Genomic DNA, 72089 nt, shown 5'->3' with positions numbered 1-72089 from the left:
GCGGTGGGCTTGCCGGGGTGGTGCGACTGGATGAGGGGATGTCCTCCTGCTGAGGTGGCTGATTGGGATGCACAGCCTCAAGGGCATCAGCAATGCGTCCAAGGACGTCGCATAACCGGTTCGTGCTCTCTGTGACCACCTGACGCATTGCCCTGAGTTAGTCTAGCCACTCCACCCTGCCCTGGCGGTTCTCTTCCATCGCCTCAATGATGAGGGCAGTGAGCTGTGGCAAATGAAATGCATCCAGTGGTGGTCTTTCATCCCTGCAGGGGATTGGGCCTACATGCCCTGCCAGGTCCTCGACTGGGGAACTCGGCCCGGGATCAGCGTCTCCCTGTGCATCGCCACGTGCACTTAGGCCAGGTGTGTCAGGCTCCCCTGAGTCACTGCACAACACCTGGGGGACATTGCTGGGCTCTGGGGTGTGGACAGTGGGGTAGAAGTCCTCCTCAGACGCCCCACAGATGGATAAGGGGCGGTCCACATTTACCAGGGGGGCCGTGGCTGCCACCTCCCCAGCAATGCTCGACTCCTCTGACCTTGAGGTGGGCATTGTGGCAGGTGCTGATGCGGGAAGGGATGGGGTGGTGCATCCTCCATGGACCTTTGGGTAGACGGGGTGGGTGTTTTTGTGCAGGCTGGTATGCGGCGGACCATGCCTTCACCCGTGGAGTTGGTGGGACGCCTCGTCTCGGCCTCCTCGCTCTCATGCTCAGTGCCTGTGGGGGTAGAAGAGAGGGCAGGCATGAGTGATTGTTTGAGACGCTAATTACATTAATGGCTACATTCACATTTCAGTCATTTAGGGTTTGTGGCCTTTTGGGCGTTGCAACATGTGTCTGATATGTATGCAGGTGTCGGAGTCACTCATCCTGGCCTGGTACTGTGCGGTCTGACTCAAACACTGCCGACCCATCTACACGGTGTGCATCATGGGATGTGCCAGTTTGTACACTATGTGTGATGTGCGTTATGTACTTGCACTTGGCAATTGCTTGGGTGGCAGTTGGCTCAGCATGATTTGGATGGTGGGAGGGCACCATGAAAAGGTGCTTTGGATGGCCCTTGGGTGTGTGTTTATCATGTAATTGCCATTGGCGGTGATGACTTTGGACACTCACCTCCATCAGCAGACTATGGTGCCCCACACTCCATTTCGCAGACGCCCTCTATGGATGTGGTCCCAATCAGTGCAGCGCATGTCTCCTCCCATGGCTCCAGTCTCATTGGGGAACTTGGGCCCCCTCCGGTCTGCTGTGCCTGACTCCAGTTGGTGGAGAGGAGGCTCTGTACCCTCATCGCAAGTCATCCCACCGCTTGCGGCAGTCACGAGGGGTGCGGGGGGTGGTGCCTACTGCGCTCACCCTTTGGGCGAGTTGCACCCAGATGTTTTTTTTGCGGAGCACTGCCTTACGGCGCATGTCGACGCTGAACACGACGTCAGCGTGCTCCTCCAGGGTGTCGACCATGGCCTGCAGCTCTTTGGAGCTAAATCGCTGTTTGCGGAGCCTGTACGCTGACTTCTTTGGTGCTTTTGGCATTGCTACCGGGTGTGTAGGCCTTTTCCAATCTTCAGATTGCTCCCAAGGGTTCTGCCTGATGCGGATGGCAATGGATTGTGTTTTCTAAGATGGCCACCGCGCTCCTTCCTGTTCCTGTGCGATGACGATATTTCCGGTTCCGTTATTTTGCAGTGACCGTAATTTACGGCATCGGTAAATTAGGGTCACCGTTATTTACAGACGTCGCTGCTTCCGTGGCGGTGTTGTTAAGTACGCCTCACAGCATGCCGGAAGGGGGTTTTACGGGCCATTTAGCGGCATGCAGCTAGGTGCTTTACCGGCATGCGGAAAGCTTGTGCCCGCGAGGTCGTAATAGGCCGCAATTAGCCGTCTGTGACCAGATCGGTCTTGTTCTTTCCGCCATGCCGGTACGTACCAGAACTTACCTCCATAGTCGTAATGAGGCCCATGGAGTGTGGCGCCACGTCATCGGCGGACGGAGGTGAGTGTCCTAAGAAAACACTGTAATGCAGAGTCTGATGATAGTCCACCAATATGTCTGTCTAAAGAGGCAAGCCCTGGCCCAATACACATACATTCCCAGCAAAGTTGTACGCAGCACAGAAACATGCAGAGGCCTGTAGCAAGGCAATGCCATACCTTTCACAAACCACACTAAGATGTTAATGGCATGTCACACTGCAAGCAGGCCCCAAGAAATATGCATGTCACATACCATACATCTGCCCCAACATGAGTGACCCCGACGTATGCCTGCATTACCCACCCATGTAGCAAGCAACGTGATCATCCAAACTGAACTGCCTATTACCCTCTATTGTGTAGATGAGCAATTATACAAATGTATGCATGATGCTTATCAAACCCTCACTCATGCCGTCCCTCTCTTCGACCCCCACAGGCTCAGACAATGACAGCGAGGCGCGTGACTCACCCCCACAGCAATCCACACCCCGGAAGAGGGCCCGGGATGAGGGCAACAGGCCTTCGACCTCAAAGGCCCAACACAAGGTCCGCCATGCACCACTGAGGAAACCACCTCCAGATGCCACGGCACTGGTGCGGCCAAGGGCCGTCAAGACAGAACCCGCAACTCCTGTCACACTGCCCAGAGTCCAGTTCAGTCGGGGAGGCGGCAGCCACAGCACCCCTGGCTGAGGAGGAGGCGCAGGAAGAGGTGTGGGTGCCCGTGGAGGACGACTCCTCCGAACTGCCTCGCACAAGTCCAGCACCATCTCCACAGATCACATCGTTAGAGTCTGACCACCCCAGAGCAGTCGGGGGGGGGGGAGTACAACCAAGGGGCCATGAGTCCCATAGTGGAGCCCATAGAAGTTGTACATGACAGCCAAGCACCCTCCACCTCCACAGGTGTACCGGCGGGGCGGCAGCAGCAGCAGGGTTGGATTGGCACCTCGGCCGAAATCGTCCCTGGGGAGTGGGGGCCGGTTTCTGGGAAAGCCTGGGCCGGTTTGGAAGAAAAATAAATTGAAAAAAATAAGATTTATTTTTCCACATTTAAAAAAAAAAAAAAAGCCTTTCATACTTCGTAGGTCAATAAATGAGTACCAACACAGGTATGGTGATATTATATGCATATGTGTTCTATAAAAAAGAGCTTAAGCGTAAGTGCTATACAATAACATCATTTGGCCTTGGACGTATGCTTGGATTAACAGTTATTTAGTGTACTTAGGAAGAATGCTATTTGATGCCACTTCCTGTTTTGTCAAGGGTTGAAAGGCCGTGTTTCATCGCTTCCCGGGATGTCACTTTGGGGTGGGGTCAAGGGTCGTGAGGGGAGGTGTGGGCCACCTTTTGGAGGCGAGGGGTGGGCCACTTTTTTTGGGTGACCGGGCCTATTTCTTTTCCCAATCTGACCCTGAGCGGCAGGAGGAGCTGACTGCCCTTGTGCGTCAATTTGTAAGTGACAATGCAAGGCAGGAGTGGTGCGAAAACACTGCCTCCCTGGGCAAGATCTTTGCAGAAAATACAAGTAGACTGTGCAAGGAGGTATCAGCCCTGCAGCAGGTCCTCGGCCGCATTGCTGATGCAATGGAGGCTGAGCGTCCGGCCCCCCCAAATGGAGCAGGCGGCCACCCCATCGTCCCCCAACTCAACACAGACTAGCCTACTCCGCAGGTCGTTGCGCACCCTGCGCCGGCCGGTCATGCCGCCACCAGGTCCAGGGAGTGGCAGGAAGTAGAGTGGCCAGCCTGATGAAGGCAATAGACAGGGTCTCATTACGAGTTGGCCGGTACAAACGGGTCCATTACCGGTATGCTGGTAAGAGCGGGTCCGTGCTCGTATGAACCCGCTAATAGCGGGTGATTACGAGTGCGCGAGCACACGCGAGCCCCCATGCCGGTAATGGTAATACCGGCATGCCACTAAAGGCCCTCCAACCCCCCTATACCGGAATCACGGGACCCGCCCATAGCGGTACCACCTCATACCAACCCCTAAATACCGGAATGGTAATACAGGCATGGTAATACTGTGTTCGGAAAAAACTGACCCGGAAATTACGTCATCGCGCAGGAACGGGAAATGGGCCGGTGGCCATCTTTAAAAACACAATCCATTGCCATCCTCCCCAACCACCAGTTCTTTTGTGTTTGCTGTGGCAGAATAGAAGCAGGATGTCCAAGGCTACCAGGAAGGCGTCCCCAAGTATGCTCGCTGACACCCTGGCCCAGCATGCGGACACCATCGGGAGCACCGACATGAAGCATGCGGGCCAGACCAAAAAGAAGGAGGTATGGCAGGAGGTCGCACAGAGGGTGTCGGGCAGTTGGAACCACCCCAAGGTGTGTGCGCGACCGTCGGAAGCGGTGGGATGACCTCCGCCTGAGGGTGAGGAAGATCCTGTCGGAGAACAGGAGGGCCGCAATGGCGACAGGCAGAGGCCCACACTCCCCAGTGAAGTTGACGGCATCGGATGAGACAGCCAGTACCTTTATAGATCCTCAATCCATAGAGGGAATCGGAAACCAGGAGGTGGGCGCCGCATCATCCACAGAAGAAGGTGAGTGACCCATCACATCCGTGTAGGCTAAACCACAATGTGGCACAAGTGACGTGGAAGTGAGACTAGCCAAGGCAATGCATGTCCCAGGCCCACATCAACATATCCAGTCAAGAATGTGTGCCACACCCTGCTACACACGCATGCTGAGTGCCAATCCCAATCCCAACACAAGTGCAACATGACCCAACCGTGCCCATGGAACTCACCACACATCCACCATACCAATGCCATGCCACCAGCCATGCATTGATTGCCCACATGCCCCCTCAGAACACCAACTGCCAACCCCTAAAATAATTTGATGCATGAATGTATGAACATATCACAGCGCAATGGATTATTGCTGCCATGTGACACCATCACTGATGACCTGCATCTCTTCTATCCCCCAGGCACCGATGAGGAAGATGGCATGCAGGACAGGGGTGCAAGTTCATCCACTGCACGGCAAGGGACCAGGGCCACCGCCACCACCCAGCCCAAGAAACTGCCCAGAGCAACAGGCAGTGTGCCACACCGGGCAGTAACCCTGCACGAAACACCTGCACCCACTGTCCAGCAGCAGCCACTCACAACAGTGGGAGGCGTTTCTATTCATGCTCCGCCAACCACCGTGGACGTTGTGGATGCAGAGGTGGAGAATGAGGGTGACATCACACCCACCCCAAGCCCCATTACCAGCATCCCAACCCCTACAGAGGCAGAGAGGATGTACGATCCCTGGCTCCACGACTCAGACCTTGATGAGTCAGACATATGCCTCTTTGAGGAGGAGTGTGCCCTGGACGTGGGCACCACACAAGTGCCATCCACCACCCTGCCTACCACCACCCCGGTCACCAGCACTCCTGCAGCCAACGACTCCTTCGAGGCTCGCCTGTCAAGGGTTGAGGCACAACAGGAGTAGATGTTTGAACTGATGCGGCAAAAAATATCAGATGGAAATGACTCCATGAGGGCCATTGCCACATCCATCGCAGCCAACACTGCTGCTGTTGAGGCATCCACAAGTGCCATGAGGGAGTGTCTGGGGGCACTTACGCAGGCCCTGCTTGCAAACCTGCCTCGTATGCAACGCCCACACCTTGAGGCAGGCATTGGACTGACCATCGACACCTCCACTGCCACAACCCCTTCTACTTCGGCCCAATCGAGCCCCATGCGGATGACGCGGAGGAGTGCACGGTGCTTGACCATGGCACCCCCGGATCCCAAAAAACCAAAGAAATAGAGTGGGCAGACAATGACAATTGAAAAATGTACTTTGGTCAAGGGACCAGTGTTTTTTGTACATATGGGGACATTTGGGGGGTTTGTAGGGTGGGTGAGGGAGTTTACTTGGGTATTTTTGGGGTTTGTAGGGTGGGTGAGGGAGTTCACTGGGGGTTGTGAGGGTATTATGTTCACATTATCATGTGTCTGGAAAATACACCCGTTGTGTGCAAGAAAATCATTGGCTGGACCTACTTCTTTTTGTGCATGTACATTTAATGTGTGATGGTGTACAGTGGGGCACTTCTGACAAAACATGTGTACATGTCCACATGCAGCAAATGGGTCACAGGTACATTACTTTCATGGTCCCTGCGTTTCAAAAGTATTCATCAATTAGTGCTTGGTGTACAGCATGGCCATCCCATGCATCACGTACTGACAGGGGGGCTCCTTCGCCTCCGTCTCCATCCCCTTCATCCTCACCCGGCCCATGCATGTCAATGTCAGGTGGCAGTGGTACATTCCTTTGGACGCACATGTTGTGCAGCATGACACAGGCCATGGTGATCTTTGCCACCTTCTCAGGCCTATATAGGAGTGCCCCACCAGACCTCCTTAGGCAGCGGAACCGCGCCTTCAACAGGCCAAAGGTCTGCTCATTCACAACACGGGTATGAGTGTGCACACGATTGTACTCCTCTTCATGGCAGTTCTGCGGGTGCCGCACAGGGGTAAGTAGCCACGGCCTCAAGGGATATCCTCCATCACCTGCAAGCAGATACAAATAGGTGCGTGTCACTCTGAACTGCCACCTTCAGGGAGCACAGTCATGGCAGCAGCTATTTGGTGTGGGCATGCACATGTCCCAGTATGTGTACAAAATAGTCACCTATATGCAATGTATACTGTAAAGAGGTGCGGTACACTGGATGGGGTTCAATAGATGATGCAGGGTGTAATCATGCATGCTCTGGCAGATGTGCAGTGGTAGTGCAACAATGTTTAGCCTCCAATTCATGATGTGTATTCTTTACTAGGCATGGTCACACTAGCCGCATTGCCACAGTTGCCATCCTATTCAGTCATGCATTGCTTGCCATCACCATGGTGCCCTGGTTGTGCCGCTTACTTGTAGTCATCCATATGCATTATTTGGGATATGCGGCCCAATAATGTGTCATGTTCCGTTTGGCTAGTTCAGGTGAAGTGTGTTTAGATCTACATGCATTCTCCAATCACTGGCAAATGCCACCCAGGTGCACTATTCCCCCCCCCTTTCCTACCCTGGTGAACTATCCCCCCCTTTCCCACTTGGGTACGGTAGCCCCCCCTTCTGCATCCGCACACATCAGTACCCCACAGAATAGCCATGGGCCTGTTGTGCAACTCACCGAGCAGCCAGGCACGTGGTCCAGCATGCGTGAGAATGGTGGTTGTGAAATGCCATGCAGCTGGCTCACTGTGTGTTGGTAGGTGCCTGTGGCCAGGAGGTGTAGCACAGACACCACCTTAAGTAGTGGGGGGATGGCAGTGCGTATTTCTATGTGGCTGGCAATGTCGTTCTGTATCATGTCCACTATGGTGGTGATGGTGTCACTGTCCAACCGGTACAGGGTGTGGATCTGCTCAGGGGTTAGGTTGAATGGGCTGGGTCTAGTGCGAGGGATTGTTGGCTGCGCCGGTGGTAATTGCTGGGCCTGTCTCACCCTCCTTCTCCTCCTGCATCTCATCTGTGCTGCCTGTTGTTGCTGCTGTAGTTGTAGCTGTTGTTGTTGTTGTTTTTGCTGTAGTTGTAGCAGTATAGGCATGTCCTCCAGCGCCATGATTGCAACTGCTAGTGCTAGCATTTTGGTGTAGGAATGGGGGTGGTGTGTAGGTGTGCTCCTTTTGTTCTGGGCCACTCAACATTGCCTACACCTGTGGGGGGGGTGGTTGTGGTGTGTGGGTGTGCTCAGTTTATACTGGCACAGCCTCCATTGACTCCACCTGTGGGGATTGTGTGCACCTCTGGCAGCTGCCCTTGTATCCTGCTTGCTGTTTGCGGGTGGTCCGCAATGCCTGTATGGCCGGCATCGTGCAGCTTGTGATTAACGGATTCGCGATGCCGGTATTTGCGTGTATGCGTGGGTTGGAATTACCCCCCATTACCGGCATGCCGGTATTTGTTCTCAGAAGGTGCGCGTGTACGCGCCTATGCCGCTATTACCGGCACCGTTGTTTAGTGTGCCGCTAATACCGGGTTTGCGGCTCGGATTGCGACGGGACGGTAAACGATACCATACCGCCATCGTTTTTGCCTTACCGGCATACCTCGTAATGAGGCCCACTTGTTGGGACATGTGTGGGGGAGTTGTGGGGGGAGGAGAGGGGGGCAGGGTGTGTGGGGGAGTTGTGGGGGGAGGGGTAGGGTGTGAGGGTGTGTGGGGGAGTTGTGGGGGGTGGGGGGTAGGGTGTGTGAGGGAGTTGTGGGGGAGGGGGTGAGGGTGAGGGTGGTGGAGGGTTAGTGCACTTTCATCTTCATTGTACATTTCAATACAACCGTTGTGAAAACAAAATGACTTGAGTGGACATTCATCATTGCGCATGTGTCATTTATTCATATACAGTGCATAGTATACATGTACCTGCACACCCAGTGCCCTCTGTCCAACTATCATGTCACCCTCTGCAGCCATGTGTGTCAGAAATATTGTGCAATCACTGACTGACGCACATCACGTCCCTCCTGTGCATCAGCACCGCGATGATGTGCAGCCACATCTTCTTCATCCCCTTCATCATCACCAGGTGGTAGCAGTTCAATGTCAGGGGGCAGGGGCACGTTTCGTTGGATACACATGTTGTGCAGCATGACACATGCCATGATGATTTTGGCCACCTTCTCATGCCTGTAGAGGAGTCCCCCACCCGACTGGCTAAGGCAGCGAAACCGTGCCTTCAACAGGCCAAAGGTCTGCTCAATGACCACACGGGTACGGGTGTGGGATCGGTTGTAGTCCTCCTTGTGCTTGTTCTGTGGGTTTCGGACAGGGGTGAGGAGCCACGGCTTCAAGGGATAGCCACTGTCACCTGCAAGGGAGGCAAGGAAAGGTATATGTCAGTCGATTCATGATGGCCAGCTGTACTAGTCACACATGCCTGCAGATTACCATTGGTACCCTGGGTGGCACGCCATTTTTAGGCCCTCATTGTGTCCTGTGCCATGGAATAATGGTGTGGGTTGCATCTTCAAGATGATACACGGTGTGCATTGACGTCTTGTTGCTCATGCATTGTGTACGCATACAGCTGTGTTCGTGTCAAATTTGTGTTGTGTGTTCTGTATGATTTTGGGAGCGTTGGCAGTAGTCTCTGCAATATTAGGCATTCAGCGCTGATTTTTCACATGGTGACATGCAGCATTCCTGTGGTTGTGGATGCTTGTCCTGTGTGGTGATTTGCTGGAGACAGCAACATAGTGCATATACACTGCATGTTGCTGGATGGTGTTACGGAGGGTGAGGTCCGCTGATGAGTGGTGCACGTGTTGTGGGATGTGGGGTGGTTTACTGTTAGTCATGTTGTGATAGGTGTCGACCTTACTTCATTCCTATGGGATTTGGGTGTCATGTTCAGTTTGGGATGTTTTGGGGCACAGTGTTTTGCAGTATGGACATTGTGCAGTCACAACACCAATGACACCAGGGTGGTGTGTGCATCTCTCCCACCATTTCAATGCCATGTGCCGGTCATGCAACTTACCAAGCAGCCAGGCACGTCGTTCAGCATGTCGATCCATGACGCGTGGTAGCGTGGAGTTCCGCAGGACCATAGTCATGAGTTGATCCGGGATGTCGGGCACAACAATGTGTGATGATGTTGCTGGCGTCGCATACCATCTGCACATTGATGTAGTGGTATTGCTTGCGTTTGCGGTACACCAACTCCACGTGGGTGCAGTCGAGGGCACCTATACAATTTGGCATGCCTGCCAGTGCATGGAAGCCAACTTTTGTATCAAAAATCTCATGGGGAGTCCGTGGTAGGGATATGAAGTCCCTTGTGTGCTTTAGGAGGGCATCCAGCACTTGCTTCAGAATGCGAGAAAATAAGGGTTGTGATAAGCCATGCATGTGCCCCACTGTGTGCTGGTAGGTCCTGTGGCAAGGAAGTGGAGCACAGACACTACCTTCAGTAGAGGGGGGATGGCGGTGCGTATTTCAATGAGGCTGACAATGTCGTCGTGTATCATGTCCACAATGGTGGTGATGGTGTCCCGGTCCAGACGGTACAGGGTGTGGATCTGCTCAGGAGTTAGGTTGAAAGGACTGGCTCTGATGCGAGGGGTTAGTGGCTGCCTGCGTGGTAACGCTGGCTGCACTGGTGGGGCATGCTGGGCCTGTCTCACCCTCCTTCTCCTCCTGCTTCTCCTCTGTGGTGCCTGCTGTTGCTGTTGCTGGAGTGGCAATGCAAGCATGTCCTCCAGCTCCAGTATTGCTACTACTATTGGAATCATCTTGGTGTGGGAAGGGGTGTGGGTGTGCTCCTTTTGTACTGACTCAGACTTCATTGCCTCCACCTTTGCTGATTGTGGGCACCTGTGGCAGTTGGGAACACTGCACATAGCATTTTACGGTTAGTTTGCGATGCCGGTATCCCCTATTAGCGCCTTCATGATGCCGATATTTGCTTGTCCGCCTAACTTGTGATTTACTCCGATTAACGACATGCCGGTATTGCCAGTATGATGGGCCATGCCGCTTTTAGAAGCACTGTTAATATTAATAGTGTTAATAAGACCTCTAATAGCGGGGTCTTAGGTCAGAATAGGCCGGAGCCATATGCGATGCCGGTAATCCTTTACCGGCATCGTTTTTCCATTACCTCCATACTCGGAATGACCCCCAATGTCTCTTTCTTCATAGCGATGTTTTGTCTTGCGTTGTTAAAGGACGAAGCTGTGTTGTGACTTGCCTTTCTCTGCACCTTGCCCTGCATGCATGGGATGCTAGGAGTGACTGACGTGGAAGGCTGTGTGAGAGAATGTTATCTTCTGAATGGTTCTGCGAGTGTCAGTTGGATGATGGGTTGTCTGAGAGAGGGTGCTGGTGGATGTTGTCCCCACGTTACTTACCTGATGTTCCCTAAATGTGTACCTGTAGCCTGTACCTGAGACTAGAACTTCAGTAAAGATGTTTCCTGTTCCCGCACCAGTCTCAGTGCCATCTCTGGCCAAGACTTCCTTATTACACTGTGGCTCTCCTGATGTTTTAGACTACGACTCCCAGGTTCCTTACCCATTGACTTTGCTGGCTACAGCTGATGGGAGTTGTAGTCTAAAACCTCTGGAGAGCCAAAGGCTGCAGACTCTTGCTTGTGCAAAGGAGTGTGTGACATCTGTGTCCTTGTGGTTTGAGTGCTGCATGTGAGCTTGCGCGGTTATAGGTCATAGTTTCGAATCCTTTTGGTCAAATGCCAAAAGGATCGAGTCAATAGGACCGAAAAAAAGGGTCGACATTTGGGTTCCCCCCCCAAACCCCTGTTTTTAAAACAACCTTTTTTAAGTATACGAAAGCCCAAAAAAAAAATACTTGGAAAAAAAAAATCGACCCTTTTGTTTTCGGGCCTATTGATTCGATCCTTTTGGCATTCGACCAAAAGGATTCGAAACTTTAACTGGACACCAGCTTGCGCCAATCCAGCCTCTGCTCGCCCCATCTTCCACGCCTGATTGTTGATTCAGAGCTTCCTGGGGAAGAGCCGAGCCAGCAGGATATCCTACACTAATTCACTGGTTTATGAGAGGACAGGCCACTCCAAACACACCCCCCACAGCCCATTTCCGAAAGAATAAGCAGCCACACCCAAGTCTACTTTTAAGTTAACAAGGTCTGAAACGCACACATAACCCGGTGGGGGGAGGGTGCTTCTAAAGTTGATTAGATGTGCGTGGTACCCCTCCTCCCAAGCACCCCCTAGAAACAAACGTTTAAAACTTAGAAACACACATAGACAAAGCAACCAATAGCTAAAGGCGTGTGAATGTTGAAAAATAAAGAATTGTATGTTTCTCTTGTGTGAGGTAGATAAAGCATGATTGAGGTGACCTGACCTGGGCGTGTAACACAGGCAGAAGAACAGTGTGTCCCTTGCTAATAGTTGTTTATCTGTTTAGATCCATCATGTGCCTGGCGGCTTCTTCGTAGCGCTGCACGGTGACCTCCAGGTGGATAAAGGTGAAAGGGAATCCGGGATCATTGCTTAGATGTGAGCGGTTTCACCTGTAGTACAGACTCAAAGAGGTTGCGCACCGCGACGCAGAGTTGTTAGGGGGTTAGTGAAATTATGGGGTCCGAACCCTGTGATGGAATGACTCACAAACGTAGGGATCAAAGGCCTGTGAAAACCAGTTGGCTGAGGTATGGGTTTGTTGGGCCTTGATAGACACACAGAGAAGGAGTTGCAAGACCAAGAGAGGGTTGGGGGTCCTGGTTGGTTTTGAGTGTCAAGCCAGATTGTGCATGAATTGCTGCCCTTTCACACAGCACAGTGCACAGGATCTTGCATTTTTTCTCGATGCCACTGGGAGCCAATGGAGGGCCCTTAGTTGGGCTTTGAGTGATGTGATCAGGTTTCAAGAGGTCTAAACCGATTCTGAGTGCCTGGTTCTGGAGTCCTCCGAGTTTGGTATTTTGGGAGCTTGTATGTGCAATGTTGCAGCACTTCAGCCCGCAGATCTAGTAAGTCCCCCCATTAGTTCGTTTTGAGCAGGGGCTGTTCCACTCAAAGCATGCTGAGCCGATCATTTTTTTTTTCCTTTATTTGTTTTAGTTTTTACAAACTTTTACAAAATTTTAAAATTAAAAAAGGATTCATAGTTAAAAGAAAACTTTTGCAAAATGCGTAGTTTACATTTTACAGAATACAATTTCTTAAATCTGACAGCATAAATAGAAATTACAACATATTGGAAAAACATATTTTTATTTTTATTTTATTTTTTACATAGTGATATTAAAACAGACTTTACTCTATTTCACATACATGCTCTATGAATGCTAACACTCTTGTTCTCATGGACATGGATTCTCCATGTAGCATTTTTGTCCATAGAAGATCTCTCAAAAGCCATACATTATTTACGAATTCTTTAAAAGACATTTCTCTTTTTTCTAGTAAGCAAGGGCATTCGGACATAAAATGACATAGGGTTTCCAGTTCATCCTCATCTTTACAAAATCTGCAAGAGCCTACGACCCCGTCATGTCGTGCCCTTATACTTTTAATTTGATTAGTTGACAGCACATTCATACGAAATCTCATATAGCCAATTTTCATTTTCTTACTAGGAAATTTCAATAGGTAGTGTTCCATTTCATTGACTCGTTTTCCTGCTGTTAATACTTGTCTATATAGTTTTGTATCACAGATTATCAAACGGGTTTTTTCCCAATCATTCAGTTTAAGTCTTTCTTTTACCAGATTGGGATTTTTCCCCAGGATGTCCATTGTCATACCTATTTCGTCAAGTAAAGCTTCACATCCCAACCTTAGACTTGCTATGTATCCATCAGTATCGTTCACTCTAAGCTGAAAATATAGTGTATTTTTTTTAGAGAATTCACATTTGCTCATGAGGCAAAGTTTCTTCCACTGAATCAGACTGACAAGAGATTGTATGCCCAGTTCATATCTTATTACCTCAATTGGGATGCATATCGGGAGGAAAAACAGTGTTGATTTCCAAATTCTGCTTTCTACAGCTTTATATTCAATCTCCATTGTTTTAGGCCAAAATTCAGTTCCGTACATACTTGTTGGCAGTACCTTGCTTTTGTAGAATTCTCTGCAGGGTTTGAGGGAAAATTTACCATATTTATTGTCAATTCTCTTCATTTGATTTAACATACAATTAGCTTTTGAATTGAGATAATTTACCAGAAAGGTCCTACTAAACTTAGCCACTACAGGGTACCCCAAGAATTGAAAGTTTTCCTTAACTAACAGTTTATTATTGTCCCAGTTCCACCCAAAATTGGTCTTTTGTTGCTTCCCCCCCTTTTGTGAGTTTGATAACAACTGATTTGCCTAGGTTGATCTTTAGTTCTATTCCCAGCATATATTTACCAAAGGTAGTTATGAGTCTTTGAAGGCCAACAGGCGTAGTGTCTATGAGAAGAAAGTCGTCTGCATAGCTTGCCCATCAAATTTTAAGGTTGCCAAATTTAGGAGAGACCAGTGCCGAAGCGTCCAGGGCTATTCCAACTCCTGCAACGTATAGATTGTACAGAGTTGGTCCAAGGATGCATCCTTGTCTAATTCCATTGTCAATGGTGCATTCTCTAGACAGAAGACCATCCGAATCTAATGTTATCTGTATTCTAGATTCATTATGCAAAAAAATAATCATGCTCAGCAAGCCCTTTGATATTCCGTAGTCATCCAACTTCTGCCAAAGCAAGTTTCGATTCACATAATCGAAAACTTTGCTTAAGTCCATGGATGCTACATAAATTGGGGCATCCATGGATTTCCAGGCGAAGAACTGAAGGCAGTTTATCAGGAGACCTCCACAGTCTGTCCCCATGTTTTTGCGGAATCCTATTATTCTGGAATCTAAGATGTTCATTTCTTCTATCCAGTCGTTTAATCGTTCCAGTACAATGGATGCAAATATTTTGGAATCTGCGTCCATTATACCTAGGGTTCGATAATATGCTGGTTCTTCCCTTGCGTCCCTTTAGAAAATAGGAACCATATAAGAGAGCTTCCATGAGTCAGGAATAGTATGAGACTCTATTATGTCTTGAAATTGGATATATAGAATCTTGGCCCATAGGTGAGAGGAGTGTTTGAGGATGTTATTGGTAGGTTTGTTGGGACCCGGGGCTCGAGAGGTATTAGATTATTTTATCTTTGCCTCAATTATGTCAGTAGTGATATCTAGGTCCCATTTCTCAATTTTTTGTGTATACACTACTACCTTTTCATATGTAAACATTTGCTTAATATATTTTAGCCACGCATCTTCAGTTATATCTCTACTCCCAGAGTTTTTTCCCATTTGGTCATATAGGGCCATCTAGGGGGAGCAGGCTCGTCCATCTGCAACTTATATAGCGAGGAGACCAGGTATTTGGCACCATTGTAGGTAGTTATACATTTTTCAAACAGTTTCAGCTGTCTTATGGCTATCTGCCGGATTGTGCGATCAACCACCCAGTGCCTCACCTGATAGTACTGATGTCTATCTCTTTCTATCAACCCAATGTACTGTTTACATTGTTCGAATGTCAGGGCCCCTGCATCTTCAAACATGCTCCTACCTTTTTCCATTGTTTTAACTCCCCTGTTTCTACCCCTGGCGAGAACCGAGGGTTTTCAAATATTGGTGTAAACGTAGAAGGGAACATAGAAAGAACCCCTCGAGCCACTAATGGATCCTAGACTTCGTCAATGCCCTCATAATCTGGCTAATGCACATATTGGTAGGCCTGTCTGCCTTTTTCACCCATAACACCCCCTGTAATGACATCTGCGCTACGGCCCTATTCATTGGAACCCAGCTCTTTTTTGCCTCTCCTGACAGCCATTCCCGGATTACTCTCAACTATTCCGCCTCGTAGTGCTTTCTAAAATTGGGAGTCTCCAAACCCCCCCCAACCCCCAATCCACCACCACAGTTCTATACGCAAGCCTTGGGTGTTTTTTCCGTCAGATAACTGCCAGGACTATTTTATTGAGGGCCTTAAAGAAGGATCTAGGAAGGGGGATAGCCTGGAAGTAATATAAATCCCTGGGCAAGACTTTACTTTACTGCAGCTATCTGTCCAAACCAAGAGATATGCAAGGGATTCCATCTATTTACGCCGTCCCGTACCCTGTCCAAGAGAACCGGGTGTAGTTTTCTCCATACATTTGTTCCAACCTATTTGCAATCGTGATCCCTAAGTGCCCGATTCTCCCTTTGGCCCAGCGATTTGGATCTTTGCTTTGTCGGCACGGGCCATCGGCCAACTAAGTATCTCCAATTTTTGTTTGTTCACTTTTAATACTTCAACCTTTCAGAAACTTTCCAGCTCTGACCCTACTTCCTCCAATGCAGTCTCTGGGTTTGTTAGCGTTAATAACATGTCATCTGCGTAAGCCATAATCTTGTGTATTACGCCCCCAAATTCTATCCCTTTCACCCCTGGCGCCCCCTGATTCTTGTGTAGAAAGGTTCTAGAAAGATGGCTTAAAGCAGAGGGGATAGGGGGCAGCCTTGTCTTGTGCCCCTTGTGAGCGAGTTTTGTCTTATGTAATATGACCATTAATGGCTAGCCAAATTGATGGCTAATGATAGTTAGCCATGATTGCCTGTACATAGTTCGGACCGAATTCCATACTAACCAAAGTTCGAAACAAGAACGTCCATTCGGCGCGATCGTCTAGCGCTACTACCACTGTTGGCTTTTGCCTGTGTTCTATTTTCTCGATAAGGTGGCAGGTCCTTCTGATGTTGTTCAGTGTCTGTCTCCCCAGAATAAAGCCAGCCTGATCATCGCCTATTAACCCCGGTAGCAGCGGAGCCAATCTATTCACCAATACTTTGGTACAGAGGTTTTTGTCAGTATTCAGCAGAGGTATGGGTCTATATGCCCCGCAGCAGGTTGGGTCCTTTACTGGTTTGGGGAAAACAACAATTTTTGCCTCCTCCATTGACTTCGTGACACACCCTGGAACCCTAAAGGTATTAAAAAGATGAGTTAACCTCAGTGCCAGCCACGCTCGAAATTATTTATAGAACTGAGCTGTGTATCCGTCATGGCCAGGAGCTTTGCCGATGGGGAACAATTTAATTGCGTGTTCTACCTCCGTAAATTGAATATCTCCTGATATAGTCCTTTTCTTCTTCACTAAGTTGAGGCAGGGGAATCTCACTCAGATACAAGTCCTGTTCCCGCTCCTCAGAAAGCTCAGTGGAGTACAATCGCTCGTAGAAGGCGGCGAATGCCTCTCGTATTACCTCATTCTCAGACACTGAATCCCCTGTCTCTGTTGTTACCTTTATAACTGTCCGGGCGGATGTCTTTCCTCGCAGCTGGTGAGCCAGTAGCCGATCAGCTTTTTATGCCCCTACGTAGTAGTGCTGCCACGCACCCAATAGGGATTTCTCGGATTTCCTACTCCAGATAAAATCTAGTTGGCCTAGGGGGTGCTGATATTCCCTATGCAATTTCCTTGACCGACCTCCCACCAAGGATTGTTTAATTCCTTCTAACCGGTCTTCTAACTATTTCTCTCTCATCCCCCAGATCTTTTCCTGTGTAGCCTTCATTGCTATTATCTCTCTCCTTAAAGCCGCCTTAAATGCATCCCAGATCACTGCTTGGCTCACCTCAGGGGAGTTGTTATTTTCGAAATATTGGTCAATTTTTTCCCCGATCTGGTTTATTAAGGATGGGTCCCCAAAAGGTAATTTGGAAATCCCCATCCCCATATTTGCCTACCCTGCCCTGGAATTCATAGAGTGAGTTAAAAAGGGGCATAATCTGATAGTGATATTGAGCCGGTCTCCATATCCACTACCCACCCTATCAACCTTGGGTTCACCCAAACATAATCAATCACGACAGCGAGCAGTGAACATGGGAGTAACATGTATAACCTTTTTCGGCCCCTCTTAACGTCCTCCACATGTCCCATAGGGCAAATCTCTCCATCCTCTCCCTCAGGGGCCCATCCACCGGGGTTCGTTCCTTTTGCACTACACCCTCCCAAGCTCCTATCCATCTGAGGATCACAGGCTAGGCTGAGATCTCCCACTAAACTGATCACCCCTACTGCGAACCTCTCCAACAACGTCAGCACTTTTTAGAAACCTGATCTAGCGGTTATTGGGGGTGTATATGGATGTTAGTGTGATAACTTGCTTATTTATTTGTGCTTGAACAATCAGATAACGTCCTTCTCTATCCCCTTGCATCTTCTTCACATGTACATTCATCGTGTTACTAAAAGTCACCAAAACCCTGCACATTTTCCCTTGTGCATGAGCTTGATATATTTTCGAGTATTGTGGCAGCCTCCATATTTCTCTGTCCATCTTTCTGAGGTGCGTCTCATGCAGTAGTAATACATTCGCTTTTTCCCTTTTTAAAAGCTGCCCTAGCTAATTTTCGCTTGACCGGCGAATTGAGCCCACAGACATTATATGAGACGAGTTTGAACATTTTAATTATACCTCTCCCTCCTCCCTTCCCCCAGGATTGCTCCACTAACATTCCCCTCCCCAACCCCCGGATGCGCCTTCCCCAACTTCTCCCTCCCCTTTCCACCCTCCACTTTTTCCCTCCCTGGCCCCTGCCCCTGGGTCGAATCACTTATCCCACGGAACCCCGGGAAATTTTCCTCCCGGCGGTGACCCTGTTTAACACCCAGATATTCATTCCTTTCAATACAGGGATTCCCCCTAGCAAGGAACCAAGATAACCCTGTAACCATCCCCTTCCGGAGTCTCTTTCGTTTTGTGTGTGGCATTGGCCGAATCCCCTCTCGCTGTGCCTCCCCTGGATTATCCTCTACCTCTCCTTAAGACTTTCACCCCCTGTGGGTATATCCGTTTCCTGCCCCTGGGATGAGCAGAGGTGATGCCAATAAATGTATCTGCAAGGCCAGGGAGCTGTTAGTGCATGCCACATTGTCTGGTATAATGAGGAGGCCCATTGTATTATCAGAGCAGAGTTGGCCTCGCTTTTCACACTTTGATCAGGATCCAACGGGCGAATGCACATCACAGATGGTCAAGAATATTTTACTCGTTAGAGAAATTTATCATGGTAACAATGTACCCCGTAGTTAATCAACTCCTAAGTTTCACAGTGAAGATGTAGTATGTCATGTGTTTAGGGGAATGTGTGAATAATAGGGTAATGGACTACAGGGGGATAATTGTAATTGGCTACTTATAATGTACTTAATACCCAGAAGTTTCTAAGCATGGATCCGAGGTTCGAACTTGTGTTGCTCTGCGTCGTCTTGCTTCCAAGGCGAGCGCGTTGCTTCTGAGCTATCCTCCCAAGACGATTAGAATTGCACATAGGTGTTAAACAATGAGGAGTGCGGGATCATGTTGTAATCTTTATTATACATAGTTCTGTTAATTTGCAGTTTTCCATTTTAAAAGCTGTAACCTCTTTGAGTGGGGTGAGCTCTGTGTTTGTTCGGTTCTACGGGAATGTCTGATACTTTTACATGTAATAAAACTTTGTTTTCCTTGCAAACGCTGCATTGATTCTTTAGCCTATTTGGGATTGTTTTTATCATTCAGGTTTTGGGACATTCACCCTACAGAATACTTTATTAATATGATACAGATCAGAACTTTCATTTGCTCATTTTGAATACTTCAAGCCTTGAAAAAGCCTGTCTGGGCGAAGCATGTGATGACACTAACACTGGCACAGAGACAACCTAAAATAAATGTGCCGACCCCTTGGATTTTCAGAATATCTTGCTGCTGCTAAGATTTTCTAATGAACACGATATGACCAATGACCAATGATGCAACATTATCCTATGTCTAGGATTTTCTGACAGATAGGAAAATGTGACATTACCAATGCTGACAAATGTTCCTACCAATGGGATTTTTTTTTTACAGGTAGGGCGTTACACCTGCACCTTACTTGGTGACTGCATGCAAGCTACCAGCGTGCTACAGGGTATGTAGTCTTTCCATCGAAATAATTTCCATCGAATCATTATCCATCGAAATTCATTCATTGAAATGCTTTTCCATCAAAACCATATTCATTGAGTTAATTTCATTGAATTTCCAACTCAAACATACCTTTAAAATAGATGTATGGATTGGAAATTCAATGGGTCGAGGAAAGAGTTACATTTTCAAAATGGGGATTAGGGGGGGTTTGAGGGGAGGATCCCTGGGGGTTGGGGGGGTTTGGTGGGGACCGCCCCAATAAATAATAAACACCACAAGTTAGAGGGAGCTGTCCAGTGCTGAAATACATTATACATTTCAGAACTGGACAAGGGTTACATTTTGAAAATGGGGGTGGGGGGAGTTGGGGGACCTCTCCAATAAACAATAAACACCACAAGTTAGAGGGAGCTGTCCAGTGCTGAAATACTTTATAGATGTCAGCACTGGACAGCTCCCTCTGACTTGTGTAGTGTGCACTTTCATTTTATTTTCTAGGACTGGGGACCTTTATTTTATTTTATTGGGAGGTCGGGGGGGGGGGACCCCCATTAAAAAATAAAAGTACATACTACACAAGTTGGAGGGAGCAGTCCAGTGCTGAAATACATTGCAACTGTATTGAATAGATTTCAGCCCTGGACAGCTCCCTGTAACATTATAACGTTATGCATGTTTCATCGACCTTCAATGCAAAAAATGTTGAAGTGTTTATATAACGAAACCATATTTGATTAAAGCGTTTCGATGCATAAACACTTTGCGCTTTATGTATGGCAATTTGATGAAACATCTTTCAATGGAAAAGATTAGATGGAACGAACCCTCAATGGAAAAACTTTGATGGAAAGACTAGTAACCGTGCTACAGTGACCGAAGGCTGGCAGGCCAATCTCTTATTTCAGAATATCTAGAGGCTCTTACAATGCAGTGGAAACGAGTGCCCACAACTTCTTGAGAACAACTTTATTGCCCACCCCCAGAGTCCTCAGCATTACAATACTCTGGGTTGAAGGTCAAGTGCCGGGCTTGTGCACCACCTGAATCGAGATTGAAGGATTTGCAGGTGATGCGAGAAGTACATCCAGAAACAAGTCAGTTGGGCCTACTGGCCTAGCCCTATACTACACCGGGTGGGTCCAACAGGCAGTCTGCCAGCATAACTGTTTGCTGGGACCTCAGGTGGGAGTTTGGGATCATCTTTTACTTTAATAACTGTGATGAATCGGATGGTGTCAGCACTCCTTTCCCAGCGATGACCTCTCCCCATGTGGCCAGGTGACTGCAGCCGCAACCTGATCCGGACTCTGGGGCGGCTATGTCAGGGAGGATCACATAGGGGAGACAACCTCTGGAAGAATAGCATGGCACCATCGGATGAGACATGGGGCCTCATTACACGGATGGCGGTAATGGTTAACGGTCACCGTTAATGGTAACGGTGACCGTTAACCATTACCGCCTTACTACGAGGTCCCTTAGCGGGTTGGTGCTTTAACGCCTGCTTTTTGCAGGTGTTAAAAACCAACCCGCTAAGGGACCTTGGTGCTAATTACGGCACCGCAAAATTGCGGTGCCGCAATTAGCACCTTCCCCATTCCCATTATGCCCTATGGGGCAAAAATGGGAATGGGGTAGGGCAGTGGTGGAAGGGGGAATTACCGCCCCGCCAACCTTGGAATGGGGCGGTAATTCCCCTTTCCACCAAGGCGGTGCCGGTATTTTACCGGCATGGACCAAGGTGCTAATAGCACCTTGGTCCATGTGCTAATACCGCCATCCGTGTAATGAGGCCCATGGTATCCTCATTTTCTTTTTGAGGATACCCCATCCCTACCTAATGCCTTGATGGCATTCTGTGATACCTCCCCTCATCCATCTAGGGAAGATGCTGAATGCTGAATGTAAAGACTGGAGGGGGGTGTCTGTACTCCTGCTCTCTATATGGCAGAGGAGAGGCACAGAGGACCCCAGCCAAGATTCTCTATAGGGTAGTGCTGGTCGAGCAATGAAGTCCTAGCTTCTCAGGAGGGGATGCAGGCTGGCTCTTAAGTACAGTGTAGTCCCCAAGCCCCCACAAAGGAATGTCCACACACTGTATTAGTTAAAACACAGTCTTTATATAATTAAGTTCAAGGTTATATACAATCACAATAACTCACTTTGTGCTTAGTTAATCTATAATGGCAAATATATACAGTTCTAATGTGGTACCACAATTATTATTAGATTCCATAAAAGAGCATCAACTGTACTCTGGTTAAATGTCACACAAATCAATTAATACAGGTAACCAACAATAGACATAGGAGGAAAGCAGTTGGTTGGAACAATTGGCAGAATACTGGCCCCTACCACTAGACACAGTTCTGTGTGGAGATCCCCCTACCTGGGCAACCTGTGAAGTAAAGATATATCACAAGCCCAGTCCATATATTGTTCTAGAAGTCTTATTTACTTCTAAGATAGTTCTACAACCCCAATGTACTTGGAATAGAAGAGTTCGTCATCGGGTCGTCGACGGATCCTTCTTGAGCGGCTCCCTTTAAGGCAGGAGCCACGGATCGTCGAGATCCCACGAGGAAAAGGGTTGAACGACGACGGGGAGGTGGCAGCTTCGTTCCTGGCGATGCTCGTCAACGATGGAGCGTTGGCGTCCTGCAAGGAAGAGGGGTGCGGGGCACCTCGATGACGATAGTTCAGGACCGCAAAGAGATTGTGAAGAACTGTGGCCCAGCAAGGGCGTCGAGACGTCCGGCGTCTCTATGGTCGTCAGGTGGCGGAAAACCCACTGGCAGATGTTCCTCGGCACATCGGCGGCCTCGACCTTCTCCGGTGGGTCAAAGCAGTCGACAGTGCAGGCGAGAGCGTCCTTGGATCAAATGTTACTTAGGCAAAGGGGGCACGGCGGCTCAGGTCGGCAACGGCGGTCGTCGACGGTGATGGACAACAGTGTCCGGCGCATCTCCTTGTGATTCTGCGGTGGTCCCCGTCTCCGGTCGGCACCCTGTCGTAGGTCTGTCTAGCAGGGAGCTTTGGCAAAGATCAGTTGGTGCACGATGGTCCCTCGTAGCTTGGGAAGAGAGCGCCTAACCAGGTCCTCTCTGGGTCAGTCCTTGGAGGCACAGCAGCTTTCAGCTCGACGAAGTAGAGCAACAGCAAGACTTCTCTTCCAGCAGGGCTTCAAGGTTAAGCTTCAGTTTCAACTCCAGTTTCTCTTCAGCTTCTGAACACGAATTCTAGCAGTGAGAGGCCCCCAGATATACTAGTTGATCTCCCATTCATTCTGCTGGGTCACACTCAGGCAACCAATCGGTCAGAAGGGCATTCATGCAGGCAGGCAGCCAATCAGGTGCATAGTGCATTCAGGCCATTCACTTCTCTCCAGACACTCACAACAATTTATGTGTATTGGGACAGGTACCCAGCCATTCAACACTCCACACTGCATTCATACCTGTTTCGGGCAGAGCTGTCTCAGTCATTGTGTCAAACACCAGAAACTAGACATCCACAACAAGAAGTGCATATTCGTCACACACTCCATTCACCGAGGTCCTACCCACAGGATGTACCCACAACATACAGTCACTGGGAAGGCTCCAGCCAGTCTGGCCTGGACTTCACAACAACACCATATATGGAACTTCCACCCAACAGCCAGTCAGGGGGAAGGGACAGAGTCAGGGCTTCCCAGGACTTTGGGAAAACAAGGTAGCAGGCAATAGAAAGCAAGCGGCCACAGGGGCCATCTTGTTTCCTATCAGGAATCAACGGATTCCAATGGCAGGGCCTGGGTATCCCAAAATGGAGGATACTCAGAGCACCTGTCAAATTCAGCATGGAGCTGCCATCAGCCTATACCCTGCTCTGTGGGCCACACAAAGGTGCCCAGAAACATACACTAGGGGCACAGGGTTGCACCCCCACCCATGGGTGCCATAAGGATATCCCATGGGTCTGTACACCAAACCAAAAACAGGTAGAGCTGCACTGCCAGGAGTCCCACATGGACTCCAGGGCAGAAAACAATACAGAACACAAATGGAAAAGGACTATAGGACAAGGACAGGGAGGCCCTGTCCCTCCAATGCATTCCCAGCATCACACTGAAGACCTCCTATTGAAAACCATCTAAAAGTCATCACAATCTGACTATTCCTCTAAGGTTGATGAAAACACCTTTTTACATCTTACCTATCAGTCATCTACAACTGACTCACCTTTGAGGAACGATTATCCAGACTTTCCAAACTTTGCCTGTGAAAAATCAAGAATAGCCTTCTATTCCCATAATCACCAGAGAACTGCGACGAGGAAGATGAATGGATGAATGTAGAGCAAGGCAGACGAGGAACACAGGCTGCGCGCTAGTCCTTTCGAGCGCATACCTGTACGCGGGACATTTAAAACAGGGGAGCAGCTGACTGGAGAGAGAAACCTATGTGTTTTGAAAGGGGCGGAGAGATTGTGTGGCCAGAGTGAGAGCCATGGAGCCAACCGGCTCAAAGCTTAAATATAGCAGAGCTGCCTGGAGGAAGTCACACGCTGTGGCAATGCTGAGATCCAAGTAAGGGCTCGTCAGCACTCACAGGTGCACGGTAGCCGTTTTCAGCTTCCTGGATCCTGAAGACATGAAAAAGAGGAGCCCAGCAGAGACAGCGAAAAGTTGAGCGGTCAGAAGCGAGAAGGCAACCAAAGGAGAGACACCGAACAGTCGCTGCTGGCTCAACCAGTTCCAGGATCTTGTTATGGTTTTCCTCTGTCGCGTCATACACTAGGGTATCGTCTGCAAAGGAAATTATATCTGGTCCCCTGCTAGCAGATGAAGGGTTAATGAATGAATTCATTAACTAATGTTTTCCAAACCACTTAATGCAGGAGGCCACTCTCTAATTGCGGTACCAGGATTCAAACCTGTATTGCTCTGTGTTGTCTTGGCCCCAAGACAAACCCGTTGCCCCTGAGCTATCCTCCTGGATGAAACATTTGAACATGGATGCCACAGAAGACAAGATGAAAGGCATCCATGTGTATTGGGAAACAAAACGGGGAGACAATCACTGTTAAGCCTTTTGAATCAGAATATAAAATATACATCATGATATGCATCGCCACTGCCTGAGCTTGGGAAAGAATTTGGTATTATTGAGAAGCAATACCAATTTAGTGATGGAGGATAAGGCAAAAAGGTTCATAACCATGTCACTGCTGTGAATTCTGAGATCCATGCAAACGTAAAGAGACCCTCTTCTTTCGGGATAAGGACCATTGGATGGAGCCATTGGGAGGCTTAAACCATCTCTATCGTGTGATCATTTGTGAGCCCTTGCATCAGTTCTTTCAGTTCTTGGTGACTGCAAGAGGCATGAGATGAACATAATGTGTCATGTGAATGGCACTTTTGTATAGAATCATCTTACACATGAAGTTCGTGTTTGCAAAATAATGATGCATACTTTTTTTAGAAAATCAACAAATGATCTGCTAATCCACATATCATCAGGCATTGTTCATCCCATGCTTGAGGACCTTTCTTTGATACATAAACTTTGCATATCATCATACTGCCATTGGAGGTTCGATCACACAATATGTACCCTAGTATGTGTAATTGGTGACTGTCATATGAGCTCAGACCATTGTCTGGGGCAACAGAGCCACTGTGCAGAGCAAGGCAATGTAGATGTCTTTTAGCATCAGGGTGTCGTTGCAGCCTTTATCTGCTAGTAGCTGGACCTGGACTAGCTAGTACCTGGTTGTATCTCAGGTTGCTCACCATCTTGTTCCTTATGATTCCCCTCTGCACTCAACCTCACCATCCCATGTCCTCCCTATGCCTCTTCTTGCTGCCGCTCTTTCTCCAAACTCTCCCTGCTGCACTGGAGCCCACTGCCCATCACAATGAAAGCCAGCGTGCCTGTGGATCTCTTCAAATCTCTGACTTCAAACATTGGCTTAAACTTCACTTACTTGCTAAAGAGAAAGCTCCCACTGCCCTCTCCCCTATCTGACTCCACCCATTACTCCAGTGATGCTAAAGAATGTAATTGTGTGTATTTAAATAGTACTCCTCTTTAGTTTGAAGCACTTGCTCCTGTAGGTCAATGTTACCTTTGTTAGTTGTGATGTCGGGCCCTCCGTGGTTGCAGAGGCCCAGCACAGGATGTGGGTCTGACAAGGCCTGATGGCGCTGCGCTTCTCTGCGCGTCAATAACACACGTCCACTCTGTGAGCTGCATAAACCCGGACTGGCACTCGCATGCCAGTTCCGGTGATTCCTTTATTTTCCTTTCCCTGCCCCTGACACGTGACCGGGATTCCTCCGGCATGTGACACCACATTCCTCCCAAACTTGGAATGCTTTTTTCTCGATAAACAACAGTAACATATCAAAACAGGTGTAGTCTATTCTAGTCTCTCTGAGCTTGCCTTGGCAGGCTCGCACGCTGGTAGATTCCATTTACGACGTACCCTTGGAGGCGGGATGATGGTCTCGGCTTTTCCCCCAGGTGATATCGGGGATGACCCCTCTCAGATTCATCTGCTGGAGGGCTTTCTGGCCTGGTTTCATCTTCGTGCACGTTGGGTGTCCTTGGCTCTTGGGGCATGTCGTAGGCTCCGGGCGTCTCCTGGTCATTTGGCCGACGGGGCGATTTGGGATCTTCTCTTGGGGTTCTTTGGCTTTCTTCCCAAAATTCCATCGGTACTCTCCGGATGTGCGATATGTTCCTGGTCACTGTCTCACTCCCTCTGGTGGCTGTGATCATACTGTGATTCGCTGCACTGACTGTCCAGGGCTGGAACTCAAAATTCAGAGAAATTTTCTTGGGCGTGGCCCGGTTCTTGACCAGTACAGTGTCCCCTGGTATCAGTTCCCAGTGGCAGGCCTGTCGAGTGAGGCTCTCTTGTTCGTTCTGTTTGGCCCTCCTTGCTTCTATGGCCGGGATGTCCGGGTCAGATGCCACCCACTTCGGGTATGGGAGTTCAGCTTGTATGGGTACCCCGAACATGAGTGCCGCGGGGCTGATCCCTGTCGAGGAGTGTGGGGTCTGCCGGTGGGTCCTCAGGAAGCGATATACTGCCTTCAGCCAGGAGTGTCCTCGTTCTTTTGCGATGCGGATGACTTTGTTGAGCAACCCCATGAATCGTTCGGCATCGCCGTTTGCCTGTGGCCATCCTGGGGTGATCCGCTTGTGTCGTATGCTGAGGTCTTGAAAGAATTGGTGTAATTCTTGGCTGGTGAAAGGTGGCCCATTGTCACTTTTGATTTTTGACGGGGATTACGTGTATTGCGAATATCTTCTCTAAGGCTAGAGTCATGGTATCCGCGTTGGTGGACGCCACATGCTTGACTTCAGGATACCGGATGAATTCGTCGACTAGGACGAGTAGGTAGCATTCTCCTGCGATGGTGCAGTAATCGATGCTGACAGCTTCCCACCGTTTGCTGCTCCTCGGGGCGCTGATGATGGTTTCTGGCTTCTCGGCTCTCCTGGTGGCTTGGCAGGCTGCACAGGACCCCACAAGATCCATCACTCGCTGTTGCATGCGGGGCATCCACATCCTGGAATTCAAGTATGCTGTGGTTTTTACAATTCCTTGGTGGCCGCTGTGGGCTAGTTTGAGGGCCCTTTCTTCCAATGTTGTGGGTAACACGATTCGGTGTCCTTTGAGTATCACTCCTTTGGGGGCTATGGCAAGTTTGTGGCGGATCCCGAACAGTGTTTGCATTTTCTCTTGGGCGGATGTTGTGGGCTGGGCCATGGAGGTTAGGAAGTTCTTCCAGTTTACAGATTGGATGGCGAGAGTGGTGTGGGTCAGGATGGCGTCTGCCTCGGTCTCATTGGCTATCTCCTGCAGGGTCAGAGCCCATGGCCAGGCACATGCCACCACGTGGTACACATGTTCGTCTGTCTCCGTCGCGTGACGTTCTTCCTGATCGGTGGCAGGCCACGGGTGGTGGGACAGGTCGTCGGCTGGGTTATCCGCTCCTGCTTGGTACTCCACTTCTATGTTGTAGGGCTGGAGTTGTAGCATCCACTTCTCGATGCTTGCTGGGGGGTGTGGTGCTGAGCCTTTAAATATCGGGATAAGGGGCTTTTGGTCGGAGAATACCTTAGTTTGTTTGCCTAGTAGATAGACCTTGGAGTGTCTGCATCCTCACAAGCTTCTTTCTCTATATGCGCGTAATTTTGTTCAGTTTTAGTTAGCGCACGACTGGCAAAAGCGATGGGGTGTATGTTCCCTTCCTTGTCAGTGTGGCTGAGCACGGCCCCTAAACCGACCGGGCTGGCGTCAGCTAGGAGTTCAGTGTGTCTCTCGATGTCGAAGAATGCCATTGTTGTGGAGGCAGACAGCGTGTCTTTGATTCGTTGAAATGCTTGTTGGTGAGTGGACGACCACTCCCACTTCTGGTCCTTTTTTGTTAGTTCACGGAGGGGGCTTGCGATGGTGGCGAGGTCTGGGATGAATCTCGCACAGTACGTTGCCATTCCCATGAGGCTCCTTACTTCTGTGGCGGATTGTGGGGCCTTGGTGCTTTTGATATCGTTAACTTTGGCTGAATCTGGCAACACTCCTCTTGCATTAAAGATGTACCCAAAGAAGCAGAGTTCTTCCCTTCCAAATTCGCACTTCAGTGTTCAGGGTTAGTCCAGCTTCTTCCAGTCTGCGTAGGACCGCAGCGAGGCACTTGAGGTGTACTTTTTCGTTTGTTGCATACACGAGGATGTCGTCACTGATGTTTGTTGTCCCTTCCAGGCCAGTGAGGACCTTCCGGATCTCGTGCTGAAACACTTCAGCTGTTGATGATATTCCGAAGTTTAGATTCTTGCATCTTCTCAGTCCGAGGTGGGAGGAGAAGGTGGTGATGTATCTCGACTCCTTGGCCAGTTTGAGTTGGTGGTATCCAGACCTGAGGTCAAGCTTGCTGAAAATTGTCGCCCCCGTCAGGTCGACAATAAGCTTGTCTATTGTTGGTGTGATATGGCGTTCTCTCCAGATGGCTGCGTTGGGGAGCCTCATATCAATGCAAATCTGCACTGCGTTGAGTTGTTTTTTTTTTTTGCTACTACCATGGGGGATACCCACTGGGTTGGCCCTGAGGTCTTCTCTATTATGCCTGCCTTTTCCAGTTTGTCGAGTTCTTTTTCTACGGCCTCCCTCATGTGGAACGGCACTCGGCGATGACGGACTGCTTTGGGTTCCATGGTAGGGTCAATATGGAGTTTGATGGGGCGGCCTTTCAGGCACCCGATAACTTGGAATACTTTGTGGTGTTGTTCTAGTAGGCCATTGATTTCTGTGTGTTGGATGCTGAAGGCAAACTGTTGCAGCTGCAGTTTTTCAGCGGTTCTACAGCTTAGGAGTCTCTCCCAGCCAGCGTCGACAACGTAGATTTGTTGCTCGGCACGTGGTGTTGTTATGAGAGAAGTTTGTTTTGAATGACCCTTGCACCAGCAGGGGTTTCTTGCAGCCGTATGCGTACAGTCGAACTTTCCTATTTTGGAGTCTTGGTCTTGGGTGGAGCTTGTCGAATGCTGTTACTGGCATAACATTGACGGTTGTGCCTGTGTCGATGACCACTCTTAATGGGTTTCCGTCGGAAATGCCGGTGTATGACGGTCTTTTCCGCTGTTTTAGACCTTTTAGGCTCTAAAGCTGAGATGAGGTGTACACAGTGCATTCTTTTGCTGGCTTTCCTCCGCCTCTCCTTGTCCGGTCTGTCGGGGATGCGCTGTCTTCACTTTCTTCGCTTTCGCTCGTGTCTGGTGACCTCTGGGTGTGATCTATGGCTCTCGCCCTCCCTTTCCTGCTTGGTTGGTGAGAGGTTTATCGAGGAGCAAACTTCTTCCGGTGTTCTTGTGTCCGCCGCAGTGGTTGTTCTCGGTCGTTTCTGTTAGGTGGATTTAGGCAGACAGCCACATAGTACTTGAGGCGGTTGCACTTGCGGCAGGTTGACCCCCATGCAGGACATGTTTCCCCTCTGTGCCATGGGCCACCGCACCATTTGCATGGGCTCTCCCTTCCCTGAGGCATGTGGGGTTTGGAGGGGTCACTCTTTGTTCAACCTGTTCTCTGGAGTTTTGGTGTCTCGATATGGCAGCAATGTCTTCTGTTATCTTGGGGTTGTCGAGTGGAAGTTGTTGGATTGCGGCTTCGATTACCGCTACCTGGTCATCCGTGCGTTCACGAAGGCACCCCATTTCGAGAATGCGGGACAGCCGTTTGTTCTTCTCCGATAGGATGGCCCTCTTCAGTTTTTCTGATAAGATCCAGTTTATTATCTGGAGACGGATGGCGAACTCTTCGTTGGGGAACTCGCAGCCGACCGCCATTTCGCTTAAGCAGGCATGGAATTTGCCCAGCGTCTCACTCTTTCGTTGCCTGGCCATGCAGAAATGGAATCGCTCATAGTCTGGATTGAGATCAGGCCTGAAGTTATTAGTGAGTGCGTTCTTGGCGGCATCGTAGTTATCTGCGTCTCCGGTGTCTGGGATGGCGTTAAATAGGTGTAGCGCTGCTGCTCTGATGTTCAGCAGGATGAAAGTGCGCTTCTTTCTTGCTGCCGTGATCTCCCTTGCGTCGAGATGCATTTTTAATTGTTGTAGCCAGATCTCCCAGCGAATGGCTGCTCCTGTGGTGAAGAAGTCAAAAGGCAGCATGAGGGTGGTGAGTGCTGGGTCAGGGTGTTCTGGATTGGCGCTCCTCCTTGCCGACGGGCTTGTGCTGGCCCTCGAGGGGCTTGTGTTGGCACTGGACATGGTTAACGCTGTGGGATAGGCCGCAGGTCGTGCGTTAGAAATTCGTTTTTTTTTTCCACCCTAATGCAGGTGTGACCGCGTGCTCCTGAAGGTGTTACACGGGTGGTTGCAGAGGTGGCTCTTCTCCCTGGGTGAGAGAGTCACTATAGTGTCCAGGCCCTGTCTCTGTCCCTGGGACATCACTCACCAGTGTTTTATGGTTGTTGACCTTGGATGCTTGACCTGCTTATAGTCTGTTGTCTTCTGGGCGTTGGAGATTGGTGAATGGTGATGTCAGGGCATGAGTGTTAATGTCTGCCTGTGCGGAGCATTAGAAACCTCTGTGTGTGCTGGTATCCGGAGTGTGGGTAAACCCCATGGAATGTTGGGGGCATATAAACGAGGCTCCGCTTCCTCGTTTGTTCATGGGGAATCCCATTGAACGTTGGGGGTGCGGAACGAGGCTCCCGCTTCCGTGTTTATTCATACATGATTTGGATGGAACTCCGGCAGGCCTTCCAGACTGTTGGGGGCTTGAAAGCGAGGCTCTCTCATCTGCACGAGCGGTCTGCACACGGGCTGGAGTTCAACGTGTGGGCACGTGGGGTTTGCGCTTCCTCGTTGCCAGTGTGATGTTGGGCCCTCCGTGGTTGCGGAGGCCCGGCACGGGATGTGGGCCTAACAAGGCCTGATGGTGCTGCACTTCGTGTCAATAACACACATCCACTCTGTGAGCTGCATAAACCCGGACTGGCGCTCGCACGCCAGTTCCTTTATTTTCCTTTTCCCGCCCCGGAAACGTGACCGGGATTCTTCCGGCTCGTGACACCACATTAGTCACCTGTTTTCTTATATAGATGCTTTATTCTGTTTGTTTTGATTTGTACCTGATATAGGTCCCACTTCTTTTTTACACCCTCATAAACTGGCTCAGCACTTGTTCTCATCTGTGTGCTACTACAGGCACCCCTTGTGGGAATGCCTCCGCCATCTGTACATGTTTTATTGTAAGTCATTTCTGATCGAAATTGACATTCCTGTTATGTTATGTTATGTTATTTTGCATTCATATGGCGCCTGATATACCATTGGTAGTGTTAGGCAGAATCCTGTGCAGTGCCCTTAGGGACCACTACACACAATTAAGACTACAGGTGGCAATACAAGTTTTACCTTTGGTACAAGCCTGTACTACTATGTTAAAGTGGTAGCAGTAGCGGAGCAGCCAGGCTTATCTCAAGAGTATATGAGCAGTAGCAGAGATTACAGAAAGGGACCACAATTACTGTGACTCAAGCAAAACACTGACTCAAGGTTTCAGGTAGAAAAATATAAGTACATTTATTTTTAAACCATTTGTTATAAACACAACACTTGTATTAAATTCAAAACCACACGTAAAATATACTACAACTAACCAATTCACTTTGTACGGTATGACTCAAGGTAAGTAACCTGTGTTTGAATGGACTGGTGTTAGGAAACAAGACATGTTACCGTGAGTACGATTGCGATCACTTTTTGACAGTCCGGTCTACTAAATAAACACGTATCCGTGACAAGAAATGCTGCCAGGGCAAAAACACACTTAGCACCTGAGATACCCAGAGGAAGTTGGAGGCAAAAATCATAGGCAATATTATAGTTAGGCAGACAGAATCGAAGAACATTCATAAACAGGAATTCAAGAGTCAAAAGGCCAGAGCCAGGGTCAAGTGACACCGGGTGCCTGTTGTCGAGGATCACACAGTCGGACAGTTCACGATTCAACGTAGCCAAGAGTACTTTGATATTGTCAATGTTCGGAAGCAAAAGTTATAAGAAGCCAATAGCCCGAAGTTAGGTCAAATGTGCTGAGGTACTTGGCTGCACCAAGTTTGTCCACCAGCTCATCTGTCCTAGGCAAAGGATGGGCATCAGTCTTTGTGACTGCATTTAGAGCGCTATAGTCCACGCAGAATCTCAACTCTTTGGATCCTGCCTTTGGTACAAGCACAACTGGGCTAGACCATGGGCTAGTAGAGGGCTCTATAACCCCGAGATCAAGCATCTTGTTGACCTCATTCCTTATATGGGTTCTTACATTGTCTGACATTCTGTACCCCCTGCTTTTGACAGGCAAACAGTCACCAGTGAGTATGTCATGCTGGCCCCAAGGGGTCAGGCCTGGTGATAGTGAGAACAGGGAGGCAAACTGATTTAACAGTAATTTGCACTCATCCTGCTGGTCAGATGTGAGACTGGAAGAGAGATTAACTCCTTCAACTTGCTCATCTAAAGGTAAGCCTCTGAGGAGGTCAGGCAGAGGTTCACTCTCCACCTCCTCCTGAGCTGAAGCTAGGAGCAAAGTTCCTATGTTAGGTCTAGAGACATAAGCCTTTAAACGGTTGGTGTGAAAGACTCTGGGAGCCTCCTTAGGATTGCCTAAATCCACCAGATAGTTCACCTCTCCAAGTTTATCCACAACTTTGAAGGGTCCTATCCATTTGTCCTGCAAGGCCCTCTGCCTTGTTGGGACCATAACAAGAACAAGCTGGTCTTGAATGATCTCAACCATGTTAGCCTTCTGGTCATGCCAATGCTTGACCAGAGCTTGACCAGCCTTCAGGTTATCACTTGCCTCTGCCATCATGTGCGACATTCTCTTCCAGAGACCTATCACAAAGTCAGTCACTCTGACTGGCTTGGGGTGAGGAGCACTCTCCAACCCCTCCTTAATCAGGGCCAATGGACATCTGACTGGATGGCCATAGAGAAGTTCGAAGGGACTGAATCCTACTCCCTCCTGAGGGACTTCTCTATATGCAAAGAGAATGCATGGCAGTAGAAGGTCCCACTTTCCTCTAAGGGGTTCTTCTAAAACACCTATCATGCTCTGCATAGTTCTGTTAAGCCTCTCCACCAACCCATTGGTTTGGGGATGGTAGGCAGTTGAGAACTTGTAGGTGTCTCCACAGGTTTTCCACATGGCTTGCATGTAGTGGGACATAAAATGTGATCCACTGTCAGATATCACCTCCTTAGGAAAACCTACCCTGGTAAAAATACCAAGTAGGGCCTTAGCCACAGCCGGAGCCATAACAGTCCTCATAGGTATCGCTTCAGGAAATCTAGTGGCATGGTCCACTACAACCAGGATAAACCTGTTGCCTGAAGATGTGGGAGGGTCAAGGGGACCAACAATGTAAATCCCAACCCTCTCAAAAGGAACTCCCACCACTGGGAGAGACACCAAGGGTGCCACATTCTTGGCTCCACTCTTGCCAGAGGTTTGGCAAGTGTGGCAGCTTCTGCAGAATTTGTCTACTTCTGAGCCCATTTTAGGCCAGTAGAAGTAAAGAGAGAGCCTTTCCTTGGTCTTCTTAAAACTTAAGTGACCAGCCAAAGGTACCCCATGAGCTAACTGCAGAAACTGGAGTCGGTTCACTAGAGGTACTACAAGTCTCTTGCAGTCTCCAGGGGTTGACTCAGTTGGTTCACTGTAGAAGAGGCCATCCTCCGAGAGTAACCTATACTTCCCAGGCTCAGTCCCATTGAGCTGAGAAGCTGCCTGTAGGCAAAGACCTTCCAGAGTAGGACACTCTCTTTGTCCTTTGCTGAAATCTGCCCTGGTGTGTCCACCTTCTGCCAGTAAAGACTGCAGCTCAGGATGGTCAACAGGGTCAAGATCTCCTACCAGGGTAAGATCTTCTAGATCTGATTCCTCAGTATCTAGCTTAACCATACAGGGTTGAACCTAACACTCAGCCTCAGCTGGTGGAGGAGTCACAGATGTGACTTTGGACAGTCTTGGAGATGTCCTTCTGGGCACAGGAGTGCTTGCTGGTTTCTTGCTGGCAGTCTTGGGGGTTCCCCTTTGTCTCTTTCTGACCTGCAATAGCAGTAAGTAAGTCCTGTGGACTTGGGGTGATAGTTTCCTCTATCATGTCCCCAGGAGAGCCTCTCAAGGTTCTCTCCCTTACAGACCTAGTGAGCTCCTGCTTCCTTCTGCTGGGGGACCTGGGGGTGCTAGACACATCTTCAAGAGTTTTAAGGTCATTACCCAGCAGGACCCTCCCAGGTACGTTATTTTGCACACTTACAGGTATTCTGACAGTCATGTCATTACACTGGATGAGAGCTGGTAACTGGGGAACCATTTGCACAGGGCCTCCAGCTAACTTGGTTGGGTGTTTGGGAGCCTTAGCAACATCCTCCACCTTGAAAAAACATTCATCAACCACAGTTATGCTGGCTCCAGTGTCTCTGATGGCAGGGGTTTTGTTACGCTCACCTGGTATCCACAGGGACGCCACCTAGCCGGGTTACTCGCTGGTATGCTTCTCAGCTTTTCCCAGATGTGGTCTGCGGGGAAGGTTCTGCCTGAAAATACAGGAGGACTGTGTTCAAGACTGACCAACCGGGGTAAGTATCCTCCCTCCACCCCCGTATGATTTCAGCCCCTCTGGGGCCCTCTCCTCACCTTGTGGTAGAGTTGGGCGTGCTCTCCGTCCTGCCTTCTTTGCAGGGGCGCGTTGTCTTTCATGGGCGTGTGCGGTCCAGTTACTTCACTGACGCCGGCCCGTTTGATATTGTTCAGGTAGGTCTTATTGCTGTTCTTCAGTTTTGTTGCTATCCTGCATGCCTTTCTTTCTTTAAAATGTCTCTTTTTTCTCCCTTAGGTATGCAGAGCTTCAGCTCGGCGAACTGGATTGGTTGAGCCATGCTTGTAAATGATGGCGCATTAAGAGCGCTATGATGCGGGAAGTAAGCGCTATACGCAGCGCTGCGAAGTCTTGCCTTTGCTAACCTGTGTTTTCCTTCCTTGTAGGTCACGGTGTTCTTCAGCGCGAGTGGAATGTCCGGAGTGGTGCCAGCCGTGAGGCAACCAGCCAGGTAAGCCTTTTGAGCAGTTCGTAATTTACAAATGTCTCTACTGCTTTCTTTAATGTTGCCTCTATCTTCCTCTTTCAGGTCGTTCTGTCCGGGAGGCGTGCAGATTCGAGGAAGCTGTTCTCAGTAGCTGCAAGTGTTTAAAGATGAAGACTGCAGGTAAGATGCTGCTGCTAATGATGTCCCTTTTATCTCCTTGCAGGTTCTGCTTCTCCGAGGTTCGAGGGAATAGCTGGACACGGTGAGCGTCACGCTGCAAGCTGCAAAGTAACGCAAAGCGTGTTGTCTTGCTCGGGTGTGGTTTAAATAGCCCCAACAAAATAGTCCAGGTAAAGTAGTCCCTAGGATGCCACACCCAAAACACTAGACCGCATAGCTTGGTTCCTGGGAACCAAGCTATGTGGATGCCTTCATGTTGGCTGACAACACAATAAGTAGTTCCCAAGCACATGTTTCTCATGGTGTATGAGCCTGGCGCCATAGGCGCCAGGAGTGGCCCCAAGAGGGTTTTGGAAAAGGATGCCAGGCTCTAGAGGCCCGAGTCCTGACTCCACCTGGCCAATGGGTTTGCCAGAGGGGGTTTTGGGCGAGGGTCGTGACAGCTTTCCTGACCATTCACAAGAACACTCTCTTTGTAATACTCTTTAGTATTATCTGGGATTGAGTTATAGACATCTAAGTTCTGTTGTTCCCAAAGACCCAAGGACACTAAAGAAACACTAGCTGAGACTCTCATGGGCTCATCCGCTGGTAACTGAAGGTTTCTATTGGCTATAGGTACTTCATCCACCTAGGAGAAGGCTAAGGAGACAGTGTTGATCCCTGAAGGTTTACCCTTACACCTGGGATCTCCTTTCACATGGCCAGGTAACCCACAAACAAAGCATTTCCCAAATGTCAACTTTACCCTTTTCTGGGGGACTGTAGTCAGCCGCAGAAATGGAGTCGGTGGGAAGTCTAAAAGACAACCCTGTGTCACTGCACTGAAGGTGCTGTGTAACACACAAAAGAATGGGGCTACTGAGGTGGTGAACTTCAGAGTCCACAATCCTAAATTCAGGTAAAAGACACATGGCAAAACATGGGTAAGAGTGGCGGGGAAAGCTCACACTCTTGCCAAGTGAAAGAAATAAACTCCAGAAGTCCAGCAAAGCTGCTTGGGGACTCACTAGGTGAGGGAAATTAGCCATAAGATGAGAATTCTCCCTAACAGGTATGATCTCAAGGCGCTGGTAGGTTGAACGCCCTCGGGAACCGAAGTTCAAGTCAGTAGAGAGAGAGAGAGAGAGAGTCATTAGGTGCGTGGGAGCACCGGATATGTGTGCAGCGGTGTTGCACACATTTTGCTGCTTCTTAGCGGTAGGTGTGGTGTTTGGGAGATCAAGAGTATGTGCTCGTTCTGGTAGGACGTTATCCAGACCGATTCTGGCTGCGTTAGGCCTGAGGAGACCGCCTAGGCTGGGGGTGTGTAACCAGCTGTGTTTTAGATAGGATGATGGGGAGTATGTGGCACGTGATGGTATGAGAACAGCTATACCAAATGGTGTCATAATATCGCTGTGTTCTAGTTGAGTGGTGGTGTAAAGGAGAGAGTAAGCGTGGAGATGTGATAAGGTGGTTTATATCTTGAGATCGAGCACACTCCAGCAGTTCCATGCACTTCAGCCGTTTCATGCACTCCAAGCCGTTCCATGCACTACAAACCTATGCATTCTAACCATTCTATGCCCTTCTGTGCACTCCAATCATTCTATGGACTCCAACCATTCTATGCACTCCAACCATTCTATGCCCTGTGCTTTAAATAAATAGAATTCAATGTGTGCCCCATTGATTGAAATTATGCAATACACCTTTGTCTTTGTACCTTTGTCAAAAACACTCATTACTGGTCCACGCACGGTGTCACTTGTACCACCGCAGCCATCACCATCAACTATGCCTGCAACCATAGTGCGCTTGGCAATAAGCGCAGTGGCAAAGTGCCCAATTTTTCAGCAGTACATGCAATCTTTGCCAGGTTGGGAGCACGCTTTGTTATTGCTGATAACTAAACTCTCGAATTGGCCTATATTGAATAAAATATTAATATCCTCTTAAGTGGACTTTTGCAGAGGTTTGGGTGCCCTTAATAGTTATTAACCTGTATTTTAATTACTGCTACATATTTTGGTGGTAAGACTTCTGCATACCTGGATTTACTGGACTTTAGCCAAGCTTTTGATGAGGTGAAATTAGCTTAACAGTGGCCTGTTTTGGCATGTTTGTTATTTATTTATTTATTACGCGCCGATATCCCGGCAGGCATCAGGGGGCGACATATGTATCATTGTTGATGATAGAAGCCAAGTCATTCACAAAGGCATGTGGAAGCTTTGGTGAAGAAGGTGAATGCTCGATTCCTTTTAGGGTTCCTACCGGTGTTTTTCAGCAGCGCGCCAGGTGTCTCCTTCTTTGTACCTTATATATGAATACAATAGAAACATTTTCAATTGATCTTACTCTTGATGTTCCTCTGATAGGGGGTGAGCCAACCCCTCTATTAAGTTATGCAGACAACAGTTTAATAGGACGCACACCTTTTGCACTCAATCTTTAATTAATCAGTATGCCTCCTTCATACTGGATAATTAATAGCGATACATTGAAACTCATGATTATTAGCGGTCAGATAGCACAGTGAGCTAAGCGCTCACTGCTGATATCTGTGCAGTGCCTGCTGTGTCAGCTTCGAATCTGTGCAGGGTCAACTCAGACTTTCATCCTTCCAAGGTCAATCAATTGAGTACCACTCCGTGGGATAATAATGTCTTCTATTATTTCAGTGATCTAAGACCTATGGGTGTGTAGCGCTATATAAGCAATCCATTATTATTATTCTAAAAGAAGGAATAGCTACTTTTTAGTTTGGGCTACTAGGTGTCAGAGCCACGTATAAACTGAAATTATTGCATTAGAGTAGGGATAGGGAGAAATGTCACATGAGGAGGAACACACAGCTTGTAGGTGTTCTTTTGGCTATTTGCCCACCCATTTATTTGTATTTATTTTATTTGTATAGCGCAAGCCAGGCCCAGAGGCTAGCGGGCGCGTATCTTCTAACAGTGGTTACATAACAGTATGACATTACAAAGAACATTTCAATTAAGCAGTGGAGTACGATCACAATACAGGTTAGGCAAGCAATACAAGGTAATCAAGTTTTCAGAGTGTCAATTGGTCGTCTGAGGAGACTAGCCAAAGTTTGGCTTTGTGTTTGAATAGGTTCAGGGAGGGCAGGTTTCTGATAGTGAGAGGCACAGAGTTCCACAGTTTGGCTGCCAGAACTGGGAAGCTAACCACCCCGGCTGTTTGGAGCTTGTATCTAGGGATCAGTAGGCTCTGGCTAATGGCAGACCTTAGTGACCGAGGTGGAATATATTGAGTGAACCGTGAGGATAGATAGATAGGTGCCTGGTTATTCATGCATTTATAAGCCAAGGCAAGAGATTTTAGTGAAATCCTTTGGGAGACTGACAGCCAATGAAGGTTCTTCCTAGTTTCAAAGATGTAAGCTGATCTAGGGATATTGAGGGCTTCTCTGATGGCGTTATTTTGTATGATCTGGAGTTTGTCAAGGTTACATTGGTTAGTGCCTTGGTACAGTGGGTTACAGTAGTCAAGTTTGGACATAACCAAAGTCCTGGCAAGGGTTATGCAGTTTTGAGTAGAGAGGAAAGGGTGACATGCTGTGATCAACTTGCATGTGTAGGCAGAGGCGGCTGCAACTGCATTTGTTTGTCTGTGGAGGGAGAGAGTGGAATCAAGGTAGATTCTGAGGGTTTTAGTATCTTTGGAGACTTTTATGGAGTTTCCGGTGATATTGAAGGAACTGAACATGCGGTTGAACTTGTTGAGTCTTTGGTGTGTACCTAGGATGAGGAGCTCTGTCTTGTCGTCATTAAGACAGAGCTCATGTTGTGCCATCCAGGCTTGAATGACAAGGTAGATGTCATTTAAAGATTTTGAGTCTACCGTGTAATCACCCGTAATGGGGATGAGTATCTGGGTGTCATCGGCATAATTAGTGTAGGTGACACCCAGATAGTCAAGCACATCAAACAGGGGTTTAGTGAAAGTAGAGGGTAGGAGATACGCACGATCCTTGAGGGACCCCGCAAGGGACTGGCGCAGGATCGGCTGAGGAAGTTGGGGAGAATACTCTCATGTGTCTGTTGTCCAGGAATGATTTAATCCAATTAGTGGCATTGTCAGAGAAGTGGGCTGCAGTTTTCAGATGATGACAGAGGATTTGGTGGTTGACCAAGCCGAAAGCAGCTGATAAGTCTAATAATAGTAGCAGGGCTAGTTTACTTTTGTCTTTTAGATGCGCAATTTGGGTTTTTAGGTCTAAAAGGGCTGTCTCCGTACCATGCTTAGGTCTGAAGCCGGATTGTCTAGTGCCTAGAAGATTGTTGGTTTCCAGATAATTCTGTATCTGTAGGTATGCTGCTCTGTCTAAGATTTTTAGTAGAAACGGGACAGTGGTGATGGGCCTATAGTTGGTTGGGGCCTCAGGATCTAGGTTTTTTTTTTTTTAGAAGAGGGATGATCCAAGCATCCTTCAAATTGTTAGGGACCACTCCCGATTGAAATGAGGAGTTGATAAAGGTTGTTATGAAAGGAGCGAGGTTGTGGGCCGATTCCTTAATGATCGGAGCTGGACAGGAGTCCCCTTGCCAATTGGATGGTTTTAAATTACAAATGATTTTTTCAACCTCAAGGGTGGTGAGCGGCGTAAAGCTGAAAGGCAAGAGAGAGAGTCTGGGGTGTTTGTTTTGGGTGGCAAGGTTTTGCTTAAGAGCGGAGTATGAAGAGAGTTTTGTTTAGCGTTAATTTTGTATTGCAGAGTAGATATTTTGTTGAGAAGTGCTTTTTGTATGTTATTGCACCAAGTGCTGTCTTTAATGCACAAGTCGGGGGCAGGTGAAGGGGATTCTAATTCTTTGAGAATTTTGAATAATTCTTTTGTGTTGGATTCGGCTTGAGTTATGCGTTGACTGCCCATGGCCATGCTAATCTGTACGGCCATTCCTAACGGTTTCCTGCCCCTCCCCGCCCAACACACCACCTCATAGGAACTTTTTGAGCTCCCTCCTAGCTTTACCATCAGACATTGTGCTCCAGTGTCTGCCAGTGTTTTTTCTAAGCAGGCTTCTGAGAGTTAATTACTTAATTGGAGTTGTAAACACGCTGCTGGTGTAATAAATACGTTTAAACTGGGCCTGCCTTCAGCCACTCGATTTATAAGCACTATACGTGTCCTTTACTGAAGTCCTGTTGAAAACAAGAACTGGCAAAGCCAACAGTTTTGGCGTCTGTAGAGGTATTAGGCATTTGCTAGGCACTGCTATTAGCTGCCCCAGTGCTCGCACCATTTTGCACCTGCTACCGTCAATGGCTGGTTTATACCACTATGGCAGTGCCTGGCAAGTGCCTTTACCATGCCTGCACAAAACTATTGGCATTGCCAATGCTTGCTTTATAATTGAAATTAAGTGGCACAAAGTTTCAGATCTTAATTCTCCAGGTGTTACTTCTGGTGATAACTGGAGACTGATCATTTCACTGCTCAAGGTTCTGCAGTGTTGAAACTGTCGGGTGGGCTTCACAGTCCCAACAATGTTATGGCAATAAGCCTATTGATATTATTTTAAAGGTTTAGGCTGCACAACCTGCACAACCAAGTGTTGCATTTGCATTTTATCGGGTTGAACTTGGGGGAGTTGATCCCGATACTAAATTACAAGTGAAGAAAGGTACATTCTTTTTTTATTTTTATTACTGCAGCTCCCATCTTCAACCCAACATGCAGCCATGATGATTTAAATTATATCACTGATCACATGATAATTAGGCTTGTTTCGAAGTGGTTTTCTATGTGGCAGAATCCAGCGGCCCCTTTCTCCAGGAAAGTTATGAGAGTGTGTGTTGAACGGGGCGTTGTGAGACTCAGCGAAGGAAGCGCGTGCAGCAATGAAAGCGCGCGCAAATGAGCGGTGAGCAGAGTCGGAACAGGAGCGGCATTCCGGCGCGCCTCATTGAGAGAACATTACCGGACTTACGCTGTCCACACAGGGACTCATACTGAGAAACTGCCATTCACTCTAGGAACAGTGAAGCTAACTGTTCCTTGTAAATCACTTGTGCTAATAAACCGCAGTGCATTTAGAATGAAGCGACTGTGCATGTCAAATTTCATGGTTGTGAACCCTGGGACACTTTAAGATGAGGTAGCAATACTGAGATGGATGGGGATGCAGAATTTACTCATACATCAATAATCAGACCGACTGAGGAGGTTGGCAAAAAGTTTACTGTTTTATGAACATTATCTAAACGAGGGAGTTACAATGGACATCGGCGGACGTTCACTCGAAAAAACAGCATTCTTATACTAAACATTTGTCACTAGTGATGTCATTCTATGTGGCAAACTAAGAAAATCTACTAGGGGATGTGATAGGCTTAAAGGCAAAATCTAGGTATACGTTCCATATTGATGGGAGTTGTGATTGGGTCTCTAAGATCAGTTGGACCACTAAGCCCATCCCAAGTGCAAGTCATCTTTCGTGTCATACTAATACACGACACCCTATAGGCATCACAAACTATAGGGCTCCTTAATACGTGGCTCTCTATAATTGTTTGGCACGCTTGTACCCTTCTGGAATATTTCACTTGCTAGCAGCACGCAAGCTGGTTACCCCAAGTATTGGGGGGTGTTGGCCTGGACATGCCCCCCACCCCCAATTAGCCCTCATCCATCATCCCTCCTGCTGTCTGCCATTCAATTAAGGCTTTGAACTCGGCCTTGTAGAGGCTCACTGTGCCTGAGAATAAAAAGAGAGTATGGCATGGTCTTATCTTCTGGTTTCGGTGTAGCTCGACCCACAGTCTATTTCCATCTGACCATGTGACTAGAGACCACGTTTACAAGCTCTTTGTTGCATAAAATACTATTAAATGATGAACTCTTGGCACTTTCAGTGGTTTTCCATTACACCTCAAAAGGAGTTTGCTTCTTTCTCACATTCTTGTAGCTTCTTGACAGATAACCAGGCTCCTAGTGGCCCGCCTCTTGATGCTGTGCCAGCCAGCCTTCCTTGAATTCTCCTTCGCCATCAGCTGTTTCCAACTGCGCCACACTTCAAGCCCTTTCCCTTCACAGGGTTAAAGTTTGCTAAAGTGCATTGTGGAACATCCAGATTCTATACATTCCTATGAATATACATTGGTGCATGCTGCAATCTATTTACTACGTAGCCAGCCACAGGATTACTTTGTCTGCTTGCGTTACAGCATCTGTACAATTGTAAAATGACTTTGCATTTTCTTCAGTGTTTCTTCACACAAGCAATTTTAATTTCTATCCCGAAATGTTGCTTTTCACTGATACCTCATCCTCAGATCCTATAGAATGTCTATATTCCTTCTTCATTTGTGTCTTTTCTGGGTGCGTCAATTCTACTTCATATGACATCACCAATCTACTTTCCCATTCATTTTCACACTTCTTTTACCAGAAGACCATTATTTCTTTGTGAATGCATATAGGGTTTTGTCAACGGATACCTTGTCTCAAGGATGCTTTGCGGTATAGGCATCCTTACTGGTACTGTGCATGTTGCAATTTCTGGTTCCCAACATATAGGCAACACAGGGGCGGAGCTTCTAGTAGGGGTACTTGGTTCTTCCTCTACACTTCCCCCTCTGGGCAATTCATCGACCACTCATCAATCTTACTATCAAGACATCCTCGTCTGAAGAAGTGCTTCTTTGAAGTCCATATCTTTATGACGCCTTTCAAGCATCCTGCTGTGTGGAACTCATGAGAAGATCGACGCAAACCAACTGTCATCAGCAATGTCTTCCAGTTCATCTTCCATCTTGACGTGTAAGTTTGTCAGCATCTTTATGGCCATTCTTGTCGTCGTGAGAAGGTGGGAATGTGCAACATGTTTCTCCGATTTTGGCACAAACACCTCCATCCATAGCTGTAATTATATGCAAGACATATCTGTTCTGAACAGTCATCAGGCGTATGGCTCTTAGCTCCTCCTTGATAGCATTGAATCCCTTTATGGTGTTGTTAATTGTCTGCAGAAGCTCCCATCTGGTCATCAGCAACCACCTGGCATTTGCCATTGTCTGGATTCCAGGCATAAAGAGAACAGTGAAAACTGAAGCAGTTTTGCTGAATAATCTGTGCTCATATGGAATAGCATCAAAAGCTTCTATTGATTTGGCTGAGAAATAGTTTTCCCTCCTCATTCGGTTAAGGAGTTCAACAGTGAGCATCAGCTTTTAGAAACTCGCCAATGTTTAGGTCACTCTTTGGAATCACCAATACTGGAGCATGGACAATCACTATAGGACATAGTCCTCCCCAATCTCTGGGCAGCTTCATGTAAACGCTAGATCCACAGGCCCAGTAGTGATCCATTATCACCACTGTCCCATCTTTCATTCCTGGTACATCGAAGATTCAACCACACTACTGATTCTCTCCAACTTTTCTCGTACCATTGTTTCTGAAGCATAGCTCTGCACTAGTCAAAGGCACTATCTGCAATGATCCTCCTTTGTCTTCGACCCATGTCAGTAACTTTGTAAGCTTCGCCCACAGAGGTTTGCATCCTTTTTCTACACTTTCGATAACTGGCTTGTGATGACCAGTAATTGCCACAGCTCTGCATATGACTTTGCCTTCTTCCCAACCATACGGAGAAAGTACTGTTCCCCAGATTTGCATTTGGCCTCTTTCCTTGCAGCTTTGTATTTCTTCATCAGTTTTAACTTGGCAGTTGAGTTTCCTGTTTATCTCCCATCTAATTCCATCTCCCTTCATGCCAGGCTGATCATATCTTATCACATGATCTCTGTTGTGTGCTCTTTCTCTTGTCTTCAAATCTTGAACATAATCATCTTCTTCTGGAGCCAACCATTCAGTCACCCATATCAAGGATGCTGTTCGACCCTGGAACTGACCTCTTGTATGACAGAGTGCAAGGTGAGTCGGGCAATGAGCTGTTTGGACATCTATCTCTATAGCTATGAATATCTTAGACTTTCCCAAAGCATAAAACAGGAGGGCAATGCATAGCAATACTCCTTAGAAGTCTCTTTCCCACTTCTTTCATGTGCTGATGCCACATGTTGTTTCCCAAATGTGCTGTACTGTCCAAATCATCATTTCACTCATAATCGTCTTCCCTTGCACTTCTCTTAGGTCAATCTCTTGCCAGGTGAGCTCTCATAATCATCTCACTACGTGCTCTGCAAGGTGAACTCTTTTTGTGCAGAGGCTGATTTCTGTGTGCCTGGCACTGCGAGCAATATTGGGCTCTTGCCGGCGTCGCAACATCGCGCTTCCTGGAGGAGGCGGGGCGAGAGGGACACGTGACCCGGTCACGTGACTACGGGCCGCTTCAAAGGAGGAAGGCTGCCGCCCGCACTGCGTGCTACGTTCTCTGCAAGGTGAACTCTTTGTGCAGAGGCTGATTTCTGTGTGCCTGGCACTGCGAACAACATTGGGCTCTTGCCGGCGTCGCAACATCGCGCTTCCTGGAGGAGGCGGGGCGAGAGGGACACGTGACCTGGTCACGTGACTACGGGCCACTTCAAAGGAGGAAGGCTGCCGCCTGCACTGTGTGCTACGTGCTCTGCAAGGTGAACTCTTTTTGTGCAGAGGCTGATTTCTGTGTGCTTGGCACTGTGAGCAACATTGGGCTCTTGCCGGCGTCGCAACATCGCGCTTCCTGGAGGAGGCGGGGCGAGAGGGACACGTGACCCAGTCACGTGACTACGGGCCACTTCAAAGGAGGAAGGCTACCACCCTTGAGGAGTTAAGCCCGGTAGGAGTAAAGCTCAGGGACTGTTAAGCAACTGTTTGCCGCACTGGGGCCGCACCAAAAAGGTAAACAAATCCAAAAGCTTCTCCACTAATTTTTATAAGCATTTGTTCTTGTACGAGGCCCGTAATGAGATTACGGAGTTCACCTCTTGAGGAAGAGATGGCTGGACAGGATGGGTCATATCTGGAGGCAGGGAGCGAGGCTGGGCAGGGGGCATCTACCACTTTTGACCCTGTTATAGCTCAGCCGGTATGTGCTACCAACTACGCTCTCAGTAATATAGAGAGTCAGCAAACCCCTGAGGGGTTGTTCCCAAACCTCCATATCCAGAAAGGTTGGAAACGAGGGCTGGAGTATACCCTGACGACACGAAAGATTCAGAGCAGAATCAATGACCACTTCTGCAGAAAACGAAACAAGAGTGCCAACGACCTGGTTGACATTATCGATTTCATCTGGCAGCCACCCTCCCACGATCATACGAATTTGGAAAATACCCCATCAATAGAGAGTGAAGAAAATAATCAAACGCCCGTAAATACCACTCAAGATAATAGGGCGAGCTCGCCAATCCACCAAGACCAATTGGAAGATCCAACAGCAATCTTTTCTGAAAGATCTCCCCCACCAGGAGAAAGTACTTTGGCAGCCTTGAGCTTTGTTTTAAACTCTTTGGTCTCAGTATTTGACCTTCTTAAAACAGAGGTACAAACACAAGCAGGTCTCCTCTTGGAGATGTCACATGAAATCTCGAAGAATGAATCAGCACTGGTCGCCACAAACAACATCATGAACGCAATTTTGATCCCAATTCTGACAGAAACTCAAATTGAGGGAGTCAAACAAGGGTTAGATATTGCCCAAATCCATAATCTACTGAAAGAGGGAGCAAAAAGCAGTGTTACAACTCAAGAACTTTTAAAGAAGCTCCCTCTGGAAATACAAAACTCCCAAAACCAGAATGAGATCCCAACAGGGGAGGGTGCAAAAGATTGTTTTGACGACACTCCGCTTTCAGACTCTATTCTGGAAGAATTTCGAAGACTAACAAACGTCGACATTGACATCATTGAAGACACTGGCGATAGCGCCCAAAAAACTGACGGAGATAATATACAAGACCAACTGACCGGCAGTGGGAGCCAGAGCCCAGAAGAACCCTTGAAAACCAAAAGCAAAAAGTGGCAAAAAAGGGAAAAAGGGGGCAGGTCCAAAGAGATCATTCCCTATACTTTACATGACAAAAATACAAAGAAATCAAAGAACCAGAGAAATAATGTTCCTAAAAAAACAGGAAAGAACACATTTCTGAAAAATCTGACCACTCCATCTGGTGAAAAGACAGCGGAAACTAGCACAGCTGCTCTGCCTCTTTCCAATTCCTCTCAGACCACAAATTCGCTTACTTCACAAGCCAATAAGCGTGTACCGGGGGAAAAAGGGAAGAAAAAGGCAGGCCTAAATTGCAAGGAAGGTCCCAGTGTCATCAAAATTCAAACTTTAAACTTTGGTATGCAAACGCACCCTATAACATCTCCATCTGCAGCCCTTAACAACAAAAATCAAAAATCAGCCCATACAAATATCAAAATTGCCCCAATATTTCTGAAACAAAAATCGAATAAGGGAAAAGCAAATGTGGGTAAATTGGAGGAAAAACAAGTTGCTATAAAATTAGCGCCAATTTTCTTAAAAGCGATGGGGAAAACAGGCTCTACCTCCGCTCTCACCAGTGCTGCTCCCTTAATAGCTGCCCAAGAAGCAATTCCACCAAGAGCCTCAATTATTGAAGTTGATTGTCAGAATGGATTAGGGAAATTCATAAATCTTGCAATTCCTCCTCAGGATGATAGCAGAGAGAAACTGGAAAGAAAACAGTACTGCTCCCCCATAAGAAAAGAAGAAACTGTGAAGCCTAATTTTACCATTCCAAAAGTGTGGCTGAGATTAGAAAAACAAAATAAGGAAAAATCACTTAGCAGATCAGTTCTACTTTCAGAGATTAAAAAGAACTACAATTTGTTTCTCTTTGCCTCAGAAGACATTGAGTACCTTTCATTTCCGATCAGAGAAGATAAATTCTTTGTGGAAATAGCCCTCACTTCTAGAAAGGCGCAACAGGCCCTCATCACTAACAAACACGATCTAGCTAAAGAAGGTCTTCGGGTATTTGAATCAGAGGAGGAAGGAAGGTATGGCAATCGCTCAGGTCCTAAACAGACAGGAGTGGAGGACGCATCCTCCTCTATGGGCACCACCAGAGCGACAAGAGAGCCCCAAAGCAAAGTCTCACCCGGGCCCAAATTAAATGAGATCCTGTTAGCAAAAATCCCAGAAATTGTCACACAAATCTTCCTGAAACTAGGCGAGGAGCAGAACAGTCTTTAGACAAAGAGGTCTCGGATTAATTTCCTGGAACACCAGAGGGCCGAGTTTCTTGAGGAAAAAGCAGCTGAAAAATAATCTTTTACAACAGAATGACATCATGCTGCTTCAGGAAACATGGCTGGTTAATCCCATTTAAATAGAAGGCTTTACAATACAAAATCTTAAGGCCGCACAAAAACTTAAAGGGAGACCAGCAGGAGGCCTTTTAATAGCAACCAAAAACTCTACGGTCAAAGAAATCATTCCACTATGCAACAACATGGTGGGCATTCAAGCCTGCAAAGCAGAGATAGGACCGAATGATTCTCGGCTTACCCTAATCCTGGTTGACGTCTACTGGAACCCTGCTAGGTCAAAACTCCAAGACTTCATAGAATCCCTACACTCCCTACTGTCAACGGCTAAGAGCAAATATGAGGGAGCACAGATCATCTTTGCAGGGGACCTGAATACTGACTGTATTAATTCAGGGAATGTGAGGTCTGGCCAAACTAAACAAAGTACTATACGGAAAGGCAAGCAATGGTGGGATTTTTTCCAGTCATGGGACCTGGACATGATGAATGAAAAAAGTAGGACTGTGGAAGTGGCTGGACCAACCTGGCGTCAAGGGGCTCTGCAATCAACCTTAGACTACATCTTCATTTCATCATCTCTTACCAGTCTTACTCTGGATTGGGAAGGGGGGAGTGATCAACGCCAGGCTGGAACTCCTCTTACCCAAAATTCAGAGAGCCCCCAACCTATATATCACACAGGAATTGGAGGGTCACACAGGTAAATTGAAAGTGGTCAAATACAGAAATGGGGGAAATAAGTTAAACAAACTTCTGGAGGCAGTACCTCCTGCTATATGGGCAAATGAAATGCACCCAGAAAAATTTGGGAAATTTGTGTGGTCCACCTGCCAGCCAAGTGAAGGAAAGACTGCAGGGAAACAGATGCACCTTCACAATTTCGATGAAGAAACATTCAACAAGAAGAGAATCCTGCGCCAAACATTACGCCACATAAGACAAAATGAAGCAGAAAACCAGCCCAGCTGTATACAAAAGCTCAAAAAGGCTAAACAAACATATCGGAATTGGTTAAAGAACCACAAGCATCAAAAACGTCAAGAAGACGGGGAGAGAATGCTTTTCCTCCTCAATGCAAATAATTGCAGGAACTTTTGGGCGGCATTAAACCAACTGGAAACCGGGCAAAATAGCTCACTCTGCAATTTCGTCCCTGAGCACAAGTGGGTGGAATATTTGTCCAAAAACTGTGAAGCAACTGAACTCAGAGATCATCCTCACCCAAACGTAACCTGGTTGCTGACATTCTCTGAGGAAGAAATTGAGGACCTTATTACATCCTCCTCTGTCTCTAAGGCAGCAGGTCCGAATGGCCTCACTTATCAGGTGCTTAAAAACCAACCAAAGTTATGGGCAAAATTACTCTTCCATTTATTTCAAGAAATTCTAAAGAATAAAGTCTTCCCACCATCATGGAAGAGCGTACTTATTATTCCATTTTTTAAGGGGGGTGACAGGTGAAACCCAGCGTGTTATCGACCCATCGCCCTTTTGGACATAGACAGCAAAATCTTAATGAGACTAATATTGAAAGAACTTACTTTATGGGTAGACTCTAGACACATCCTTCCCCCTCAGCAGACAGGTTTCAGGAAAGGCCTTTCTACCAGTCTTAATGGACTCATCCTGAACCTGTTGAGCGAAAGCTCAAATGAGAAAGAAGGTTCTCCACTATACGGGGCGTGGGTCGATTTATCAAAAGCGTTCGACCTTGTAGACAGATCTCTCCTCTGGCAGAAACTAAATAATTGGGGGATTCCGGCACCCCTTCTTGCAATGCTCATAGAACTCCACAAGAACAGTACCATCAGAGTGAGATTGGACGAACCAGGCAATCTATCTGAAACAATCCAAGTCCTGAAGGGAGTACGACAAGGTTGCTTGGGTGCACCATTATTCTTTAATTTGTTTCTTTCAGACATTGGAGACTTCCTAGCCTCTGCATCATTAATCTGCCCGAGAATTAATGGAAGAAAACTCCATTGGTTAGCCTATGCGGATGACTTGGTGCTACTGGATGGCTCAGCGATAGGGCTGCAACAACTCCTATCCAAACTTAACGATTATGCCAAACTGAACGGCCTCTTAATTAACCCATCCAAATCTAAGGTCCTCATTTTTAAACATGCAAAAAAAAGGGTGACCTCAAGAAACTGGGTTTTGGACAGCAAAGCAATCCCACGGGTGGACGAGTTAACATACCTGGGATATGAAATTCTTGCCCACCCAACCTCAAATAAGGTGATACACTCCATTCTGGGGAAGAAATCAAAAATGATTGCACAAATGAAAAATCTGAACGGAAGATTCTGCAAATTTTCTATAATTCTGCTCAAGAAGTTCTACATAGGCAAAGTTGTCCCGGTCCTTCTCTACGGCCTTGAGGCAAAGCCTCTTTTGTGGAACTATGACTGGAGCAAAGTTGAGGGCTCTTTGTGGAAATCTTCTCTTCATCTCCCATCGTGCACACATCTCGCTAGTCTGAGATTTGAGTTGGGTCTGACCTCTTTGAGTTGCCGCGCAGAGTGGAAGCTACTGTCCCTCTATCGTAACATAATTACAGCCAGTGTATCCACCCTTTTCTTCAATGTAAACCAACATCTAAAAAAGTCAAAATCAAAAAAACTCCTCGGCTTGGAAGAAAAGATTGGCTGCATTTTACATAGGCTGGAATTAACAACAGAAACTCTCATACAAAATCCTAAGAAAGTCAAAAAAATATTAGAAACAGAGGATTGGATTAAAACGATCGAGGGAATCAGAAGGCTTAACCCCCCAAACCTATTCCTGACAGCGGACAGAAAGCTCGGCACCATCCCGCACTACCTGGAAAAATTCCCGGACCAAAGAATCAGAAACAATTTTCTCAGACTTAGACTGAATATAGCCCACACGGGTGAAACACTGGACCAAAGAAACCAGGGTGAGAAGGCAATAAGCTTTTGCAAGATCTGTGCCTCTCCGAATTTACAATCCCTCAAACACCTGTTGCTGGAATGCGAAGGTACATGGGCGATCAGGGTATCATCACTGGGGAGATTTGTAACTAGAAAGGAGAGCCTAGTTCAGGATGCATTTTGGGACAGACTGATCTCTGGCCAAGAAGTCATGCTAACTGCTGAGATAGTAAACATTTTGGAGAAGCTTACTATCTTAAGGAACTATCAACAGACTAGCCATGTTCTTGAAGGGGATCAGTCTATTTAGTTAAATCCCTGGTTTCTGAGCCTTTATTTTACCTTGTTATTTTATCTTGTTGCTTTACTCTTTCACTTTCTGTACTCTTAAATATGCAGGAAATACTGCCTTTTGTATGAAATTTTAACTTTTAATATTTTTTCTTTGTAAAGGTTTTCTCATAAACCAAAAACAAATAAATTAAAAAAAAGAAAATAATCCTCTCATGTAATACATCAGTCTTCCTACTGCTGGAATCATAGGAACACTTGTCAGAGAAATAGGTAACCTTTCATATCTCACTGTTGTGGGGACAATCACATATGGCCTTAACTTCCTTACAACCTCTAACTCTGCATAAGTCACCAGAGTGGGAAGGATTAGCGGGACTCCTTCCCTTTTGGGAGCAATAAAGTAAACAGTGTGGATCAAAAGGAACAGAAAAACAATAATAAATGCTGAACAGGCATATATTATGCACTAATACATTAGACCCCACCATCGGTGTCTCTCCACAGGTCGTTGACTCTGTTCACTCAGAATTGCAATATGTTGAAATAGAACACATCATGCCTGTGATTACTTTTTAAGAAAGGAAAAACTTCTTAAATCAGGCAATCTCGTTAAATGCTCAGTTAGCTGTCTGATTTGTTCTATTATTGCCGGCAATAGTCGTCTAATCGCTGGGCCATTTTTAGGATCTTGGATAAAGTACGCACATCATTGCTGCCCCCAACAAGAGCAGGGTAAGCTCAGAGTATAGAAATGAAGACAGCAAGAAGTAGTCTGTGAACATCAACATCAGACAATACAATGTATGTGTCCAAAGAGAAATTCAGTGAGAACTGCTCCCTTTTCCAATCATCAAAAAGGAAGTAAAGATTGGGCATTTTTCATTTACTTCAGCACTTCTTAGGGTCCAATGTCAACAAGCTCCTGTGGCTTAAAAACAGTTACTTTCTCACTTCCTGCTATGATATCTATAAGGAGTGTTTCAGGGGAGCCACAGTCCAAATGTACACTTGCATCTATCTACTGGATAGTCTTTGCGTCCTTCTTCCTCGTCATCGATCGAGTCTGTACATGCTGAACCTCTTCTTCTTGACTTGCTTCCGAATGGGGTGGGGATGTGATGGTGTCATGGGCATACATTTTGACATCTCCCAAGTGGATACAAGCTTGCCTCCCTTGGACTTTAACTGCTGAAGGAATAATGTCTTCCACAATGTAAGGACCACTAAACCTGGACTCATGCTACTTTCAAGTGAAATTCCTAATTAGAACAGAGTCTCCGGCAAAAAGTTAAGGAACACATAACTTTTCAAGTCCGGTTGTTGTATTGTCTTCATCTGCGTTCTGAGACCAACACCCCTTCCGCTTGAGTTGATCTGAAATGACAGAGGTACTAGTGGTCATACATGTTAAGCATGCATCATTTCCTAACAATTCTGCAGTTGTCTGGGCATCACGTCTATTCCTCGATGGAGGAGTCGGAGGCGTTCTCATCCACCTCCCTGTAACTAGCTTATGGGGCGTGAGGTGGTGGTCTGACCTGGGCTTCTCAATGCATATAATGCAAGAGGCAGGCAATGCAGCCCCCCTTCTACAGTGTCAATTTCATATTTGCTATCCTTTCTTTGAGAAGATCGTTGAGTCTCTCACATATCCTGTTCACTTGCAGGTTATAAGCAGAAGAAAACGTATGTTTAATACTAAGCAATAGGCTAATCTGTTTGAATACCTTGTTCACAAAATGGGGTCCATTGTCAGATCTCAGCACCTCACATACTCCCCATCTGGGATAATACTTTTCGAAGTAAAAACTTTGCAGTGCAAGTGGCATCAGGATGTCTGCATGGACCAGCTTCAATCCATCTTGAAAAGGGGCATACTACCACTACCACTACCACCACTACCAATACCTATATCCATTACATACTTGCAGCATGTCAACATAATCGATATGTAAATGATGAAAAGGACCATTTGGTCGAGGAATCACTCCTCTGATGGTTCACAGTGTGTGCCCAGCAGTAACCTTTTGACATATGATGTAATTTACTACATAAAAAGCAACGTGTTCTAACAGGTTTGGTATGAACCAGTCCTCCATTTTAGACGTTGCAAGGCTCTCCCTAGTTACATTCACAGGGTAGTGTAGCTGTTCTAACGCCACCCTTAATAATGCTACAGGCATCACCGGTTTCCCAGTTCTGTCCTATCACCACAATGCTTCGCAAGGGGATAAAGAACACCCCCTCTGTGTTTAAATCTCTTTTTCTTCCTATGGAGCCCCACCTTGAACTTCCACCAATTGTGTTCTTGATAAATGATTAAACCCTTCATTCACAAACATAATTGTGACAATGTATTCTTTCACATCAGGAGTATCAAAACTGGAAATATCAGATGAATATGCAACCTTTTTGGCCTCTTCGTCTGCGGCTTGGTTTCTGTGTGAAATAAAGTTTGTTCTCTTAGTATGTGCTGCGCACTTAACTATTGCGATGGCTACTGGGAGTTGTAGTGGAGTGCCGTCCGCTCGGAGGTAGCACCTCCTTTTCCAACGTGCTAGCCCTGCATGCACGGTTGACGTGACGTAGGCAGATTCACTGTACACCGTCACTTCCTGCCTTGCATGATCCTTGAGCGTGACAATAATCACCACCAATTCTGCAGCCTGTGTTGAAAAATTAGACTGTAGTCTCGCACTTGCTACAACTTCAAAATCCCTGTTAGCTCCATGCCTTACCACAGCTGAACCTGAATGCCTTTCTGCATTAGTTTGATCGATAAGACCCGTCAATAAAGAGAACCTCCCCGCTACTAGAGCATTCTCCTTTACACTCGGATCTCATCATATAATTCCTCATAATTGCAGCAATCATGCACTTGCTTATCCGCTGCCATTGGTTCGGCTACAAACGTGGCAGTATTCACTATTTTACACCTGACTATTTTCATCACTGGATTCAATGTAACCACCTCATAAGCAGAAGCTCTCTGAGACGTCAATGTACCCTTAGGTTTCCCCAAAACAGCAAATAATGCATGCTCAACAAACAAAGTCATGGAACACTCCATCACTGTGCTTGTGGACTTCTCAATAGCGAACGCGACTGCTACCAGCAATTGTTCGTAATGAAAGTGTCCTCTCATAACTGGGTCCAGAATCCCACTATAATATGCTAAAGGTGTATACCCTAATATGGTTCTCTGTGCGAGTACTGCTGTCATAACTGTTCCATTCGTGTGTGAAAACAGGTAGAATTCCTCAGAATAATTGGGAAATCCTAAAACTGGAGCTGTGCAAATTGCTTTTTTCAATTCATCAAACCCTTCCTCCATTTCCTCAGTCCATTCAATTTTTTCCTTATTTACCCGTGCTTTCTTCAGAGCCTGCAAAAGGAGTCTCATATATGAACTATAGTCAAATACCCATGCTTTGACATAATTACACAGTCCCAGAAACTGTTGCATTTGCTTTATCGTGTGTGGTTTTGGTGTTTTCATAATTGCCTCAGATCTTTCAGGTGTAACTTTCTTACCCTCATGCGAAATTAACTGACCTATGTATAACACCTCTTCCTGACACTATTGCAATGTCTCCTTATCCACTTGTATCCTTTGCCCGCTAAAATAAACATCAACTGAATCGAGTCTCGTCTGTACTCTTCTTCTGTTGTGCTACAAACTAAAATATTGTCTACGTACTGCAGCACAATACTTGGCAAATCAATATTGCTTAGGTCCATCTGCAGGACCCTATTAAAGATCTACGGAGACAGTACTCTTGGGGCACACGTGTGCTTTTCAGTTTAGTCTGATGGAACCTAAATGACATACGGTCTTGGGAATACTTGTGGAACAGGATTGAGAAAAACGTTTTCAAGTCAATCGCCGTAAAATATTGTGCCTCTGGGGGGAATCACTGCCTCTACAATCTGGTTAATCAGGCTCATTTCCTGAATTAAACGCCACAACCCCCCTTTCAATTTTTCCACAGGTTACACTGCGGTATTACACAGTGGGCCTCATTATAACTCAGGCGGTCCGGAAATAACAGTGGCGGTAAACCCGCCGCCACCGTTGTTTCCGGACCGCCTGAGCCCGACTCCTGCAGGCGGGAGGTGATGTTCCCGCCAGGTCTGACCTGGCGGGTTTAACACCACCCACCTGCAGGCGGACGAGGAAACACCGGCAGCATCACGAGATGCTGCCGGTGTTTCAATGATCCCCATTCCCATTGAGTCCCATTGGACTCAATGGGAATGGGGATTAACACCATTCCGCCTCCGTGATTCCCGGGAAACCGGGGTTGTAATGCCCCGGTAATTCCGGGAATCACGGAGGCGGAATGGTAATATGAGTCCAGTGTTAACTAGGCGGTTTTACCGCCGCGGTTACCACCGGACTCGTAATGAGGCCCAGTGACTCTGATGTCACCAAGATGCCTTGTTCCATCATAGCCGATAAAGTCTTAAAAATGCCCTCATCTGCCTCTGGAGGCATAGGATAGTGCCTTGCTCAAGGTAAAATTTCTCCTGGTTTCAGCTTAATCTTAGGTTCTCCCACCCTCTTCAACAGGCCTACGTCATAGGGGCCCATAGTCCATAAAGAGGTTGGCACCTATTCCATGTCCTCATCAAAAAATACAGGACGCTGCTCCACTATCACCATTCGCTGTGGGATTTCATTTCTTTCTATCCTAATCCAGTAAGTAATGCTTGTCTCGAACACCACTTAATCGTTTGACGGATCGTCTTTAAACGTATCCTCATCAGTGACATCAGTCAATCTGTACCCAATTACCGTTCTACATGGCCAGCCCTCATCATCGGTTCCTTCGAGCATGGCCAATTCCCCTTGTACTATGGCTGCCCGTAATTCAAGGGGAATAATCTTTCCCCCCTCTTCATCCATAGGCACCTGTGGCCTGAACAAGAATTCATCAGGTATCCTCATAATCTTACCCACTAAACCGGGTAGCCATGTTAACAAAATGCGTACCCCATAGTGAAATACTTCTGGCTCTAACGGTGTTCCTCTCAGAGCTATTTGTCCTGTAAATTGCATAATAAATTTGCCCACATTTAAATAATGTATTCCTGGCATGGAATACAATATACATTGGTCAGTGAAGGAAATCATCATATTTACCTTCGTCGGTAAATCTCGGCCCAGAATATTAACTGGTGTCTGCCTTAAATACAATAATGGGACAGACATATCACATTCTCCTATAGAGACTGGTAATTTCTCAGTGAAAGGAACTCTACTTGTAGCTCTAGAGAAGCCTTGAGCATTCATGGCATTCCTGATCATGAAAATGTTCCCTGTCGTATACATGAACGTGTTACCCCAGTATCTACTAAATGTTTTGATTATCATTCTGTACATCCTGAAAGCCTCCTTGATTATTCTGAAAGCCTACTTGATTATTATGAAAACCCCCTCTTCCTCTGAAACCAGTTCCCCTTCCTCTTGGCATGAACACGTTCCCTCTTGATCCGATTGCCATTGATTATTCGCCTGTGACATACCTGACATACCTGCTGTTTGCTGCGTTCCCAACCCCTCTCCGCTTGTCAGTACTGCTCCTTACATAGCGTATTTTGACAATTTCTTCTGAATTAATTTAGCTTCCTCAAGTTTCCTAGCATATTCCCTCTTCTTATTCTTATTCTCTTGCAACAGTCGGCAATGATGGGCGATGGACAACTGTATTTCTGCCCATGGCTTTGCTTCCATTCCCACTAGTTTCTTGAGCTGTCTCTGTATCTGTTCTGGCAGTGCCTAACACAAAATATGATAGAATACATGTATTGATTTCCCCCACGGCTCTCAAGTTTCCAAAGACCACCATTCCTGAACATTTTGAATGTAAGCAAGCGGATCTTCATCCTCTTTCATCTTACGTGCCATAATTTCACCCATATCTGACGTATCAAGATATTGTACTCTAAGCGCTTTCCAGACTGCCGCACTACAATTATTGAACGGTGCCCCGTCATGCGCTTTGTTCTGTGTTGTGACACTTGAGTAACCTGCTCTCGTCCAAATGTCATCAGCTCTTCACCCAAGGATAGCTGCTAGAAGACCATTAATGTCCCCTACGGCTAAGGTATTTGTTCCTGTCATTTTTTCCAATTCATAAATCCATTTCCCCGTGCACACCGTTAAGCTGGGAAGTTTACATCTTAAATTGTCTTTATCCATCTGGGGCCCAGGGATATACTGAGGTCTGACCCCTCCTTTCTCTACTAAAGGGAATTGCGAAATACCAAAATCGCAATCGACTCCCATCGTCTGCCTATACATAGCAGGGACAATGGTTCCTGATCGCCTTCTACCTTTTAATGACCTCAGTCTACTCACATATGGTGGCAATTCCCCCCTCTCACAATGAGATTGCCCTTTAGGTCACTCTGGGTACGCCATAGGTTCTGGCGTCTGTCTGGATGCATCCCTCAGTACCGCATGCACTGACGCCCTCCTCCTCATGGAAGGTTTCCCTGTCTTTGTCTGACATATATTGTCCCCAACTAGTATGGCTGTCATCTTTCTCGTCTCTGTTTAGAGTCAGCCTGTTCAAAGACAAGGCTCTGTGCTCGAGACTAAACAGATGTCCCTCCTTACCTCGTTGTTGGGTAACTTCAAATTGATATTCTTTTCCCCTGTTGCTCGATTCACTTTTTGCCCTCATCTCATGATAAGCTTTATCGATTCTGTCTCCAATATTTCCTATCTGAAAATTCTCCTGTAGGTTTTCCCTAGTGGGTCCTGGCATTGCTTCTTGCGTCGAGAGAAACTCCTCTATGTTGCCCCATAATACTACTGGATTTGGTCCATTAACTCTTTCTCAATGCGAACAATGTTGCACACCCTTTGTCTTCTCTTTTGTCCATTGTAATAAACTCTTTGCTCTTCTGCTCTTTCTTCGTTTCTTAGCTGTTGTTCTTACTGATACATTGGTTCTCATCTTTGTCTACTTTTTCTTTTATACTCATCTTCTTTCAACCATTTCACTCGTTCCCTCTTTTTTATCCTGCTCATCTTGATCTTCCCCTTGCCTCACTTACTGAATGCTCTTCCCATCAAGTTTGCAATATCTGTCAACCCATCCATTAATTCAGTATGAGCGCTATCTCGTCAGCCTTGTCTTTTTCTCCTTTCCATCTCTTAATTTCTCATTCTATCTCTAGGGTCACACTTGCTCGTTCACTTTTCTCTTTGTTCTGTAAGACTTTAGAGATCACTTCAATTTCTGAAGTCCTTTCTGGACTCTCATCACTGCTATAAGCAGGAGGTTCATGTATTGGATTACTATACCCTGTCGCTGCTTTTAGTTCCCTTAATGGATACAATACTTCATCTTTTATACTATTGCCATTTACTTTAGGCGCCGTAGAGGGAGAAGAAGGCTCAACACCCCCCTTTTCACACTGGTTAAGCATCCACTCTTCAGGAAGCGGATCTTCCTGTTCCTCCAGGTACATCTTCCAAAGCTCTAAGCTAGCTAAACTTTTTTCCAATTTCATTCCCGTATATGCAGCGTCCAAGTATGTGGTCATGTATTGCAAAACCACTTTTGACAGCGATCCCCCTTGTGGCCATGGCATGAACATTTTATCCGCCTTGCCCTTAACCCATTCTGCACTGTATTGCTTAAGTTTGGGTGCGTGTCTTAATCGACTGTCGATGCATACCGTTATTTCACACAAATTAGTTTCAGAAAAATTATAAATATGGGCGCGCACCAATCGTTGCTGCTCCAAGCCTCTATTTCACACTTTTCTTCAATCTACCTATTCAGTCGGCACCGACAATGACTAAATAAATAGACTTTTTTACTCTCAACCTCTTAACACAAGCTATTGTTTGTCGCTCTTCGACATCTCATTATTTTCTCTATACATAAAATAGACTAATAGACAGACTAGCCGGCCTCAACATGTATCTCTTCTCAGTGCTCCTCGCTGCTATTCTTGCCCCTAAAAATACTCTGATAGGAGTGTAAGTTATTTCCTTTCACAGACCTTGTCTGCGTGTCATCTACTTATCCACTTGGATTTTGAAATAGCTTCTTCTAAACATTCCTTGAACGTAGGACTCTGGGCTTATCTGTGACGCGCCTCGTCATATACCTTTATTTGACGCTCTTCGTCATTAACTAGATATCCAACCAACCCTCTGTTACTTTCTTCCCATTATCACTTTCCCCAATTATTATTCATTAATTTTTTGCCACCTTTCTCAATCTACTCACCATTCACTTTTCAGCTCCTGACCCTTGGGATCATCTCCTCCTCAACCGGCCACCATCGCTTTCAGTCCGCTCAGCTCCTTGTGGAGACGAGGAGGGGATTTTGTGAAAGGGGGACCCGTCCCACCTACTCTATTGTCTTGCAAGAACTTTTAGGTTGGCCGCTATCCAGAGGAAGCCTTGCGGTCCTGCAGCTAAATGGCGGAGGACGTCCGATATTCCGAGACCCTTAAAAGCCTACTTGGTTGACGGACCTTTAACCATCCTACCTCTGCTACCACGTAAACCCCAGGGCCTTGGGCTCTTTAAGTCGAGGTAGCAATACTTAGAGATGGATGGGGATGCAGAACTTACTCATACATCAATATTTGAATGACTCAGGAAGTTGGCAAAACACTTTACTGTTTTATTAACAATTATCTAAAACAGGGAGTTACAACAGACATCAATGGACATTCGCTTGACTTCTCTCAAAGCATCACATGAAAAAACAGCATTGTCATACTAAAAATGTGTCACTTCTGACATCATTCTACGTGGAAAACTAAAAACAACCTACTAGGGGATGTGATAGGCTTAAAGGGAACATCTAGGTATACGTTCCATACTGACGGGAGTTGTGATTGGGTCTCTAAGATCAGGTGGATCACTAAGCCCATCCCGAGTGCAAGTCATCTTCCGTGTCATACTAATACATAACACCCTATTGGCTTCACAAACTATAGGGCTCTTTAATACGTGGCCCTCTATAATTGGTTGGCACGCTTGTACCCTTCTGGAATATTCCACTTGCTAGCAGCACGCAAGCTGGTTACCCCAGGTGCTGGGAGGGTCGGCCTGGTCATGCCTTCCCACCCAATTAGCCCTCATTCATCATCACTCCTGCAGTCTGCTATTCAATTAAGGCTTTGAACTTGGCCCTGTAGAGGCTCACTGTGCCTGAGAATAAAATGGGAGTATGGCATGGTCTTATCTTCTGGTTTTGGGGTAGCTCGACCAACAGTCTATTTCCATCTGACCATGTGACTGCAGACCACGTTTTTCGAGCTCTTTGTTGCATACAATTCTATTAAATGATAAACTATTGGCTCGTTCAATGTTTTTCCATTACACCTCAACAGGAGTTTTCTTCTTTCTCACGTTCTTGTAGTTTCTTGACAGATATCCAGGCTCACGGTGGCCCTGACTTGTGATGCTGGGCCAGCCGGCCTTTCATGAATTCTCCTTTGCAAACAGCTGTTTTCGACTGTGCCACACTTCAAGCCCTTTCCATTCACAGGGTTCAATTTTGCTAAAGTGCATTGTGGAACCTCCACGTGAATATACATTGGCGCATCGCCGCAATCTATTTACTACATAGCCAGCCTCAGGATTACTTTGTCTACTTGCGTTACAGCATCTGTACAATTGTAAAATTACTTTGCATTTTCTTCAGTGTTTCTTCGCATGAACAATCTTCATTTCAATCCCGAAATGTTGCTTTTCTTCGATACCTCATCTTCAGATCCTATAGAATGTCTATATTCCTTCTTCATTTGTGTTTTTTCTGGGTGCGTCACTTCTGCTTCATATGACGTCACCAATCTTCTTTCCCATTCATCTTTACACTTTCTTTGTGAATGCATATAAGGTTTTCTCAATGGGTACCTTGTCTCAAGGATTCTTTGCGGTATAGGCATCCTCACTGGTACTGTGTATTTCTGGTTCCAAACATATAGGCAACCTGGGGGAAGAGCTTCTGGTAGGGGTACTTGGGTCGTCCTCTACAGTTGGATCATATTTCAACAGTGTTATAATATATTTGCACCGGGGGAAAACAGTTTATCCAATGAGAAGCAACCTTTTACAGGCATGAATCAATATTCACCTGCTCCTGCGACAACACATTGCAACCCTGAATGTGAGGTGGCAACAAGGAGCCTCTCCCTGTTGTCTCCCCACCCCCAAAAACCAACCATACCCCTTCCCCCCCACTTTCCTACTGGGCTGGAGCTTTGTGCTCTGGTCTGGCGATCCTCCTGTTTCCCGGCTGCTGCCATAGAAATGGAACCCATCTTTTTCCTTTTTTATCACCTCGGTAGATGGTTGTCGCGTAGCCAATCTCCAAAGAGGGAAAAAAATCATTACTCTGGGTGTGAATGGCTTTCGACCCCGCTGTAGGGTGACAGACATGGCCTTTAACGGCCCACAGCCCTCGGTGAGGCCCGAGCCATGTCAGCCCCCCACAGCGGGGGTGAATGCTACATTAACTGCCCCCTATGGTTTGCTGCCCCATAATGTATCATTAGAAGTGATTGACTGTTAGTTACACATGTATCAAAGGATGTTAGACTAAATAATCAGTTATGTAAGAAGCCTCAGAGGGGCCATTTTGTGATTTCATCCTATTCTTATATTGATCCATATTTATTATGGATTCACTCTCCTTTGTACAGGGAAATGGTTCGCCCGTGTTAGATTCAGTTTGCTAACCAGTGTTATTTCAACATGGCGGCGTGTTTCTGAGGAACCTACTGCAAGTCCTTTCTGCCCCCAGTCGCTGCAGATGGAGACTGTAGTGCACTTTATGCTATTTTGCGTTAAATATGCGTTTAGGCATCACAATGTCAAGTTGCAAGCTACTAGACGAGTATAAAAGTCCCCTGCCCGCTGAGTTATCCGCAGACACCCAGCGCACCATTTCTTACTCACCACATGCCAATCATCACCAGCCAGTCTGGTAACTTAATTGGTCCCAAAACCACGTCTCCAATTTTAAAACAGAGATTCTATTCAATGTCGTCCTGCATTTTGTTTAATCTTTCGTTAATTCCTGAATCTACAGTAGTTTGTGCTCTTGAATGCTACCTTCAGAAAACTGCAATTAGATTAAGAATTAATTATATAAATTAATCACTGCTTTGTAATGTGTTATGTGCATTATCTGTGGGTTATTTTCATTGTGGATGTGCTCTAGGTGGCTTTGATGGGGTGTGCCAATAAAATAGTTGATTGCTTGATTGGTTATCGATGTGTGAACTGCTACAGGCTCTGTAACCCTCTCATGCAGATTCTCTGGACACTGACCTTTTCACCTTTAGGACCAGAGTCTGGCCAGGACTTGCCATGGTCCCTTCTCTTCCTCTTTTCATCCCTAGTACTTCTGATTTGCATAGTTCATTATTGTTTCCCATGTTTCACTTCTTTCTCATACTGCTCAACTCACACACTTTAGGCGGGCCTCAACCACCCTGTAATCAGTTTACAGACCCGCCAAGCCCCTTTCGCGCCCAGAGACATCAATGGGGTGTCCACTACCAGAAGTACACACTGCTGTTTTCACCCGCCCTATGGACACACAAGGTTGAGAGGAGCTTTCATCCACATTGGCGACTGTTCCGCTGTTTTGGCAATGACAACCACCTCATCAAGTGTGGGGTGCATGTTAGCCAGACAGCTTCCTGAGAACGGGCAGGCAGGAAAGGAAGGGTGGAGAAAGATGCTGCAAAGTAATGAGAGAGCGCGGTGAGGGGAGAGCGAGAATGAGAGAGAAAAAGAGAAAGAGAGAGGTAGGGAGATAGAGAGTTAAGAGAAAGAAAGAGGGAAAGAGAATGGGAGAGAAAGAGGCACAGAAATAGAAAAAGAGACAGAGAATGCGAGAGGGAGCGAGGAAGAGAGAGGGAAAGAAGAAAGGAAACAGGCCCGGCTCCAGGAATTTTAATCTGGGTGGGCCAGGGTTGTGAGCAGGGTGGCCCACATTCCATTAGGTGTGGGTCTAGGAGTAGCCTAAAAAAAAGTGCTGGCGTTGATCCAGATTTCCCAGATCCATGATCCAGCAACAAAAAGTCTTCTCAAATCTGCAAATATACATTTGCACCCCTCTATAAAAAACTGTACATAGCAAAAGAGAAGCAAGGAAAATAGTGTTGCAACATCAATCTACCTAACTTCCCTTCACATCTGCTCTCCCCTTTCTGTTATATCTGATCCTCCTTCACCTTTCACTGTCCAGTCACCTTTCTTGAGCTGCCCTAACCACTATTCCCATTTACCTCCCACCTATTCACACCAACACCCAGCTTACCTTTCCTGGTCTGGCTTGGGAGAATTGAGGGTGATGCCTCCTCTTCCTCCTCTGAGAGGGCTGAGCAGTGAGGCCCCCAGTCTTTGTACCGTCTCATATGGTGTCCGCCAAACAATACCCTCCTGGGAACTGTAGCTACTCCCAGCAGGTCCCGGAGGAGATACTTGTGCTCCCTCCATCTTGTTGTGAAAGATAGACACCTTCTCCCCCAGAATACTGAAGCAAGGAAAAGGAGATTTTGTTTCCTACAAAATTACATTTATTTCAAACTTCTTTTAATTTCAGGAACAGAACATACCATGTCCAATCAAAACAGGTAGCCTTGTTGATCTTAACAATATTTTGAGCACAACAACATACCCTCCAATAACATACACATGTATACAATCCTCCCATTAGGTCCCATTAGAGTAAACATTAATGATGACCCTGGCATCCTTCTATTCCTCTAAGATCATCATTAATGTTTACTCTAATTGGACCGTCCTGGTCCAAGGCCCTCAGGCCAACCTTCACCTCTTCGATAGACGCTTACCCCGCCTCATCAGCCTCCCTTCCTCTCCTGCTGTCCCCTCTCTCCTTTCCATGACTACCGCGCCTCCCTCTTCTGCCTCCTCGTTGGCTACCTTGCATTCCCCTTCCCTCTCTGCTCCTTCTACACCTCTGCAGGGCGTATCTTTGATCTGTACCCCTCCCCGGAAGTCCTTCAAGGATGACAACCATCTCCATATTGCCACTCTAAACTCATGCTTTGCTGTCAAGCACTCCTCTGATATCTGCCGCCTTCCGGAAGAAATTGACCTTGATGTCCGCGGCCTCACCGTGACATGGTTCACGGTCAGCTCTGTCACAAGCTTTGATACACTCCTATCTGACGGTTACAAGATCCTCTCCACACCCAGAACCAACCACTCGGGTGGGGGTGTAGCCCTTATCTTCCCCGAGTGGATTCCTGCCTCTGTCACTCCTACGCAGGCCTACTGCTCTTTTGAATGCCTCGTCTGCAGGCTCTCTCTCTCTCTCCGAGCCATTCCCTTACTGTGGCTACTATCTATCGACCACCTGGTCGGATCTCCTCCTTCCTCTCTGAGTGGGCGGACCTCGCCTCCTCACTCCTGGCCTCAACTACTCAACTCCTCCTTCTTGGAGACTTCAACATCCACCTGGATACCTCCTGTCCTCCCTCAGGACTCTTTCGCGACTTCTGCGACTCTCTCTCACTCACTATTCTCCCCTTGGACCCGACTCATTCTGCAGGGCACACGCTTGATGTTCTGATCTCCTCAGACCTTCTCCTCTCTGTCCCTCTCACCACTCCTCTCTCCTGGAGTGATCAGTTTCTCCACTCCTCCCACCTCAACCTCCCTACCCCTCAGGCCAAGCCACCTCCATCACTGCCACCCACCTTCTTGGTCATCCGACCCATGAAGCGCGTGTCAACTGAGGATTTCGCTGCCACCTTCTCACCCCCCCTTTCCCCCTTTGGCTGACTCTCATCCTGACACAGCCCTCCTCACTTTACATTCTGCTATATCTGATACTCTTGATACCCTTGCCCCTGTCATGAGAATCCGCCTGAAGCCTAAAGCCAAATGCACCTCCTGGTACGACTCAGACCTCGTCACCCTAAAACGCAAGTGTAGGGTTGCTGAGAGGAAATGGTGTGCTTCATTTACATCCTCTGACAAACTGGCCTGCCGCCTGCTGCAAAGGCATACCGGCTGTCTGTCCTCACATCCAAGCCCGCGTCCCTGCGGCATCTAACAACTCGGCTGAACTCTTTAAAATCTGCAAGGAACTGGCCAATCCTGCTGCAGTCTCTACCTCTCCTGTCCCCTCCCAGGCCCTCTGCACGGCACTGGCTTCTCACTTCATCTCTAAAACTATCCTCTCCCTCCCCCCACTCCCTGGTCTTCCTCTTGCCTTCCTGCAGCCACCCCTCCTCCCTCCTTCTCTGCCTTTCCCCTGTTCTCCGCAGACGAGGTTTCTAGACAAGTCCGATCTATGAAAGTCTCATCAAAACAGGTTCACCCCTGTTCCTCCAAAACTATCAAGGACCACATCAACTCCCTGGCTCCTGGCCTGGCCGATTTCTGCAATCACTCCTTCGCCACTGGAGTCTTCCCTTCCCCCCTGAAGTACTCCCTTGTGCACCCCATGCTTAAGAAACCATCTGCCGACCCCTCCTGCCCGGGTAATTATCGCCCAATCTCCATCACTCCTTTTCTGGGCAAGCTCCTGGAGAAACTAGCCATCTCCCAGCTTAATCTCCAAACTGAATCTGTTGGTTGTCTTCATGATCATCAGTCTGGCTTCAGAGCTGCCAGAAGCATGGAAACTGCTCTCCTGAACATCCGTGAAGAACTGCTCTCCAACCTTGACTCTAACACCCCCTGCATCCTCATTCTTCTTGATCTCTCTTCTGCCTTTGACACTGTCAACTATGCCATCCTGCTTTACCGTCTCCGTGATAACCTGGGTATCACTGGTCAGGCTCTGGCGTGGCTGACTTCTTTCCTCTCCGACTGACCCACCCTCCCAGGTCCAACTCCGAGATCTTTTTCTCTACCTGTGGTGTCCCCCAGGGATCTAACCTCTCTCCCTGGCTGTTCAACCAATACCTGGCACTCCTGGACCACCGCATCGCGCTCTCTGCCCCAATTTTCAGTGCTATGCGGATGATACCCAGCTCATTTTCAGGCTACCCTCGGCCTCCTCCTCTCCCTCTCTCATCTCTGAATGTCTGTCTGCTATCCAGGAGTGGTGTGCCACCAATGACCTCTGCCTTAATGCCAGTAAGACTGAGATTCTACTCATCGGCACACCCACTCCCTCCTTCCCTGCTGCTCTCTGGCCGACCTCTCTTGGCCCTCTTCCTGCTCCCACCTGCAAGGCTAAAAACCTTGGGGTCATCTTTGACTCCACACTCTCCTTCTCTGCTCACATCTCTGACATCTCTAAGAAGTCACACTACCAGCTGCACCTCCTCAGAGGTATTCTTCCTTTCCTCTCCTTTGTCCAGAAGCTCACTGTCTCCAGAGCCCTGGTTCTCTCTAGGCTGGACTACTGTAACAGCCTCTATCTAAAACTGCCTGCCTCTACTCTCCGCCCTCAGCAACTTATCCAAAACAGGACTGCGAGACTTGTCCTTGGCCTCAAGCCCAGGGATCATATCTCTCCAGGACTGAAATCTCTGCACTGGCTCCCAGTGGCTGCGAGGATTAAGTTCAAAACGCTCTGCATTGTCCGCAAGGCCTTCTGGGGCAGGGGCCACAATATCTTCATCTCTGTCTCCCTAAATATCTTCCTTCTCGAGCTCTTCGCTCATCCGCCTCCAACTCCTTCAATGTCATTCGCTTCTACAAGCAACGGGTTGGCGGTAGATCTCTGTCGTCGGCAGGGGCCTCCCTCTGGAACAGCCTTCCTGCCTCTCTTGAACTCGAGGAGGACCATCTCTGGTTCCGGAAGCACCTCAAAACCTTCCTCTTTGCTTCTGCTTTCTCTCTCCCTCTCCCCTGCTGAATTCCTGGACTGGTTACCTGGCCAACCTTCTGATCTTGGGCCCAAGCTCCGCCAGTTGCACACCTGCACTGCCTCCCTGGCAACCCTTGCACCTGGGGACTGTTTTCTGTAGCCCTACAGTCCCCCTACCAGCACTTTATCTGCACTTACCTTGCACTTGGCACCTTCTGGCCGTTACTATCTTATTATTCTACTATCCCAGGTACCACACTTCCCCTCTCCCCTCCCCCTCACACTTTTCCCTTTCTCCCTTCCCATGCACTTGCGCAATCTGAATGACACTGGGCCTAGTAAGATCGCTGTCTGTCTTCCCCTGTTCCCCCTCCCTTGCCTCGTCGCGCCTTGAAACACTTGTGTATAGGCGTGTTATAAATGCCATATCATATCCCTTCACCCACGCATTCCACAACCTCCCTGCTCCTCCTTTCCAACTGAGCCTCTACAGTAGTCCCATTCTGAATGTCTCTCATCAATGGTTCATGTCCAAAATTACTTTTTAATATAGAACAGTGATGGTGCCAGGAGAAATTCAAAGAAAAATTGGTGAGGTCGAGACTAGAGCTGTAGGTATTAAATCATTATTTTTATTTCATTCTGATTTAGATATAAAAAGAGATAAACATGTTTTAATTATTATTTCAATAAAAAACATTATAAAGTCATAGATCTTCTATTAATTAAGGGCTTCCAGGTTAAAAATAGTTTCGACTCGACAATGTCTGGTAAAGATCTTCCAGACAGGTTGTGTGTGTCTTCTTTAGGATATGTGAACATTTAGGAGTTCTAAAAACAAACAAATAACATACTATTAAAATACATGCTCATGTCTCTACCCTCCAAGTTTTTCAAACAAATTTAACAATTTTAATCAAAAGAGGGCAGCGACCTACACTGTCTAGCTCTTACCCTGGATGTTCAAAAGTCTACAAGGACCATCTTTACATTCGGTCCATATCCATACAAATGGCTGAGCTATCTGTGTAGCAATGGTATATGAATCCCCATCTTGGTCTAGTTCAGCAAAACAATGTGTACTGGCCAAAAAAGCACATTTTTGGAAAACCCCTTTCTTTAAAAAGTTTTTCAGTGCCACCCCTTCTAGCCCCCGCTCCCACCATAGCGTGATTCCGCCTTTCCTTTTGGAAAACTAACAAACGCAAAGGCAGCGTAGAATGCATAGCATCATACCTGTCTAGGCAAATATCTAGGGAATTCAATTCCAAGTAATCCTTCTTCTTAATTATCGGAGGCGTGGCGGACTTATTGTCACTTAACTTCAGAAATTCTTTTATCTTTGTCTTCAGTAAAGCGAAAAAATGCTGTCCCAAAAGAAACAACATACATAATTTGAATAAATTATGCATTGCCGTTAATCATGAATAATATTAACCACATGTGGTGAATTATACCTTCGATAGGAAGACCGCAAGTTCCATTCAAGATAGAAAAGAAAGGAAACTGTATTCAAAGCGATCCTCAGACGAAAACGCTCTGTAGTAAAAAAAGAAGTAACAACATCAGGCTAAGATTCTGCTGTCTATGACTCTAAAACCTTTGATTTATATGTAAAAATATGGTGACAGTTCTCTCACCTAAACCATACTTATTGCATGTATGGCAGCCGCATCTATGTCCACAGTAGTTGGTCAGATAGATGAATGCGTTCCCTCAGGGCGTGATGTATTCTGTCACGCAACACTATATAAGAGACAATAAGATTGAAATTAACGTTATACCGCAAAGTGAAACTTACGGGTAAATGATTCAATCTAAGCACTGTTTGATCTATGTTGGCGCTTACCTTCAATTTTGATCCTGCTCCATCGTCACGGTATGTGCGTCTAGTTCTGAGATGGAAACCGGAAATGTGTGTAATCCGGACGGAAAAGCCTGAAGTAGGTCTTTTATTTCAATGCTTCAAAAATAGTAAGCACTGAAAAAGGACAATAAACCTTAGGCGCAATGTTTTTGAATTAAACAGCTACACACGTTGTGTGTATCTAAGCCACAACAAAATGGGTCTTTTATGTCGATGCTTCAAATGAGGTACCGAAGAGTAAACACTAGAACGACAAAACTCTGCCTAGAACAACATGCTTTTCACGCTCACCCTTAAACGGGGAGGCGCTGCAAACCTCTGATGCGTGAAATGCCCATCATCGACCATATTTCCATTTAGTTTACAATTAAGCCCAAAGTTGTATATGGGCAAAAATGAAGGAAAAAATCTTCCTTCTTAAAAAAAAATGATACATATTCTAAAAATAAAAATGCATGTTTTGATGTGGCCAGTGTGTTCACATATTGCTAAAAAATGAAACAGAAATAAATATCTAGTGCACAATGCTGGAGACCCATACTAACGAGAAATAGGAATGATTAAGCGCTCATCTGCTACCGCTGGAAAATATGTGTAACACCTACTCTAGGAATTTTTACTCAAGGAAAAAAATCATTTGGTATATTGATTGCATTCCTCTTGTTGATTAAGGCCTTTCACAAAACTCTGTGTGTGATACAACCACCACTGTTCTCTTTGTGACAAACGAATGGCCGTGTTGGCAGCATCTGTGCCATTGACCTTTTCTAAGGCCCACCATTTAAAGTCATCTTGGCTGTGATTGGATTCCAAAAAATGAGTGACCAAAGGGGCATTCAATTGTCTAGTTCTAATTTTAGGTTTATGCTCACCTATGCGTAATTTAACCACCCTTGAGGTTTTACCAATATACGCTTTTTTGCACTGGCATGTTATCACATATATTACGTTTGCACTAAGACAGGTCGTGTGGTGCCTCAATGTCCAGTTTCTCTCATGGATGTTAATATTGGTGATAGGTGAAGTATATGCACAGTTACAACAATTACCACAAGGGTAATGCCCTAGCACTGGTGGCATTCCCCAGATGGATGTTATTTTTGTTTGTTTTTCATGTGCATGATTTCTATCGCTTTTGAAACCCAATCCTTTATGTTTCTGCCCTTTTTGAAAGCATAAATCGGTTTCGGTAAGGCGGAATATTCAACTGGAGTAGATGCCAATGGTTAGATATAATTTTCTTAATTCTATTGTGCTGTGTGTTATATGTAAAGGCACAAACCAATTGGTCTTCTCCCAGTTTTCTTTCTTTGTTGTCTTTCTTCAGAAGAACCTCTCTGTGTTGATGTCTTGCTCGTTTTTTAGAATGTTGTAACAATTTGTTAGGGTAGCCTCTGTCTTTCAGTCTCTCTTCAATAATAGCTGCTTCCTTAGTGAAGTCTTCCACCCTAGAGCAGTTTCTCTGTGCCCTTAGCAACTGCCATAAGGGATTTTAGTCACCATAGACTGTGCATGAAAACTTTGATGTTGCAATATGGTATTTGTATAGATTCCTTTCTGAAAAGGTCTACCACGAGGACATCTTTTTCCACTTTAATCAAAAGATCTAAAAATAAAATCTCCTTTTTACTTGTTTGTATAGTGAATTTAAGGTTAGGATTCAGATTATTTATCCATTGGAAAAATGCATTGTGATCTCCTTTTGAGCTGTCCCAAATAATAAGTATATCATCAATATACCTTTTGTATAGTTTAAGGGCAGATTTGAAGGGATTAGTTTCAGCCAATATATTACATTCGTCAAAATTCCACATGTACAGCGTGGCATAATTGGGGGCAAAAGCTGCCCCCATGGCCGTACCTTTTATTTGCATGAAGTACATGTTCTTAAATCTGACAAATCTTTGGTCAGCGCAATTTCCAAAAGTTCTACCAAAAATTCACTTGGGACTGAACTAGTATCACTTCTTGTTTGAAGGAATCTTTTCATAATCCCTAACAAGTCTGCCTGAGGGATATTTGAGTATAACGACTCTACATCTAATGTGATTAAAATATTGTTATTTGTGTCAAAATTAAAACATTCTACCATTCGAATGACATCAGTGATGTCAGACAAATATGTAGATGTATTTTTAGCCAGTGGTTTTAGAAAAAAAGTCCAAATATTGGCCGATAGGTTCTAGGATTTTATATTTGTAATAGTGGTGTCTGTTTTAAAAGCCAATCCGGCTGTTTGGATCTCTTCCTCTACTACCATGCTTTTTTTCAAGGCGGTATTAATTGTGAGGAGCATCCAATCTCTGCTACATTTAGTTCCTTTGCCAGAAAAGGCATTATTGTATTCCACATCGTCCACAAATAAGCCTGGCTCATTGCAGACGAGTAAACCTGTGGGGATGATTTTTTTTTTTAGGTACTCAGTCAAAAGATGGCTGTGCATTTCAGTTCTGAATTTCTTCTTTTTTAGGTGCAATATACTGTCGCTCGTAATATTCAAGTAGTCTCCAGTGACATTGTCTAACTGAAGTTTGTCAAAGAAAGAAGGAATTTTAATAATTTCTGCTAATTGTTTCTCACTGTATAAAACTGAATCTGAAGCTGCCATAGCGGAACCAACGGACAGAAAAGGGGGCACTGTGGAAAAAAGATTGAACTTCTGTCAAATTACCAGAGTTCAAATGGTAGATCTTCAAGAAGACTTACAAGAGTACTCCAAGAGGCCTAACCAATGGTGATGTTTACCCACACAGCAACGTGCTGCACATAATCAACAAAACCCATAGGGTGGGAACCTCCACTGTCACTGGCACCTTGAGGTGGAACAATACTACAGAACAGTGATGGTGCCAGGAGAAATTCAAAGAAAAACTGGTGAGGTCGAGACTAGAGCTGTAGGTAGTACATTATTATTTTTATTTCATTTTGATTTAGATATAAAAATAGATAAACATTTTTTTCATTATTATTTCAATAAAAAACATTATAAAGTCATTCATACATTCATTCGTACCATTTAGTTTTAAGAACTTAGACATTTTCCAAATATCTTGGACTGTATCTCTAACAGTTGTTCACTCAAAAAACATTATCGACTATAGGTGCACTGGCTCATAGATCTTCTATTAATAAAGGGCTTCCAGGTTAAAGGGATAGTCCAGTAAAAAAATGTATTTTAAAAATAGATAGGCAACATAAAAAAAAATAATACTAGCACTTTTTTTTTTAAACTTCCTATGTAAAATTTTGAGCTATTCAAGCTCAAAATTCGCAAAAGCAAGCACATTGGCGCATCCATTTTGTGAAATGAATGCCCGCCTGTGCTGGCTTTTGCTTTTGCGCCACTAATGAAGGAAAAGCCAGCCAGCTGTAGTAAACAAAAGCTACCGCTGGGTGGCTTTTCCTTCATTGGTGCTGTACGCGGAGGACGGGGACCGGAGACCAGAGCAGGAAAGCTGCAGCTGCATCTCGGTAAGTGCTATTTATTCTTTTTAAAATAAAACCGCAGCTTTAAAAACGTTGTATTTATGTTTGCGGTCACTTTTGAAGCGACCGCTAAAATAAATACAATGTTGTGTTTGAAAACGCTGCGGTTTTTCTTGCTCTGACCAGCCTAGCAATTGAGATTCAACTGTACTTTTTGGTGGCAGCACCAAAAGCCATTTTCCAATGGCTTGTGCCTGTCTCTAATCGCACAGACATGCTACAGAATTATGGCATGGAATGTTGCGCAGAGCAACGGTAGTGGTAATGTTTAATTCAAAGCATTGCATCTATCACTTTTTGATTTTACTACACTCTACCCTCCAGA

This window comes from Ambystoma mexicanum, chromosome 3q (assembly GCF_040938575.1).
Source record: "Ambystoma mexicanum isolate Mex_15411 chromosome 3q, UKY_AmexF1_1, whole genome shotgun sequence".
NCBI classification, from domain to species: domain Eukaryota; kingdom Metazoa; phylum Chordata; class Amphibia; order Caudata; family Ambystomatidae; genus Ambystoma; species Ambystoma mexicanum.
The sequence above is the reverse complement of the archived record's forward strand: the minus strand, read 5'-3'. Positions refer to the sequence as shown.